Source organism: Cannabis sativa, chromosome 4 (genome assembly GCF_029168945.1).
Source record: "Cannabis sativa cultivar Pink pepper isolate KNU-18-1 chromosome 4, ASM2916894v1, whole genome shotgun sequence".
Classification (NCBI taxonomy): Eukaryota; Viridiplantae; Streptophyta; class Magnoliopsida; order Rosales; family Cannabaceae; genus Cannabis; species Cannabis sativa.
The window spans coordinates 3,091,005-3,163,093 of NC_083604.1; the positions used below are offsets into that span (position 1 = coordinate 3,091,005).

A 72,089-nucleotide genomic window follows, 5' to 3' on the forward strand; every position below is an offset into this window, starting at 1 on the left:
AAATTCCATATTTATAAAAAATTCCCTTTATAATTTTATAAAAATTCCCTTTATTTATTTATATAATTTTATTTAATCACTTAAATTTTGAGTCATCACCAATCCAAAGCCCAAGTGTCCAACAACACGAGAGATGTCGGGAACCAAACCGATTCAAAAAGCCCAATCACATATATGCGCACTGCGCACCCCACCCACCACTCCCTATCCCCTTCTCCCTTTGCGTGAGTGTGCGCATTACGCATCCTCCTCCTAGCTTATCTTCTCTTTATTAATTAATATATATTTTTTTTTTGTATACTTCTCCAAATTGAAATTCCCAATTAAAATCTATTTTTTTTAGTTTAATTTTTTTTTAAAGTTTTTTTATTTTTACACTTTAAAATATTTTTTTTTGTTGGCATTTTTACAGAATTTTACATAAAAACTTCTATTGCAACTAGCGCTGCAATCTAAATTGTAACAAAAATTAAACTGTAAATTTGAAAAAAAAAAGTATATGGGGTAATTCTTTTTTTTTATTGGTTTAGTTATTTAAAACATTTTATAAAAATTTAAGAGATTTAAAAAAGTTTAACACGTGAAAAATAGTATTCAAACTGTCTGTTACACACAAGACTTTTATTTTATATGCATAAAATAAACTATTTGAACTCTATTTGTAAATAAATTTTTTTCATTTTTACACTTTAAAATTATTTTTTATATTTTTATAGAAATCCATATAAAAATACACAGGACAACTAACAAAACAACTTAAATCGCAACTAAAATCTACATACCAACCTATATAGAAATTATCAAATTAATCAAAACTATAAATTTAAAAAAAAATTAAAAAAAATATACATAAGGTAAATCTCATAAAGATGTCATAAATAACTACAATTTAAAAAATCTTAAAAAAAAATTCTCAAATACAAAAACAAATAGAAGTAAATTAGTGGATCCTTCTAAAAAAAATATATTGTAAAATTTTTTTTATATTTTTTTAAAATAAAAAGAATTCTGAAAAGCTAGTTATTATTATTAAAAAATAAAAATTAAATTAAAACATTACTAAAACAGTGAAGACTAAACAGTGTTAGTTGATTACTTAAGTTAAGTAAGTAAAATAAAGTAGTTGTATTAATATTAAGCAGCACTTTCTCTCTTTCTCTCTCTATAAATTGATTTTGTTTTTAGAGAGAGAAAGAACAGAGTAAGAAGCTCACCACCAGTGTCTGCTTAACAGCAAAGCTCTTACTTAATTTAAATTAAATATTTAATATAAATATAAATTAAATAATAATAATAATAATTCAAGTCATTACTATAAACTATTTTCAAAACTCACTTTCTCTCTCTATAACCAGAGAGAAAAGAAAACACCAGATTTAAATCACAATCTAGAGAGAGAAAGAGAAACCAAACAACAAACAAAGCATTCTCTCTCTGATTAGAGTGTTTGTTTGTGGATTGGATTTTGGAGTTGGAAGATTTTTCGAACCCTAACTATTTTTTGGATCCCGAGGTGCATTTGGATGTGAGAGACTGTGAATCGTTCAGATCGGAGATGGCGGAGTTTTCCGGCGAAGTTGGAGGAGGAGATGGAGTTGGGGGAGAGTTTATTAGCGGCATTGGTACAGTGCCGGCGGCGAACAGTACTCCGACTCCACCGCCGCCGCTTGCGGTTTCTGGTTCGTTTAAGGAAGGGAAGAGTTCGTCTTCGCGGAGGAGAGGTTCAATGATGAGGCCGAGTCTTGACTCGGATGAGTTTATGAACTTGTTGCACGGTTCGGATCCGGTTAAGGTTGAGCTTAATCGGCTTGAGAATGAAGTTAGAGGTACGAATGCGGTTCGATCTAGTGGTTTTTGTGGAGATTCGGAGCTTGTTTTGCTTGGTTTTTTTTAGTGTGATTTTTTATTTTTTATTTTTTCTGGTTGTTTTTTTTTTCTTTACAGATAAGGATCGTGAGTTGGAAAAAGCTCATGCGGAGATCAAGGGTCTCAGGTTTTCTGAAAGACTTAGGGAAAAGGCAGTTGAAGAGGTTATCTGTTACTATTCAGTCTTCTTTTTCAATAATGCATTATTACTAAATAAAGCTTTCTGGGTATTGACATGTTGATTTTTTTTTTTTTTAAAAAATAATATATGAATGAGTATATTGAACATAGATGAAATGCTATTAGCTTTTGGGTTTTGTGGTTAGGGTAAATATTATGATAAGATTTTTTACTTTAGTTTGCAGCTCAATATTAAACAGTAGATCATGGCCAAAGTAAAAGGTCTCCAAAACCAAGCGTGTGTGTAGGACGGGCAGTGACACCAATTTTTAGTTTTGGGATTTGCTTATCTTCCTCATGTTGTTTAGAGCATCATGATTGTTTCTTACAAAAATTTAAATGTTGATGATGAGTTATCTCTATCTATTTATGGAACACTGTTTTAATTCGGAAATTAATATTTTCAATTGGGTTTTCTTCGTCTTTAGTCAGTCTTATCATGTTATTCAGTTTTCCGAAAGTTATTAAGAACCTGTTAGTTTTGATGGTATTTGTTAGCTGATTTTAATTGTTCAACTAATAAGGGAACTGCTAATAATTCAATTAATGAAATTCTAATATTAAGGATTACTTAGCATGTATTAAATTCTATTATTGTGTCTTGTTTATTGCATTTTATAGAAATTTTCAGCTTCTTTCGATGATGCTCCTTGGGGCTTGTGCTCACTGTCTACATGACTTTCAGTTACTTTGTTGTTCCTCCTATGTTGATATGTTTACTGCTTTACAAGTTAATAAAGAAAAGGATCTTTAGCTACTGCATTGCCTAACACCAACTCAGAAGTGATTATTGTGTTTTAGTAATTGATTCTATCATTGTTTAGAATGTTGGACATTATTCTGTTACTCTTGTCTCGAACGTTATTCTTGATTTATCTCTGTAGTCAAGATAGTTGCTGACTTTCAAATTTCTGTCTTTTGACTTATGTAGCTCACAGACGAACTGTCTAAGGTGGATGAGAAGCTGAAGCTAACAGAATCACTTCTAGAAAGCAAAGTAATATTGCAGGCCTCTATCAACTACTAAAAATTTGGTTCTTTATGTTTTTCAATTTTTTGCTCTTGAATAACTTGATTTAGTTGAACTAATTAAAGATGATATGCAGAATCTAGAGATAAAGAAGATCAACGATGAGAAGAAAGCTTCCATGGCAGCACAGTTTGCTGCTGAAGCTACTCTTCGAAGGGTTCATGCTGCTCAAAAGGATGATGATATGCCTCCAATTGAGGCCATTCTTGCACCTCTGGAAGCTGAGCTCAAGCTGGCTCGGCAGGAGGTACTTATATATTCTTAAACAATAATTATGACTCAATATTAAGGAGGTAATAATAGAGAAAAACAAGGCAACTATTGAGCTGAACCGTTGCCATCCTTTGTTGCTTGCAGATTGCAAAGCTTCAAGATGATAACAAAGCTTTGGATCGTCTTACAAAATCAAAAGAAGCAGCTTTACTTGAAGCTGAGAGGACTGTTCAGGTTGCGTTGGCTAAGGCCTCCATGGTGGATGATCTCCAAAATAAAAACCAAGAGTTGATGAAACAAATAGAAATTTGTCAGGTGAGCCAAATCAAGATCACAGTTTTGATTTCTACATTAGTACTTAAGACAGTGGATGGATACTTTCCTGACTGTGTGCCAATTGGACAGAGTTTGATATTTTTTTTCTTGTGGTTATTAGGAAGAGAATAAAATTCTAGATAAAATGCATAGACAAAAGGTAGCAGAAGTTGAAAAGCTTACACAGACTGTAAGGGAGTTGGAAGAGGCCGTTCTTGCTGGTGGTGCAGCTGCAAATGCTGTGAGGGATTATCAGCGGAAAGTTCAAGAGATGAATGTTAGCATATTTCTAGCCCTTTCTATTAAATGGATTATTTTTTGCCTACATTTATACCGTAGTGGAGGCTTCAATTTACAAGTTTATCTGTATGTTTTCAGGAGGAACGGAAAACTCTTGACCGAGAGCTGGCTCGAGCCAAGGTAACAGCAAATAGAGTAGCTGTAGTGGTAGCAAATGAATGGAAGGATGCTAATGATAAAGTGATGCCTGTAAAACAATGGCTGGAAGAACGAAGATTCTTGCAGGTAAATATCCCTTCTAATTTCTAATTCTTTTAGTTGCAGTACTTAATGTTCTCTTGACAGTTACATTTTAGCTTGCACTTCAATTCTGAAATTGCCAAACTCTGTTTCTGCAGGGTGAAATGCAAAATCTTAGGGACAAGCTTACTGTAGCTGAGCGAGCTGCCAAGTCTGAAGCTCAATTGAAAGTAATGTCCTGGTTCATGTTTATTTTGTGGTATATATTTATCTTGATTGTTAAATTGGCTAAAACATGGTTGTTTTTCTCCAGGAAAAGTTCCATTTGCGACTGAAAGTGCTCGAGGAGAGTTTGCGAGGAACTTCTAACAGTAGCAAAATTGGTTCAGCTGATGGAAGGAGTGCAAGTAATGGCTCTTCTCGCCGTCAGTCCATAGGTGGAGCTGATAATATGTCAAAATTAACTTCAAATGGGTTTTTATCGAAGAGAACACCAAGTTTGAGATCCTTATCGTCTAGTACTAGTTCTGTGCTGAAGCATGCTAAAGGGACTTCAAAATCATTCGACGGCGGTACAAGATCATTGGACAGGGGTAAAGTCCTTTCGAATGGTGGTCCCAGTTTCTCATTCAACCAGTCATGTGATGCTACCAAGGATAGCGAATCACCTAATACCTGGAAAGGAACTTCAGATGATAAGCCAACAGAGTTCCCATCAGTAGAGTCTGAGGATAGTGTCCCAGGCATTTTATATGATTTGCTGCAGAAAGAGGTTGTAGCTTTGAGAAAATCTGGTCATGAAAAAGATCAAAGCCTTAAAGATAAGGACGATGCTATTGAGGTCAGTATCTACTATCTTTTGTATCTTTTCCTTTTTTCTGTCTTGTGATTTTAATCGTCCACTCGGGCTAAATCAAAATTTATTCTTCTGTCATTTAGATGTTAGCTAAGAAGGTAGATACATTAACCAAAGCAATGGAGGTTGAAGCAAAGAAGATGAGACGAGAAGTTGCTGCTATGGAGAAGGAGGTAGCTGCCATGCGCGTTGAGAAAGACCATGAACATAGAGCCAAAAGATTTGGTAACCCGAAACCCTCTGTCAACAGCACACTGCTTGCTGGAAGGTACATTTGCTCCAAGAATCCTTATCGAGTCGAGTCATTTCATTATTAAACACGTTTAACATTCGTACCTTTGCAGAAGTATGGGGCGAGGAGGATTAACACGTAGCACCCAATAACAAGTCCTACATGCAACAACAGCAGCAGAATCAGCAGATAAGAAGTAAATCCGGATAGGCGCCCCTCGTTTCACATTCCATTTCTATTGTCTTTACCTCTTCTTTTTTGTTTCTTATGATGAATGATAAGATTGTAGCCCCCCCACCACCTCGGCGTGCCGATGATCCTGCTGCATTCAAACTTTATTAAAAAAAAAAAAAACAAAATCAAAATCGAAAGGATAGCAACATCTGCGCAAGAAAGTCGGTATGCTTCTTCTGACTTAGAAGTTATGTGTTATATAAATATATATTTTTATCCCACTTGGTTTGCTGCTATAGGGAGTTCAGCAAAGAAAAGTGGGGTAAAAAAGAAAGAGAAGGAAGGTGATTGATGACTACTATTACTACAGTACTACTACTACTACTACTAACCTTTTGTCAGGTTTCTTGAGTGAAAGTGTGATTGTTGTATAGGTAGTTTTATTGGGCTTTTGGTCTCCTTTTTTTATTTTTTATTTTTAATTAATATATTTTGTAATTGCAGTTAGTGTGATTTGTTGGTGGTTTTTGTTAATATTCTTGTAATCAGATGCAGATAAGATCTTTCTTTCTTTTTTTTTTATGATTGTGTTAATTGATCTGTATTCTTCTTATGTTTGATTATATAAATTGGTACACTAGAGAGTTATACACCTTGTAGTTTCATAATATATATATTCTTTATGGTGATTCTTAATGTTAGGTAATAATATATATTCTTTTCTAGAAATTTTAAATAAATCTAAAATATTATTTTTTATTTCTGTGTTGTATTTATTATTACTTTTTTTTAGAATAAATAAAATTTTTGCTATTTAGAACTCTTTTTTGTTGTAAAATTTTTTCAACTATACAAATTGTTATAAATATTTCCCTTTAATTACAATATATTTATTTTTTAAAATAATTTATGTACGTGGATTTAAGTTACTAGTAAAGGGCATATTTAACAAAAGTTACCTGAAATTTAGTTTATGGGCATTAACATATAAATATTTACTATGAGAATGTGGATTCATATTCTTATAATTCGATTATTAGACTGTTAATTATGTTTTTATTTTTCATCTATTTATTTATTCTTTTGTTGAAATGGATGTGTTTAGATTCAAACAGTCGTTATAAAAGCATCAATTTTTATAAAATTGATTTGATTTTTTGGAATGTGAGTTATGAAACAACTATAATAAGATCAGGTATGACACCTGTACATGGGCTGTACTGAGGTGAGAGGTCTTCCCTATCACGAAAGCCCTAAAAAATATCCACCAACTTTGTAAAATAAAATAAAATCCTTATTTTGAATAAATAAAGGGAAATTTAATTTTTTTTTTTATGCGGGTTAAAATTTTATCCCTAAACTTATAATAACTAATATTTGTAGGATATAACAATTTTTATGATATCCTTAAAATACTCTTCATTTACATCACCTCGTTTATACAATCAGACCTCCCTTAATGGACTCCACATCAGACACAATCGGACCCATCGAATCTACGTCTCCTACTTCGCGAACTCACAGTTCCATCGGATCTTACCCAAATTACAGATTTGAGATTCTAAAACTTAAATCTATCTCGAAATCTAACTTTAACACTAAAATCACAAACAAAATCAATAAAAAATAAAATATCGAACACGAACTCACCTTTGACATTGTGTTTAATTCGGTGGTGGTGCGCCGTGGGTCGGTGGGAGAGTGTCGTGGGTCGGTGGGAATGTTGAAGTGGTCCGATAGGTTCGAGTTTGTGGGTTTGTGGGGTGGTTCGCGTGGCTTGGGTTGGGATGTTCAGGTATCGAGCGAGAGAGGGGAGAGAACAAAGGTTAGAGTAAGGGTGTTCGCGGTGCGGTTTTTGACCATTTTTTCAAACCAACCCGCACATGCCGTTTTTCTAATTTTCCAAACCGCACCCGCACCGCGAAACTAAAAAACCGTAAAAACCACACTATAAAAAATAGTGCGGTGCGGTGCGGTTTTTTCAAATACAACAAAGCTTGAGCAACACTTGTCAAAAATACCATAAGGCTTGAGAATAAATATGAAAAAAAAATTAAGTTTTAACAGTACAATAATTAGTGAGTTTTAGGTTGGACATTTACATATTGGACTAAATAAATATAAAAGTTGGTATTTTTATAATGTGCGGTGCGGTGTGGTTTAAACTGCATATTAACAATTCAAAACTGCAAACCGCACCGCACCGCGCGGTTTAAGAAAAATTCAAACCACGACCGCACTGCAAATAATTTCAAATTGCTTTTTTTTTTTGCGGTGCGGTGTGGTACGGGCGGTTTGAGCGATTTGATGAACACCCCTAGGTTAGAGAGAGAGAGAGTTGAGGTTTGAAAATGAGAGATATTTTTGGGTTTAATGTAAAGTGGTCATATTTTTTAAATTTTAAAATACATAAGTTTAGGGAATTAATTTCCCCCATTAGTATGCATATATAATCAAATTTCCTAAATAAATTAAAGAGCTTGGTTGCATAAACCCATTTACCTCTTAATAAAAAAGTTCCATTCAAAAAATAAGATGGTGTTTTTTTTTAATTAGTTTTTTATTTTTCTTAATTAAGAATCAAAATTTTGAAAATAAAAAAGTGACTTTCAACTATTTTTTTAAATAATTTTTTTTCTTAGTTAATATTTTAAGACTCAGATCAAACCTAGACTCAAACTCGGACCCCAAACCCGGATCGTGGCCCTAGACCAAAACTCAGTCCCGACTTCAGACCCAAACTCTAAACCTGGCCTCGGTGCCAGCCCCAGATCCCGAACCTTGAACTCGGACCCAGATCCGACCTAGATCTGACTTAAATAAAATCAAAAAATGAAATTTATAGAACATATTTATATTTTTTGTTTTAAAATTAAAAAATCAAAATAGTTATAGAAGGCATTTTAATTTTTTTTAAAAAAATAAAAACAAAATTTTATTTTCATTTTTGTGATTAAAAAATGTAAAAAAAAATGTTACCAAACGCCACCTAAATAAATAAAAATCGGAAGTAATACTTTAGCTACAAATTGTTTTTCTTAAGAAATGTACATTTGTCGTTTTTTTTAGTAAATTTAAAAGTTAGTTGATATGTTTCATTTTATAATTGATTAGACACTAAGTTAAGACACTAAATTAGATTAGTAATTTAAATCCAAAAAAGAATAGTAAACCCTTCAACGAAATAGTTGGGTTGGTTGAATTAACTCGTCCAAATTGACTTTTAATTTTTTCAATTTAATTTTATATTTTAATTAATTATGATAATAAAATAAATATAGTTTCAATCAAAAGTTTAAATCTTGTAAATAATACAATTTTAATTACATATATTTTTAAAAAATATGTATATAAATTATATTATATATATAATAAAAATATAAAAAAAATATTTAATTGGATTGATCGAATTAGTTCGGGTTGGCTGTGTTGTTAAATTTATGGTATTTTTCAATTTGCATTTTTGTTGAGTTTTGTCGATTTTATGACTACAATGTCATCTATCTTGTCCACTTAATGCAAGATTTTAGACAATTTTATCGTAAAATTAGGATTTTATTTTTATTTTAAGAAAAATACATATATTTGTCTTATACAAAAATATGGTGAACTTAAAAAAAATATAAATAATTATAAATAATATGGTGAAGATATATTTTAGTTAAAAAAATAATTTGCGGTGTAAATATTTAAATTTAATTATAATTATTTTATAGTCAAGTGTCAAGTCAATATTCAATATGCATGTGTTATTTTTAAGGTCTTTTTCATTTTTGCACTCTTAAATATTTTTTTTTTGTATTTTTATGGAATTCTGTATAGAAACTCTTATTGCAACTAGTGCTGCAACCTAAATCGCAACAAAAAATCGTATAGAAATCTCTATTGCAACTAGCGCTGCAACCACTTTAAAAACTCAAACCGTAAATTTGAAAAAAAAAGTTAAAAAAACAGTATATGAGGTAATTCAAAATCAATCGAAATTCTAAAAATATTATTTATATATTATTACTCTCATAAATTAAATTTATTTGTAACTAAAATATTCATTCATGCTCTAAATTACTCTTAAAAAAAATAGAAATTAATGTCCAAAATCAATCAAATGGTTTTTTTTTTGGTGTAAAGGGGTTAAGACTTAAGAGGCTTAAACCCTTAAAACACCTTTCTTGAGCAACTCCCTTTGTAAATGCATGGTGAGAGAAACCCTCCACTACTTCGCTCACCTGCGAAGGGCCTCAAAGTTTCCAACTCCATTCACCTTCAACAAGCTTCTCCACCGCCTCACCATCTCCAACTGTGGTCAGCTCTCTCTTAAAATCCTCTCCAACTTCCTCTCCAAAGGGTATGTTCCTCACCCATCTTCATTCAATTCCGTTCTCTCTGTTCTCTGCAACTTGGGTCACTTTAATTTCGCTCAAAGTCTCATAAATTCAATGCCCAGATTCGGGTCTTTGCCTGATGTTGTCACTTACAATACATTGATTGATGGGTATTGTAAGAATTCTGATATTGAACAAGCTTGTTTCATTGTGAATAATAAGATGTGTTTATTAGGAAAGTGTAGACCTGATTTGGTTACTTTTAATATAATGTTTAATACATTTTCTAAGATGAAAATGGAGAGAGAGTTTTTTGTGTATATGGGTTTGATGTGGAAGTGTTGTTTGCCTAATGTGGTTACTTATAGTACTTGGGTTGATATGTATTGTAAAAAAGGGGATTTGTGTATGGGCTCTAAAGTGTTTGATGAAATGATTAGTGTTGGGGTTTCACCTAATTTTGTTGTTTTTACTTCTTTGATTGATGGGTATTGTAAGGGTGGAAAGGTTGATGTTGGTCTTAAGTTGTTTGGGGAAATGAAGAGTTTTTCGGTTTCGCCTAATGTTGTTACTTACACTGCACTGATTGATGGGCTTTGTAAACGAGGAGAGTTGGAAAAAGCAGAGGTATTGTTTTCTAAGATGTTGGAAGATGGGGTTAAGCCTCATTCAGCTGTTTACACTTCATTGATAGATGGGTATTTTACAGCTGGGAACACTGATTTCGCCATTGAGTATATAACTAAAATGCGGGATCAACGAATTAGGCTTGATATCACCACCTATGAGGTGATAGTATGGGGATTTTGTAAGAACAGTATGTTAGATAAAGTATCTGAGGTTCTTAGAACTATGGTTGAGAGTGGATTGTCTCCGGATAAGATCATGTTAACGACCATTATGGATGCGCACTTTAAAGCTGGGAATTTAAAAGCTGCTTTGGAGGTGTACCGAGACTTATTGGTCAGGGGTTTTGAACCGGACACTGTAACTCTTTCAACGTTAATGGACGGGTTATGCAAGCATGGGCATCTTGAGGATGCTAGAGGGCATTTTTGCAGGGAAAAAGCCAATGAAATCTCATATACTGTGCTTATTGATGGGATGTGCAAAGAAGGGTTGTTCGGGGAAGTTGAAACGGTTGCCAAGGAGATGTTGGATGCAGGGTTTGTTCCAGACAAGTATGTGTACACTTCTTGGATTGCTGGGCTTTGCAAACAGGGAAAATTAGTTGAAGCTTTTATGCTTAAGAGTAAAATGGTCCAGGAAGGTGTTGAACCTGATTTGTTAACTTATAGTTCAATAATTTTTGGTTTAGCAAATAAGGGGCTAATGATTGAAGCCAAACAGGTTTTTGATGATATGTTAAAACGCAGAATCTCTCCCGACAAGGCTGTCTATGATATTCTGATACGAGGCTATCTTAAGGAGGAAAATGAAGCTGCTGTTTCGGGTTTGTACAATGAAATGAGAAAGAAAGGGCTTTGAAATAGGTGCCTTTTATCATTGAAACTATTGCTGGAAGGGTTGATGCTGCTCGGTAGAATGATCATATGCGTCCAACTGAAGCCGTTCTTGCCCTTCCGCAGTCTCTGCTCAAGCTTGCTCAAAAGAGGTACTTAAACTTTATCAAAACATACTGGTATCAAGTGGTTCCGACAAAGAATGAGTATCTGTGTGATCTGAGATAACTCTCAGATTATTGGGGCTGGCAGTGATCAGTCATGGATGATAACTCAACAATGGTCTGTCTTAGCAGGTTATATTGCAGCTCAAGTTGAATTGATTTCAAAAATATTTTGCAAAATCTAATGATAAAGAAAATCAATGATGTTAACAAGGCTTCTATTGCAGCTCAGGTTCTCATTGAAACTATTGCTGGAAGGGTTGATGCTGCTCGGTAGAATGATCATATGCGTCCAACTGAAGCCGTTCTTGCCCTTCCGCAGTCTCTGCTCAAGCTTGCTCAAAAGAGGTACTTAAACTTGACATTCCTATTCCTATATTTTCATTCCTCCCAACCAAACGCCTCCTATGTGTCTACGAATAGATAATGTTGACTTCACATTTAAAGAGGAAGAAAGTGTGAATAAACAAGTATTGGGGCTGAAACTGTGATTTTGTTTAGGTTGGCTGTGCAAAACCTACATGATGAAATGATCTTCAAAATAAAAATCAAGAGTAGATGGATGAGCAGATAGAAACTTATCAGGTGAGCCAAATCAAGATCATTTTTTTTTTGTTTTTCTAGGGGCTAAGACATACTTTTCTGATTACTTTATACCTAGTTGGAGTTGGACTGAGTTTGATACAACATGGTTTGCTTCATCATTTCTCAAATGCTGAACTTTGTTCTTGCAGGGGAAAAATGCAGCAACTTAGGAACAAGCTCTGTTAAAAGTAATATATTGGCTTGAAAATGTAATATCTTTTTGTTTTGTACATACAAAAAGCTTGTCAATGATATACGACAATAAATAAAGAAATTATTTCAAAAATACCCAAAAACAATAAAAAAATTGAAGTTTTTACTGAATACTGTTTTTTTTTTAATATTTTTACGGGTTTTTTTTTATAGGTTGTTTTTAGGTTGTTATAAAAATGACCGTTTTTTACACTTGGAGATATTGTATAATATTGCGACAATATGAAATTTTTTTTCTCTTAAAAATCATAAATTCGTAAAAATGTGAAAAATAAAAAAGTAAAAGTACGTAAAATTATAAAAAAAAAAGTATAATTTTAGTTATTTTGTGTAAATTTTTTAAAAATAAATGAAGACCAATATGTAGGGATGGCAAAATCGGGCCTTAGGGTGGGTGGGTCAATGCAATGACCCGCCCCGCCTTTAAATGGTGGGTTCAAGACAATCTAATGTAAACAATTTTGAACAATTCATCAATCCAAATTCCATTTGTTTCATATAAAAAATAGGGTAAATTGCGGCATAAATACTTAATATTTCCGATTTTATACACTTAAATACTTAATGTTTATTTTTTGTGGCAAAAATACCTAATGTTACAATTCTCTTACACCGTTACTATCAGTACTTTCGTTAACTCATAAATATGGACACGTGAAGGGTTTAGATGCATTATATTTATTTTTATTTTATTTTAAAACTTAATATTCTTAACATCAAAAACTAAATGCTACTTGTTTAAAAAAAAAAAACGTGTTCTCAATCTCATTAACAATTTTCACATGATATTGACACTTCAATTCGATAATCATGTTCTATATACTATACACCGGTTCACTCAGCTATGGTAATTTAGTATTGCATCTCTCTTATTTTTTTTAAAGAAACAAGTAATATATAATTTTTTATATTAAGAATATTAAATTTTAAAATAAAAAATAAATGTAATGCATTTGAGCCCTCCACGTGTCTATATTTTATGAGTTAATAACGGAAGTGGTAGTAATGGCGTAAGAGAATTGTAACATTAGGTATTTTTGCCACCAAAAATAAACATTAGGTATTTAAGTGTATAAAATCAGAAACATTAAGTATTTTTGCCACAATTTACCCTAAAAAATATGTAGATAAAACTATATATATAACTATTTTTGAGCTAGCTCAATGGGTGAGTTTAATTTCTTATTGACTCCATTATTTACCAATTTTATATGTTATTTTTACTATTTTATTATTTGGTGATTTTTAATAAAGTTTGGTTACAAATATATAATGGAAAGTGGTAATGAGAAAACAAAAATGATATTTGACAAAATTTATATTTGCACTTCCCTTTTCTCCCTTTTACATAATAAGTAACAACAAATAATTAACAGAGGATCAATGTTTTGATCCATAACTTATAATTTTGCAAATTTGATATCTTAGTTGTCCATATATACATTAATTTTCCAAATTAAACTTCACTTTTTATATGAAAACTTCAAATCTTTAAAACGAACCAACAAATATAGATTTTTTTTTTTATTCTTTTGTAAAAAAAATACATATAGAATAATCTTGTTTTACAAACATTACATAATTGTAGATTTTGTAATTATCAAAAAAAAAAAAATTGTAGATTTTGTAATAAAAAGGACAACATAACCTGGCCAAATATAGGTTTCAATTTCAAACCTTAAAAGCTCACATATTTTATTTATAATTAATTCTAAATTTACATTCTTTTTTTTTAATAAATAATGAAATTTTATTAATGACAATCAACTAAAATAATAGTCTGCAATCCAATAAGAATATCGTTAAAGACATGATTAGGATTAAAATTAAAAAAATAAACCAAATAATCAGCTGCTTAATTCTCAAATCATTTGACAAAAATTTAAAATAAAATTAAATAAAAATGATTGCAACATCACAATTAACTTTAAGAACACTTATATTTTGCTTCATCTACTGCTCCAAAAACACAGCAGTAAAAACTGTTGCTGCAAATTCATTCAATCTCGTAGCTTGAGCACTCAGCTATTGTGTAATGTACATAATTGTACTACTAATAGCCCATTCAATCACAACAAATTTGTAATTCTCAACTACTAACAACAATTTGACGACGATTAATCGAAGAACAAAAAAGAACAACAATAGAACAAAATAAAATAAAATTATATAACACAAACAAAACTAAAACACTTAAAACCATATCACAAAGACAAGACCAATTACAGTAATAAAATACAATCTCTACGAAGCTACACTTAAACTCAAGAAATGCCAATATGCCTTACCAAAAAAAGGACAACTTTTACAAATTTAATAACAAAAAAACTCTAATTAATTCACGAGAGAAAGAGTTTAAATAAGAGTTTTCCTTTCTTTGGTTTCTTAATGTGAAAGTAATATTTGCATTTTGTCTTTTTTTTTGGAAAAGTCTTTTTATTTATTTATTCATTTATTTTTTAACGTTCAAATGTCACATTCAAAATTCTATGTTTCATTTCTCAAAAAAAAAAAAAAATATGAATTTTGTTTTTTGAAATAAATTTTAGCTTTTTTTTTTTTAAAAAAAAATTCTCCAACTTTCTCTAAACAATCATTTCAGTATTTTAACCATTCTTCTCTCTCTCTCTCTCTCTCTCTCTCTTAGATTCGATCTCAAAACCTAAACTCATCAGATCGATCAATGTTTTGAAGAACAAAATATCCATTCTTTGATCTCACATTTTGTTTTCAGATCCATTACCTACCTAAATTTATTAAAATCACTTTTTTTTTTTCATTCTTCATTGGATTTGATCTAAAAGATGGCGACAATGCAGAGCTTGATCGGTTTAGTCAATAAGATCCAACGAGCTTGCACCGTTTTGGGCGACCATGGTGGAGAGGGTATGTCCCTCTGGGAAGCTCTCCCTTCGGTTGCTGTTGTTGGTGGCCAGGTTTTCTTCTTTTCCTCTTCATTTTTAATGCTTTTTCATTTTCTCGGATTTTAATGCTTTTTTATATATTGGTTAATAGAGCTCTGGTAAATCTTCGGTGTTGGAAAGCGTAGTGGGCAGAGATTTCTTGCCTCGTGGATCTGGTATTTCTTCTTTTTCCATTTGGATGATTTATCAATAAAGATTCGTGTTTGGTAGCTTAGAAAGTGAAGGAACTGTAAAATGTGATAAGGGTTTTATCTGTTACTGTATTTTGGTTAGTAAAATATTGGGAACTTTATCTAATTGAGCCTACATTTGTATGGATATGGAACTCATTTGAATAAAGCTATTGCTATTTTAAGCATTCCAGCTGTTAACCTAAAGGGATTTTCTTTCAAGTTTTCCCAATCTTTCTTAGCAGCCAATCAGAGTAGTATTTTAACTGTTTTATTCAACTTGATTGATGTCTTGAAATGTGTATCCATTTTTCTTGATTTCAAGGTATTGTTACGAGGAGACCACTGGTGTTGCAACTTCATAAGACTGAAGATGGTCAGACTGAGTATGCTGAGTTTCTTCATGCTCCTAGAAAGAAGTACACTGATTTTGGTGAGTTTATTTTTTTATCTGGGCATTTCTTCTCGATTAAGACTTGTACCATTTATTGATTGAGGGTTTTAATTCTATTTTGCAGCTGCTGTGCGTAAGGAGATTCAAGATGAGACAGATCGTATAACTGGGAAATCAAAGCAAATATCTAACATTCCAATTCATCTCAGCATTTACTCTCCAAATGGTTTGTATTACTATTGAAATGTTGATCGTTCTATAAATATGTAAAATTTACAATTTATTTAGTCCATCTACAATGATTGGTAAACCAATCCACTAGCAAGCTCTGCTAGATACACTGAAGCTCTTCCTGTATATTGTTATTCATTCATTAACTTTTTCATATAAGTGTTTGGGTTGAGCTTTATTTGTTTAGCTGGATTCGAGGGATAGTTATCCATGTTCCATTACGCTGCTGTTAAACCACTTCTCCTCTACGCTCTTTTAATGGTATAATGACTAAAATCATGTTTCCACTGGCAGTTGTAAATTTGACAGTTATAGATCTTCCTGGGTTGACCAAGGTTGCTGTAGGTAATAATTCTCTTCTATTAAATTTAATTAAAGGAAGTAGTATTTCATTTCTTTATTCGGTAAATATGATGGATATATAATATCAAGTACCAAATATTTGCTGTTGCAGAGGGACAACCGGAAACCATTGTTGAAGATATTGAAAATATGGTCCGCTCTTATGTTGAGAAGGTGCGTATATGAAACATTGTTTTCTATCTCCTCTCTCTCTCTCTCTCTCTCTCTCTCTCTCTCTCTCTCTCTCTCTCTCCCTCTTTTAAAATTTTGTTAGTTTGAATTTGAAGAAGGTGGCTCTTATAAATATATTTTATTCAAAGGAATTAAACCACTCTGTTGATCATATAAAGAAGAATTGAATTTTTTTTTTCTTCATAATCATAATTTCAACAATAGTCTTCTTTTGCTCTTCCTCGTACTTATTCATATTCTCCATTTTGTAGCCTAACTCTATCATATTGGCTATATCTCCTGCAAATCAAGATATTGCCACATCAGACGCAATAAAACTTGCAAGAGAAGTTGATCCTTCAGGTAATCTGATACTTCCGTGTCTTATTTTAAGTTAATCAGTTTTCGTTTATAGGCTAAGAAATAATTTTTCTCCATTATAACTTATGTTTCAGGTGAAAGAACATTTGGAGTGCTAACAAAACTTGATCTTATGGATAAAGGAACCAATGCAGTTGATGTAAGTATATTAGCATCTTGAATGCAGAATTAAATTAGACAAGAACTTCAACCTAGTAAAAATTTAACCTTTCAAATGACTAGTTCATATTCTGCTTCTATTCTTTCTGGGCTTCTCTATCTGAATTCTAACAAAGTTGAAGATATTCTTTTTGTTTTTCTCATTCATCTGATTGGAAGGCTATAAGGTTCTTACTTTTTATTGCATGTGTTTAAGGTTCTTGAAGGAAGGTCATACAGACTGCAGCATCCATGGGTTGGAATTGTGAACCGTTCGCAGGCTGACATTAACAAGAATGTTGATATGATGGCTGCTCGTAGGAAAGAACGTGAATACTTTCAAACTAGTCCCGAGTATGGACACTTGGCACATAAGATGGGATCTGAGTATCTTGCCAAACTTTTGTCTAAGGTCATATTCTATCCATGCTGTCTTTATCTTAAATAAATACTTCTATATTACTGTAAATACTTTTTCGAAAAATTTGTCTTCCTCCTACCACTCTTTCTTATTAGTCCTTTTCTTTTTGCTCCTTTGTTAGCATTTGGAGAATGTCATCAGGCAGCGCATACCAAGTATCATTTCTTTAATAAATAAAACCATAGATGAGCTTAATGCAGAGCTTGATCGCATTGGCAGGCCAATTGCAGTAGACTCGGGGGTAATGAGTTTGACCTTTGTTAGCTTCTTGCTTGTGTTGTATGTAAACTTTTGTTTTACTAATGATCTTTTGGTACATGATATTCTGCAGGCCCAGCTCTACACTATTTTGGAAATGTGTCGAGCATTTGATCGAGTATTTAAGGAACACTTGGATGGAGGGTATGTTTCCGAAACTTTTTAGCATGTATTGGATTTTGTTGAAGAGTTCTTGCACAGGATGCATGAAAATGGTTCCAATGCAACTGTCCGACAATAACCTTAAAATTTAAGATAAAACGTTTGTACTTGAGTAAATGAAAATTAACTAATTGGATATAACTTCTTTTCAAGGCAGTCCTTCCATAATGCACATAGCAATTGGATGACATAACAAAACTGATAGGATATGTCAAACTAACTGTGCCATAATACTTCAGGCGACCTGGTGGAGATCGAATATATGGAGTTTTTGATCATCAGTTACCGGCTGCTTTGAAAAAACTCCCCTTTGATCGACATCTCTCAACTAAAAATGTCCAGAGAGTTGTTTCAGAGGCTGATGGTTATCAACCTCATTTGATTGCTCCAGAGCAAGGTTACAGGAGACTCATTGATGGATCTATCGGTTACTTTAAAGGACCAGCTGAGGCCTCTGTGGATGCGGTAATAAGATTTTCTCTATGATTGTACTGTCAAACAAGTTTTATGTTGTTTATGTGGTTTGAATATTTATGTATTAGCTTGATCAATCTTGTTTAACTCTTGTGTAACTCTTGTGTAACTCTTGCCCTCTTATCCTACTTGTGGAGATATTTCGAAATGAGAAATATGTTTAACTTGATGCCTTTAATATTTAATTGTTTGTATATATTTCTTCTTCATCAGATTAGGCATGTCATTTAATTAGTGTTAGGACTAAGAACGAAATTAGGAGGCAGAATTTGAGTGAAAATTGTATTTGGTGTTCTTGTAATTTATAATCCAGAACTTCTACAGTTTTTCATTTTTCTTTTCTGAATGTATATTAAGGTTTACTAAGAACCATTGAATTTCATTTCTTCAGGTGCACCATGTGATGAAAGAACTTGTTCGGATGTCCATAGCTGAAACTGAGGTACTGAACTTTTACTTGATCGAGATTTCTGGGTATAAAAAATCTTAATATAGAATTGCAAATTTAGTGTCAGCTTATGATTTGTAAAACAAGATTGGATTTCAGCATTTACAGTTTTGTATCCTAAGTGAGGTGTCAAACTATGCAAGCTTGTATATTATGTGAAAGAATTGGAGTATATGTGTTCAAAGTGCTACTTGATTATTGTTCCTTTGGATTTTTTAGATGTATGAATAAATATATTTATCGGTGCATATACGTCATGACGATTTCAGGAACTTAGACGGTTTCCTACCCTTCAAGCTGACATAGCAGCTGCCGCCAATGAAGCATTAGAAAGATTTCGCGACGACAGCAGGAAAACAGTCACAAGACTAGTGGATATGGAATCTAGCTACCTAACTGTGGATTTTTTCCGAAAGCTTCATCTCGAACCTGAGAAAACTCCAAACCCAACAGGACCACATGCAGACCGTTACTCAGATAATCATTTCAGAAAAATCGGTATTCCATTTTCTTCTTGCTCTGCCACTACATAACTCATAAACAGAAGTTGTTTTATCACATGATAGAATATATCAAGATATTTGGATTTCATTGAGACAGACTCAATTGTTATGTATCAGGATCAAATGTCAGTGCTTACATTAATATGGTTTGTGAAACACTGAAACATTCGATTCCAAAGGCTGTGGTTTACTGTCAAGTCCGAGAAGCGAAAAGATCACTTCTTACCCACTTCTATGCTCAAGTTGGGAGGAGAGAGGTAGAGTATCCATATCTTACTTTATTAATTTTATCATGTTGATAAAGTTGTTGTATTATAATCCAAGTATACCATTGTAATCTGAGTTTAGAAGATGGATAATTTAAGAAGACAATTCAAATCAATTAGGAAAAGATACCTTACTTTTCATGATAGAATAGAAACTATTTGAAGTACTCTGCCTTTTATGATAAGGGCCTAATGAGTTTTGTTGGCCTTGGCCCTAAAGATGTTGTTTGCTATCGAGAACCCGAGGCTTACGAGTAATATTTGGCATTTTATTCCTACTGTGATTCTTGAGTAAGTTCTTGACTCTGTTTATGCAGAAGGAGAGGCTCGGTGCAATGTTGGACGAGGACCCGGCACTCATGGAAAGGAGATCAACCATAGCGAAACGGCTTGAACTTTACAAGTCAGCTAGAGACGAGATCGATGCAGTTGCATGGAAATGATGAGGCCAGCTTAACACGACATCGATAACCATGCCAAAATTTGTATGCACCCCATGACGAAAATAGATTTTTTTTTCCTTTTATTAGTATCCATATTCTTTTTCACACTTGAAAATGAGGAAAGACTTCAATATAAGAACTGCCATTATTTCAGCCAATTTATATGATTCTTTTTTCTTTTGGTGAGAATTTCGATTATTGTGAAAAGATGAGTGGTTTTATTGTATTTCTTTCTTCTTTTTAGGTTATTATGCCTTCAATATCACTGTAATATATTCATTCACAACTCACTCCAAGCTTTCTTTATTATTATTATTATTATTATTTGTTTAAATTTACATATATTTACATATGAACTAGTAAATCCTTTACCAATTTCTTCATTTTTTAACTTTGTCTTAAAAAATTAACAGTTCATGGCTTTGATGAAATAACCAAAATCAGTACAAATAGTATAAGAAACTAACTAGAAGATGCCAAAGGGCACTCATTAACATACCAAATAAGTTTTTATCCTATGCTCAAAATGTACAAAAAGGTCAAATGAAATAGGCACAAAGATCTTTACATATATATATGATATGATACAGAGCTAATAATAAACAAATCCACAACACATCAGAAGAACCTCACCAGAATTTGATCTAAGCAAATTACAAATGCTACAAAATGCAGTATAGGAACTATCGAAGAACCCGAAATGGCATGAGCCATGAAACAAAATTTTTTGTCCCAGAATGATGTTGGTGTGGGATCAGTTTTTAGTCCTGTCGGCTTGCTAAGCACAGCTCATGCAATTCGTTGAGTATCCACTCCTCACCCGTGTGGCCGCCCAATACTAGGACCCTTGTCCCTCCAACCACACAAGTGCTATGACCCCAAGCAAATTTCGGCGGTTGTTGTCCTGGAACATTAAGAATCCTCCATGATGGTTTTTCCTCGGAAGGATCCAAAAGGAAGAGTTGCGAAGGTGAGTGAAGCCCGGCAATGGATCCACCGAAGATGATGATCCTTCCACAAGGCATGCTCACAGCAACATGATCTAGTCTAGGAGGAGGAACAACAGCACTTTGGCTGCCAACACCGGTAAATGCACTACATTCCAGTAATCTCCACCGGGGCTCGTCATCTTCTAAATCAATGGTGTATGCCTCTCCAGATCGCAATCTTAGGTTCCCACTCTTGGCTAGACCACCGAACATAAGAATTTTCGTTCGCCCATAAACTGAAAGTGAGTGCCCTAACCGAGATGGAGGTGCCCATGAAGTTGGAATTTCTCTCCATGTAGGCTTGTCCGTAGTGAGATCCAACAAGTATGTATCGCTTAGAAGTACTCCAGCATCTGTGCATCCACCTGAAACAACTAATTTTGAACCTTCAATCGTGCAAGAACTATGCCAGGATCTCGGAAGAGGGGGAGTTCCACCGAAAACTTCTGTCCATGTTGGCTGTTTGGCATCCAAGTCGAGAACAAAGACATCATTGAGCAATCCCTGACGCCCGCATCCTCCAAAGACTACTAACCAGGAACCATTCAAACACGAGAGAGTGTGACCCCAACGACCTGGTGGGGATGATCCTACACTCACTCGACGCCATTCTGGATTTGCAGCATCAAGATTGAGAACAAATGTGTCATCCATTGGCTGCATATTAACTCCTTCACCTCCAAACAATACAAGCCGATTGCCAGCAGCACAAGCACTGAAATTACATCGTGACGGCTCTACTGCACCTCCAACTGTAAATTTTCTCCAACATACAGCCTCAAGAGTTGTCAATTCCCGAGCAAGGCGCCCCCATCCTAATTTCTTTGTCATCAGTTCCAATGTACCAGTGACCTCTCTCCCCCATGCATTTTGACATACCATCTTCCTCACATGCTCATTTTTCGTGAGCTGACGAATCCTTCTGCAGACAGAACCAATGGATGCAACATCCCTTGGTGTCAAACGAGACAATATATTGTGAGCTAAGACTTCATCTGAAAGCTGAAGAATACCACAGATTTGTTGTTCTTGGTTGATTGGTGATTCTCCAGTAATACAAGGATACTTCCCTGACTGATTAAACTGCTGACTACAAGTTTCTTTGAAAACTGGATATGATAGGCGGTTCAGATCTATTTTCGCTTCTGCAAAAACCTGAATACCTATCACATGTGTCACGATTCCGTCGTCATCATGTATAGGTGCAAGTCTTAGTCTATTAACTAGGGGTGTGCCATCCTTCCTGAAATTAAGGAGCTCACCCTGGAATTCAATTCCTTCCACAAGACATCTTCTAATCTCAGAAACAACAACAGGATCAACCAGAGGGTGCCGCCTTTGAGCACGAGGGTCCCTATATTGTAAGAACCGACTGAAACAAAACAATAACGTTGTAGGTTAGCAGAAATTCCTTTCCAAAACAACTATGTAAGAACTAGATTGTCGAAGTAAAAATAGAAGTCAAACCATAACATGGACATGCATGATTACCACTGAAGTAAAACAAAGCAAAATACCATAAGCCAATAGCATCACAGACAGTGTCTTGGATACAACACCAAAATATTAACTTATAAACAGTGTGTTTTTATAATATTTTGGGTGGAGTCATAACAATGAGCAATGTGTCTTTCTCTCATTCTTTTGTTTTCTTACTCACCATAAGGATAAGCAAATCTAGAAAGCTCAATAGAAAGCAAAGAAAAATACGGAAAGTGCCAGAACTTAAAACCCAGGAAGTGAACTTGGGAAAAAATCTTTTAAAATGTCCAATTACCAAAACTTCCCCATAAAGAAAATGTTGAGACTCAAACCCCAGTATAAACTAAACCGACTAACTCACAATGTGATGAGAGAGAGAGAGAGAGAGAGAGAGAGAGAGAGAGAGAGAGAGAGAGAGAGAGAGAGAGAGAGAGAGAGAGTATTGGTTTGATACGTACGGCAATAGGATTCCTCAGAGTACAGAAGTAAAAAGCTTTTCATCAGAATATAAAATTGTTGTCATGGTCATCTCCAACAAGTTAAACTAAAACTAAAGGTATTTTATCCAATTCAAATTAAAACAAAAGTTTTTGTCCAATTCAAAACAAACAAAAAAAAAACAGACTGCTTCTTTTCTTCACAAGGTTCTCTGTTGAAAAATTGTGAAAATAAAAGAATAGCTAGTTAGTAAGTTACAGGTTTATATGGCACCTTTTCTGACCTTCAAACAATTTCACTGATCATTTTCGAATGTCTGATGGGTGATGGCAACGGAAACTTCTCAAACTCTTACTCCCTTTTCACAGAGAAACGAAACTTAAAGAATTGCCCCATTAATACAAATGTACATACAAAAGTTCAAAAGTAGATAAAAATGGAAACTTTCAATTTCTTAGCTTCACGACACCAATTTTGTCTTCTTCTTAATTTTTTAGTTTATTTCTTTTCCTCCCCCTTAGCCATATCTTCAATACCCCTAAACCTTTTCTTCTCCACATGTTGGAGAACCAAATACACTAGCTTATCTCTTACACTAAGAAAAATAGCATATTCTCTAAATACCGTTATGAACTCTTCACTAGGAAAATTCTATTTCTCATTCATTTCTTTCATAACCTTTAGTCCTAAATGACTTCACATAAATTTTATGGTAGGCTAAGAAAAATACTAACAAATAACTAATACCATTATTTAGAGAAAATGCTAATTTTCTTAATGTAACATTATCCAAATTCATAACTTACATTGTTTTAACCAAACAGAAACCAAAAATCTCAAAAACATTTAAAATCATAGCAAACGAGATTTAGATTAATCCCAAGTAAAGGCATTCTTTTCAGTCCCAAAATGGTACTAAGATCTATAACAGAGTTGCAATCATTAAAAGTATTAACAGCAAAAAAAACACTTTCTAGGTCGCAAACAAACAAGAATTCAATTTTCTCTTAAATCAAACAGGAAAAGAACAATAAAGCAAGAGAAAGAATTATTACCAGTTTCGACCTAGGACCTCGTCGGCGCGGTAACCGGTGAAGATCTCAAAAACCTTATTAACGTAAATAATGGGGAAATCGGGCTCTAGAGCATCGGAGACAACGAACGAAGTAGGCGTCGTCATTGGATAGAACAAGATCTCTGCTCTTAATGGAAGCTCGCTACAAAACTCATCCTCATCATCTTCATCATCATCATCATCATCATAGTTCTCTCCAAAATCAAGACTTTGTTGTTGTGGTTCTTCAGCCTTGGCCAATTTTATTCTCTTACCTGAGCTACCGTTCTCCTCATCTTCCTCATCTCCACCGCCACCACCGCCTCCACCACCACCACCACCACCGACTCCTTTTTTAGCCATGGACGGTGTTCAATTTTCTCTCTCTAGATTCTCTCTCTAAACTCTGAAAATGGAAGAAGTGCTTTCATGAGCAGTGTTTGAAGATATTATATGAACTTCATTTTATATATTTGTTTCTGTTATTTTACGAAAATGCCCTTCCTAATGTCTCTGAACTACAACATTACCCTTCCTAATTTCAAGTCTAGAATTTAAAAACAAAAATAGTATGCAAAATAGCCTTTATGAATTTTTTTATAAGTAAAATAATTTTATAAAAAAATTTATTAACATACTTTATATCTATTTAAAAAAAAAACCTTATACTTATTTGAAATTAATAAATGACATACTTTTAAGTTTATTTTACAATTTATAAAATTATAATTGTACTGTAACATTAAAATAATAATAATAATAATTTTAGAAATTTATTATTAATATTTTTTTATTACATTTTTATGTTAATTTTAATCATTGTTTTAATTTTTTGTCTAATAGTATATATATATTTTGTTTATTTTTACTCTAATAAGATTTTATATTTAATTTAATTTTAATTTTTTTGGGTTAATATTTAAAAGGGAAAAAAACAAAAAAATACAAAAAAGGAAAAAAAATTACAAAAATACTTTGGGCCGGCCCATTAAACATTTATACAGTCCACATACAAATATTTACAAAAATACCACATGCACTAAGCCTTCAGCTGTACAGAGCGAACCATGAAGATGAAAATACGCGCTCGTTTCAAAACTGCAAAACAACCAAAATGAAACCAAAGCGAGAAAAATACAACTATTAATTCAATTGATCTGATTCAAATAAAACTGATGAAAAAGCACAATGACCACAACTATATTAAATTGAATTAAGTGTTGTGGTTTTTCAAGTTGATTTACAGTTGCATCATTATTTTATATTAGTTTAATTCAATTGTTTGCAAGAATTTATTTTGGAAATAAGAAAAGGAAAAAACACTTTGAGAAATAGTTAGTTTCTGAAATAAATTTAAACGTTTCTTAATAGTTTCATTTTAGTTTTATTATAGTTTATTAACAGCAATAAATATAAATTGTAAATAAACAAGTATACAAACTATAATAAAACTATAAAAAAACTAAAAACAAATGAATGACGAAACAACTCTACGAATATAAACTACAAACATCTAAATCGAATTGTTACCTAAAAAAGAACAGCAAACAACTATACCTAATAATATTCCCAAAACACATCATACATAAACATATTAAACTATTAAAAAACTAGAAAAAAAAACTAAAACCCACTGATTAGAGACACTAAAACAAAAACAAATGTTTCAAAATATCTAAAAAAAACTAGAAACACAAACAGAACATAAAACACAACAAAAATGGAACGAAAATAATAAGAAACAAACTAAAATGCCAAACCCAAGAACAAAATAAAATTGATTAAACAAAAATAAAGTCCTAAAAATCCAAAGAAAACCAAACGAAATTTTAAAATGAAAAACCTAAAATATCACAAACCAGAAAAAACCAAAACGATGAAATGGAAATACAAGAAAATGTTTAAAATGGGGGGAAACGAAAATGAAACTGAAAACCAACCTCTGTTCAAACTTCGGCAGAGGCACTAGCTTTTTCACTAGAAATTTCTTCAACCATTTGCTCCTCCACATTGAGCTTCGATTTCTTCTCTTCAACAATCGGACGTTTACCCTTTGCTTTGTTAGCCAAAGATTTCAAGCCCATTTTCGATTTTTTTTTTCTGAACTGGGGAAAGAGATGAGGATGAACGAGTGATGACCATTTTATAAAGAAATTTGAAACAAGAATAAACTGAGAGGGAAAAAAACTTGAGAAATCGTGGGTTGAGTGAGAGTTGAAATTTTTTGGAAGAACAAAAAATGAGAGATAAAAAATCGTGATGAATAATGAGTAGTTATGCTTCAACAATGGAGGTTATTGATCTTCCAAACAAAAAAAAAAAAACTGAAAGAAAATCCAAAATCAAATGAAAAGAAAAGGAAAAAAGAGAAAGAAGAGAGTGGAAGTTGATTGATGTGTGATAGAAAAGAAAAAAAGAGAAAGAAGAGAGTGGAAGTTGATTGATGTGTGATGGGGATGACACATGTGTCTGTGCATGAGAATGGTGTGTAAGTGGTATTATTGTAATAAAATAAAGATGGTAAGTAAAAATGTTGATGTGGGCGTGTAGGAGTAAAACAGTAATAAAATGTGCAAAACAGATTTTTGGTGTAAAAATTTCTATTTAAAATATAATTTATATATATATTTCAAGAATGTGAAAAGAAAGAAAAAACTTTTTAAAAAAAGTTGGTATAAATTAAAAGTACATATTTATATACTGAATGAAAATAATAAAATAAAATAGAGTGTATTTTCAATTTTTAAAGTATAAATAAAATTTTCCTATTTTAAATCACAGCACAATAAATCTACTTTTATTGTGTTATATTTTTTTTTTATCATATTCATTTATTTTAATTACGAACTAGCTTCTGAATTTAGTAGATTTTGCATTTACTAATGACTAATGAGAATTGGTATTTAAGTTTAGTGTTAGTAGATATTTCGACCAAATTCAAAAAAGATAACTTTTGTCTTTATGTAATAAAAAAATAAAATAATTTCCCTCTAAAAAAAGTATTTTTATTCATGAACTGAAAAGATAAAGGGATTTTTTTTTGTTTTTTATTTTTTTTATTTTTACACTTTAAAATAATTCTTTTTGTATTTTTACGAAATTTTATATAAAAATCTCTATTGTAACTAGAGTTGTAACTTAAATTGCAATAAATAAATTTGAAAAAAATAAAAAAAATAACAAATGGGGTAATTTTCCAAAAAGATAAATATAAAAAAAATTATATGAATTATTTTTGTTTTTAAAGGGCAATAGTTGTGGTAGTAACACTAATTTAGCAAAATTTTCATTATTTGTAAGTTGTTGATATAGATAAATAAATAAAAGGTATATATTTGGTAATGGGAGTGGCATTATGGTAAATAACAGAGAATTCAAGGGGGAAAAGAAAAGAGTAAAATCCACGTGGGTTAAGGGGAAAGGATATTTTGGTGGGAGAAGAAAATATCTAAGGAATGATGTGCCAGCGTGGACATCATATTATTTGTCAAACAAGATATTTTGTTTAATTAATTCGTTTGGAAGTTTTTATTGGGTGCGGCTCAGTCTACCCATTACTATTATCTCATATTCAATTTGACCAATCAATCTTCTTCCACCCTCCACCACACATTTTTGTTTTAATAAATAGAGATTATATGATATGGTATGGTGACATAATATGCCACCCCTAATTTTTTTATTTATTTTTTTTTTAAAAGTGTCTATCTAACGGCATTTCTTGGTTTAACATTCTTGGTTTAACAGAATATACTTAAAAATAAAAGAATATTCTGTTAAATTTAACGATTAGGTTTGATCTCCCGTTAAAAAATAAACCCAATAATTAAACTCAAAAAATTAAACAATCTTTTAAATAAACAATCTTTTAAATATTAATAATCTCTTTTTAAATTAAAAAAATCATCTTAGCCACATATCTCTCTAACAAACCTATCTTGAGAGAATATTAATAATTTTTTTATTTATTTTTTAAAAAAGAAAAATATAGATAAAATATCTAAAAAAGATAATATAAAAGAAGATTGATTGTGTTGCCTTAGAGATTTTTGGGCTTGGGCTTAAAAAAATAATTAAAAAAAAAAAAAAAAAAAAAGATGAAATGAAATTTGTAATTAGTATTTACCTTATATGTTTGTGCTTATTTTTAGTTTTATTTTTAATTTTACTACCAAGAGGAGAAGGTTGAAAAATATTAGAATATGAAAATATTATTGGTGCTTATTAGTAATTTACAAAGAATGTGAAAGTCTATAAATATATAGTTGTGTAGCTATTATTAGATATGAAATGAGATAATATAACTTTTTTCAATTAGAAGATTAATGTACATTTTACTATTAATAACATACATTATTATAACACAACTATGTTTTACTTACTAAATATACTAACACATATTTTATTTTTATAAAACAAATTGTTCAAATAATTATACTATTTTAATTATTAATTAAAATAAAAAACTAAAATATTAAATAAAACTAACACTACGTGGCTTGGCACGTAACAATCACCTAGTATATATAAAAAAGACTTACCTCACATTCATTTTTAGAATTAGATATTGTTTCTCTAATAAAGTAATTATTAGCTTAATATTTTAGACATAGTTATACTTTCTTTACATATTAATAATTCTTAATTTTATGTTCAATTTTTTAATCTGAAAATAACTTGAAAGAAAGAAGTATCGAACTTCGTTATCAAGAACGGAACTACTTTTTTAATGTTAATTTTTAAATAAAGGAGATAAAATATATTTTTTTGAGTGAAAATACTTATTATTAAAAGGAGATAAAATATATAAGTTAACATCTTTGTTGAATTAAATATAATTTCAAATTAATATATGATAATAATAATTTTGGCTGTAATAATTAAGTTGCTAATGTTAATTTTATTTTTATTTTTCTTATTTTCATTTTTAAATATTTTAAATAAATAAAATTATTTTTATCGTAATTCGATACTAACTCTAAAGTTAAACTAAAATATTATTATTGTCTATATTTTTGTGTGGGTAGAGAATCAAATCCTAACAAAAACATTAAAAAAGTATATACTCATATTATGATGAGTTTGGTAATTAAACTCTTATATGTATAAAAATTAGTGAATTTAAAACGTTTTTTTTTTCACCTTTTAATTTACAAAGAATTTAGAATAATTATCCAAATAAAAGACTAAGAAATTGTAATATTCCAAAAGTCAATGTTTTTATTTACTTAATTTCCTAAAAAAAAATTATAAGTGTGTGAATTGTGAATGTGATATTACTATACATCTCAAACAAAAAATTCTCAATCAATATGAATGAGCACAACTTAATTCATATTTTTATAAATAGAGAAATTGAATGTGAATGAATGGTTAAGATAGGGCCACAACATATAAATCTAAAAATGGAAGAAGTAAATAGAGATACTATAAAGAAAGGTAGTTGAAGAAATAATGAAATATATATGTACAAGTAATATATATCTATTCAATTCTCATCCATGTGATCTTGTGATTAGATACATACATCCCTCCACGTGTATATATTTTCATTTATTATTTCCACCACCACATATTGAAAATACTCTTTTTTTTTCAAAAAAAAAATAATAATAATCTTTTCTAAAAAAAATACATTTTTATTTGGATATGAAATTTAGTATTTTTTTGCATTTTTTTTTTAAAAGTTTCACCAGGCGACTTATTAGTTTTTTTAGTTGAATGTGATATTAAGTTTTTCATTCTAATTATTAAAAGGGTATAATTTGTTTATTTTTTGATTATGCTCTTTGAATAATATCATGATAATGATAATGGAGTTTATATGATTCAACACATAAGCTTAAATTAATACTCTCATAGTCTCATATGGGTGTGTCTCTCTCTCTCATCCATAGCTTTAAATTTTAAGATTATACCATGAAAACATGATCTCATCTTTCTTTCTTACTTTTTTTTTTTTTTTTTCCTTTCTCTCTTTTATTTTTTTACTAAAAATGAATATGCATGCAACCCACAAGAAAATTTGCTTTGTTTTATTTGGAGAGATACTAAAATAAGTAAAGAAAAAAATAATATGTATATATAACTTATCAAAATATCTATTTTCTTAGCTAGTCTTGAAAGATTATGCAACCACTATCAATATCAATTTTTCTCCCTCACTCTCTCTCTCATTTCATTGTCACTTCATTGTTTGGCATGGTATTATTATTATTATTATTATTTTTGCTTTTGAAAAAAATTACTTTAATACAAATATATAAGTTTTCAATTTTAAAAAATTACAATAATAATCTCTAAGGTCACGATTCTATAGATCTATTGGTACTCAATTTAACAAATATGCTAAGTACTAATAAAAATATACGAGTTGGAGATTTATCGGTCCAATTTTATAATTTTCATTATTTAAATTATTAAATAAATAAATAAATAAAAACTTTATTAATATTCTTTTTTATTTTCATTTGTTCTAACTTTCCATCTCATTCTTTGTTATTTTTCAGAAGAAATAACAACAAAATAGAAAAAGGAGAAAATAGTGAAGAGATAGAAAGACATAGAAAGTTAGAACAAAGATAATTGCTAAAATGGATTTGAGAAATTTTCAAAAAGATAATAATAATTCTAGAAAATAATTATCCAAAAACATATAGTACTCTCAATTAATGCCAAACATACTCTTTGTTGATAAGTATGAGAAATCTTAAATATTGATATATGAAAATGAAGTGTATACATATTTTCATACATTTATTTAACAAATTGGAAAATGACAAGTCAATTATATTAATTAAATTTATTAGATAACTTGTATATAGTTGGAGTTTGATATGAACAAGCAAAAGATAACAGGTTCCAAATAACTCAGTCTTCTAATTTTATTCTCTAATTAAACTGTAAAATTTATCATTTTATATTAGTCGTTGAATAATATATAAAAGGGTAAATGGCGGCAAAATCTTTAAAATTTTATTTTGGTTTCACTTAACCTCCAAAATCTAAATTTGGGCGGTAAAACCCTTAATACTCGCATTCTGTTAGCAATTTAACATTTCTGTTCATTTTAAGTGTTAAGTGCCATGTTGGACTGAACATAGTGTACACGTGACAAAGAAAAAAAAAAGAAAAAAGAAAAAGTTGGACAAAGAGAAGAAGAAAAATAAAGCTAGGCAAAGTGAAGATATATAGACCAATAATAAATGAAATATTTTCATCAAAATATAATCAATGAAAATTATTTTTTCCAACTTAATTAAATAGAGTTTGAGTTGCTACTAATCTTCAAGATAATTGAGTTATTATTATTATTATTATTATTATATTGGGAATGAGATTTGAAACTAATGGACATTATAAAAAATAATTATTTTTAGTGATAATTTTTTAGTCACAATATAATTTTTTTGTGATTAAATGTGACTTTTAGTCACAACAAAACGTTACTTGTGACTAAAACATAATATTTATACACAAGTTGTCACTAATTTAGTTTAGTTACAACAAGTATTGTGACTAAAAATACATTTAGTCACAACAAATTGTGATTTTTGTGATTAATACCTTAGCCACGGACCTTTTAGTGACAACATAAGAATGATAATTTGTAATTAGTCACAACTATTTTACTTTCAGCCACAAGTTTTATTGTGACTAAAAGTAAAATTTTTTGTAGTGTGAGATATTTTCTTTGCATGGAAAAAATCTAATTAATACAACTATAGACTATATTTGTAACCGACAAAATAGTTATATAAATCAATGCATGTGCATAGTTCTTTTTTTTTTTTCACTAGAAATTTATGATGATCATGCTTGATTTGAAAAAAAATAAAAAAAAATAAAAATTGAGAGAGATGCCATGTAAAATGATTTGGGGTTGGCAAAATTGGTATGGGTGTCTCAATCTCATCCATAGCCTTTTGAAGATCACTATATATATGAGCACTAACACATCTCACCTTTCTTAATTTCTTACATTTGTTGTTACCAAAATGGAATTAGTGCATCCATGCACCATCACTTAACTTGAAATATATATAGAGAACTTTCCACCTACACAAAGAAACTTTGCTTTTGTTTCATCTTATATGGGGAGATAATAAAATAGGTAATGACAACAATGCTATTGCTTATCAAAATATCTTTTCTTGCCTAGTCTTGAAAGATATCTATTAAATCTTTTTTTTCCTAGTCTTAATTATTATTATGAAGTTATGTTTTAAGTAATAATAACAAAAAAAAAAAAAATAGCCCAAGATGGTGGGAGCTCATGAGTGTTAATAGTTAAATTGATGTCTTACTAGTGTTAGTTTGTGGCGTAAATACTTAAATTTTATTCTTAGTTACACATAAATATCTAAGTTTAATTTTTAACGGCAATAATACTTAAGTTATATTTCTAGAAATTCCTTAAATACCTTACTGTTAACTGTTAAGCCAGTGACCACATGATAGTCTTTAATTGGTCCAAGTCATTAAATTTTTTATTTTGTATCTAAAAAACTATTTAAATATACCAATAAGAAAATGACATGTTGAACACTTAACGACCAGGCACCTACGGAAGTTTTAGAGATATGACTTAGATATTATTATTGTAAAAAATTAAACTTTGGTATTTATTTGTAATCATGAGTTAAACTTAGGTATTTACTCTGCAAATTACTCTTGTAGTAATTATAGTTGTTGTAATATATAAATAGATAATTGTCAGCGAAATTCCTAAATGATTTTAATTTTTATGCACTTAACCTTCTCATATTTTTTATGATTTTAAAGTGTCATTTAAAATTCACTGTTAAATGCTAAGTAGGATGACCATTGTGTACACCCGTATATACATGACATTACAACCTCGAAGTTAATGAAAATATGTCACATACACACACAAGTGTACACAGTGGCAATACATTTGGTATTTAACAGTGAGATTTAACTAGCGCCTCAAATTTATAAAGAAAAGTAAAATTAAAAGAATTTTGCCACCCAAAAAAAATATTAAGAGGTTAAGTGTATAAAATTAAAACAAAAAAGTTTCGCCGCTAATAGCCCTATATAAATACTTACTTTCTATCACATCATTTTATTTCATTCTACCCTCTTATGCGGGTGTATTAAATGTGTTGTACGAAACGAAAACAATCAATTACTTACGATTTTGTATACCGGACTAACAAACATGCAACACAATTAAGAACAATACATCAAGAGATCACAAGAACCAAGTAATGAATTAAAGCAGTAAAACAGAGAAGAATAACACCAGATTTAACGAGTTCGAGCCTTGTGTAATGCTCTACGTCTCAGTTGGAACAACAATAATCATATCTTTATTAATATCAGTGATATCAAGGTTACAAGAATCCTCTACAAACTCTCATACATTACGAGAAAAAGTTTCTCTCACTAGTTTACACTCTATCTCTCAACCTTACATTATCACAATTTTCATTCAAGTAATTATGGTTTGATTCACCTACAAATTACAAAGATTGATAGCTACTTATAAATTTGCATTGTTGCCTAAAATAGCTCTAAAATTATCGTGGCACATTTATACCGTCTTAAATATTCTAGCTCATCAACAACAATAATAATTCACGACAACTTTGAGATCGCACTTTCATTTGAGACAAGCCATATGCTTTAATATGGACAAGCTCTCATTCCGGATGAACATCCTTGATTGACAGTAAACTATCAAGAAGTGCATCTTCAGATTAATGACAAGTTATCTGGAAGACACTACATTTACGGAAGACAAGCTTCACATGAGAACCATCTAGATTGGCCACATCTTTAATTTTCACACTCCGTCGAAAAAGCCTTCTCGGTTACTTCAGCTCTTTAATTTTCGTCCCCTCTGATTGCTTGCTAATTAAGAGTTTCTGAATTTTTTGAGCTCTGAAAATCTCTTAAAAATACTAATAATAATGTGTTTATATAAGCTAACAAAATTACTTAAAAGATACTAAAAAGATTTAAATGTTAAACTGAAAAAAAGATAAAACTCATGCTTAGCCGCAACTCCACTAGAGAAGACTATCCTTTTATCTTTTTTATTTTTAGAAATTTTTCTGTTGCGATTACTAATAGTATTTTGGCCATAATTCTCTTGATATTACTTTGAATTGGACGATTCAAGATTCCAAAAAGTTAAAAGAGAGATCTAGAACTTTTATATTTTAACTTTCTCTAAAATCTGATCAAAATATAGTCTAATTTAGGCTTGAAGTTTTAGTTTATTTTCTTACAAAATTTTCTCTATTTTATAGATCATTTTTTTTTTAATTTGATCAATTTATACATTTCAAGTGTCGAAACTTGAAATTAAAAAAAACAAGCGTAATTTTATTTCAAAAAGTGACAATAAAAAAGAAAATTAACTCTAAAAGTGACATAAATAATAGGCTAAAAATAATCTAACATTTACGTGTTAATTGTGTTTAAGAACTCAAGAACTCACTCAACAATGGTGAGTTATTTTTTGTATTTTGAATGACGAAATATGTTGTCTGTATGATATTAAATTGATCGGATTTGCTAATCTAATGCAACATATTAATACATGTAAGGTCCTAATAATTGTTTCTTGTAACCATAATCAACAAATCTCCACTTTTATTTCAATGTTAAAGTTGCTTTATTCCCATTTATGTTTAGGTGATACCAATTAGGAGTGGACATTAGATCTAATCCAAACTTTTTCTTTTCATCCAATTTAATCTAATTAGTAATTGGATTTGAAAAATCATCATCCGATCCAATCTAATTAGATCTCAAAATTCAATTCATCCAATTACTAATTGGATTGGATCGGTTTCTTAATTGGATATCCAATTACACAACTAAATTTTAATATTAACATAAAAATATAAAGAAAAATACGTAAAAATTAAATATTATCCTTTACTCAAGTTTAATACTCCATAAACATACCATCTTACAATATAATGCAACTAAAAATTTTAAATAATTAAAACAACAATATTTCTAAAAAATAAAAAAGAACAAAATATCATGAAAATAAATACACAAAACAATCAACTTTTACAAATTTAACACAAAAAAATCTAATTAATATATATATATTATATTTTTTATTATATAGATAAATATAAATAATTTTTTAACAAATAAATGTAATTGGATTTGATCGATTTTTAATTGGATTTTGAGATTGATATCCAATAACTGGTCTAATCCAATTAGAATCCAACTTTTAGCATCCAATCCAATTGTAATTGGATATCCAATTTTTTGTAATTGGATTGGATTGGATCAGTTCGGTTCAATTGGATTGGATTGGATGTTGATCACCCATTAGCAATTTATACAACAGTATATTTAGTGAGTTACATTACATAGTTGATCTTTTTTTTTGAGTGTAGCGTAATGGTATTTTACAATCATTTAATAGCTTAATAGCTTCAAGGTCCTAATTTACTAGGAGTAGTATATTATTAGTCTCTTACCTAGCAATCACAATACATAGAGTTGGGTCACTAATTAACCTAAGTAACCTAACATTCTACTCTTTCCACAAATTTTATAACATTTTTTCTTCTTGTTTGAATATTTCCTCATAATGGGCACAACACAAGGCAATAATAGAATTTGGTGGGAGAGTAAGAATGTAGATGTGAAGTGATATTAAATGAATAAAAAAGAGTAATTAATTTTGTAGAGTTAGGTATTTTGATATTTGGATAGGAGAGTGGTCTTAAATTGTTGCCATGATAGGGCTTTTTGAATGTAGTGAATATTAGATGGGTCAAAAGGACCTTTAATTCTGTCTATGGACTTTATCACAGCTCTGGCTGGAACTATGCTCTTTGATGGGTCTGCTGATGTACTGTAGCTTAAGCATGAAGAGAATCCCTGTCAAATTTCATTTAGAAAAATAAAAACTATGTAAAAATGGTTAAATTAAAAGTTAATAAAATAGCTTTGTAGAATAATTACAATTCATGTTTCTAAAAATTGATTCTTTGTTCTGGAAGAAGTGTATATGATATGCAAAATAAGTGTATTTGATATGCAAAATAATTTCTTAAATAATATCAAAAGTTATGAATATATATAATTCTTTAAAAAATAATTTACGGTATAAATATGTTAATTTAACTCTTGCTTGTACATAAATATTTAAATTTAATTTTTGAAAGGTAAAAATACTTAACTTATTTCCAGAACTTTCACAAGTATAAATTAATAACCACGTACCAGTTTTTGATTGGTTTAAATCATTAAATTTTTTATTTTTATTTAAAAATTAATTAAAATATACTAATAAAAAAATGATACGTATATAATGACTGAACATTTAACGGTCATTTACTTATAGAAATTTCAGTATTATAACTTAAGTATTATTACAGTTAAAAATTAAACTTATATTTATTTAAGAATTAAATTTAATTATTTACATCGACTTGTTTCAAAATATGTCTACAATTGTGACAATTTTCAAAATTAAAAAAAAAACTTTTTAAAAAAGAGTCATAAATTGTTTCAAGATATACAAAATGAGAATAACAGCTTTGAATTTTGAAAAGAATCAATTTTTAGAAACATGAATTCTAATTATATGTTTATAAATTAAAATTTTTGAATTTTGAAAAAATGACAATTAAAGTGATACATGCAAAGATGATATTTAGTTTAGTGGAAAGAGAATAGAGAGAAGAGTAATATAAATATAAATAAATATAGTATGAAAGAAAAAGTAGTACAAGTGACCTTAAAGATAAGGATTTGGATTTCTTGGCCATCGAGCAAAATTTGTAGAAGAAGTGCTTCATCTCTAACATTTTGACTATACAATTCCAACATTGCAATTTCTTCATGATAACCATATTCTTCTTCTTCTTCATCATCATCATCATCTTCATTAAATCTCTGTACTCTTCTTCTGGCAGAAGCATAAAGCTTAGTACTATTTATTACTTCTCTAAACTTTGTATTAATACTACTAGTGCCACTGGCTATGGCTATGGCTCTACCTGAAAAAACACAGGGCACTAACAAAGGGGTTGTTGTTGGACTTGAAATCCAATTTCCCAAATGAGTTAACATAATTAAGTTAATGGGGTTTGAAATTTGAATAAGAATAACATACAAAAAAAATGACTATTTGTTGTTGTGAGAAGAAGTTGAAACTTTTGGTTTTGGTAAGATAAGGTTAAGGATGTCCTGTCCATCATCCCAATCCAACACTTGGGGTCTAAATGTAAATACTTGTACTTATCATTTTTTTTTTATTTCTTTTTTAATGTGACATCCCATGTACTATTTAGTGAGATATTTCTTTGGAACAAATGCAATTAATATGGTGATTTTGCAAAATTGCACAATACCAACAAATTTTATTTTTTTTTCTTTTGAAAGGACTTTAATTAAGATAACAAATTAACTATTAGAGTTAAATGAACACTAATAAAATTTTACACATAATTAGGAGTCAAATTTTAAACAAAATAAAATATTTGAGAGGAGTTTGGATAGAGAAGTTTTTTTTTTGAAAAGGAGTTTGGATAGAGAAGTTGTTGAAGGAATTTCAGCAATTGCAGAAGAGAATCTTGTGCATAACCAAGGAATTTAACTTTAGGGTATTTTTCACTTTTATTTTCTGTAAAGGAATGTAATTTGCAGTTTGTAATATGGATTAGAGATTGTAAATTACATTCTTAACTTTGAAAGATATATCATCAAATATTTTTCTAGAAATAATTATATTTATATATAAAAAAGAAAAAAAATTGAAGATCATAGTCACTAATAAACATACAAATTTACCTATTACCTAAGTCTAATCCAAGATCAGATATACAAAAATGTAGGTAACAAAACTCTTAGCTAAAATCTTTCACACTCACATTCCACTAACTAAGCTCTTTTCCTTTGAATCAATGGAAGATTTTTGTGTATATTTAGATATCACATCATTAAGCACAGCCTTTTCCCTGACCTTAAGCCTGCATTAATATCAATCAAACACAATAATTGTGTTAAACATTAACAACAAACAGAAAAAACAGTTGATCCCATTTGATAGCATTCATCAAAATCAATGTTATCAATAATATAATACCTCTTGGCAGATCCTGGAATGGCTTCTTTTGTTTTCACAACCTGTTTTTTCTTAGAAGCTTTTTCTCCTTTAGCTTTTGCAGCTAGTTTTTTCTTAGGACCAGCCTTCCCTTCTTTCCCTAGTTTAGCAAGTAGTTTTTTCTCAAGTGCTCGAATTGTTTCCACTTCTGAAGAAACTGAATTGTCATCAGTTCGGGACTCAGATTCCGTTCCTTCTTCAAACTTATCACTAGAATTGTTCTCTAAAGCATTAACCAAGTTCAAATTCTCCATACCATCTTCCAATTCTGACATAAGAAGCTCGTTGCCAACATCTTCGGTTTCAACATAAGAACTCTTCTCCCATTCATTCGGGGAAGAGTCATTTGTATCGGTATCAGAATCTGCAATTTGGACCTCTCCCAAACTTTCAGCCTTAACTTTAAGTGGAGGAACACCATAAGTGTTGCTAGAAGATTGTGTAAGAGAAGAATCTGATGTTTTCGAGTTTATTATCTCACATTTTATTTGCTTCTGAACTTTGCCAAAACTTACATTTTGTTTTGAAAACAATTGTACAAACCTGTCCAAGTAAAATGAACACCATTATGATCAATGACTACACAGAACACATTCAAAAACTGGTTTAGTACTGGAATCTATATAAAACTTAATGTAAAGAATAGCAAAATAGCCAAATTTTGATTGTTGGCTTACTCCATAGAACTAAGAAGAAGAAGAAGATAGAAGTAGAAACATAAAGAATAGAGAGAATTGAGTCGTAAGAAATTCATATATTCTTCATTAATTGGTAAAGTGAGCCATAACTCTTATTAACAAGTCACCACTCTTCACACATTAACAACCAAATATCTTCTTACACCAATAAACCACTAAACTAAAGAGTAACACACATTATGCAATATAAAGCAAATAGCAATGCTCTTAAGGAGAAATATTGGTGTCTAACACTTGTATATATCATATCGTTGATGTAATTAAGTATCGGGTCTCATTTCGCGTAATTTAATTTAGAGTAAATAAAATTTTTGCCCCTGAACTATAACCTTTGTAGAGTTTTGTCCCTTGAACTTTTCTCTGTTACAAAAATTTCTCCCAAACTATGCAAATCGTTACAATTATTCCCTTCTAGTTACATTCTGCTCATTTTTTAAGCTACCTAAAATTCAGTATATTAGCACTAAACATACCGACAGTAGTTTTAAAAATGCACCTATATACTCTTATAATTTATCATGAGACTGCTATTTATGTATTTATATGTTGTCTAGATTCTTTATCTGGCCTAAATCAACTTTATAATGCTCCATTAACAAATTGCTTAAATAAATGACTAGAATGCAACTGCAAGGAGATAATTGCAACGATTTTTATAGTTTGAAGAAAAAAATTTCAATGGACAAAAATTCAGAAGCAAAACTCTATAAGGTAATATCAAAATGTACCAACCTAATAGCATCTCCTTGAGACTTGAAATCAACAAAAGCAAATCCCTTGCAAATAGGGTCTCTAGTCTTCTTGTTTCCAGAAACCATAGCATTTATACAAATCATACCAGGAACCCCCTTAAAAGCAGAACTCAAATCTCTATGAACATTCTTCTTTTTAGGAAGGTTAGAAACCCTCACTCTAATTCCATTTGGAGGAATCTCATTATTACCTACAAAAATTCCCAGAAACACAAATTCAGAAATTAGAATAAAAATTGAAACTTTAACACAAATAATCAACAAACAAACCTTTCTTCTTCTGTTCTTCATCTTTCTTCAAATCAGAATTTGGGTTTGTATCCTTCTTGAGCTTATTCAAATTAGCAGCCTGAGCCACTCTAGCTTGCTCCAATTCCTCAAGCAATTTATCTTCAATGGAAGTATCATAAACCTTCTCAACACCAAACCCACGTGGCTTATTCTCCAACCACTTGTTCATCTTCTCCAATGGCAATATAATGCTTCCATCATCATCTTCTTCTTCTTCATCATTAATATCAATATCATCATCATCATCATCATCAAAACCTTCCATTTCCAAGAACTCGACTCCTTGCTTACCCTGCTTCTTCTTCGATGAAAATAGTCTCGACCCAGTTCGTCTCCGGCCATTAACAGATGAAAACTTCAGATGGGTAGAGAAATAACACAGCCCATTTGAAAAAGGTGAAGAGGGATTCTTCCAGTTTGAAAGGAAATGGTTCAGGTGAGTTTTGTGTGGGAAGAACAAGAAAGAAGAAGCTGTGGTAGTGGTGGTAGTAGTAGTAGTACTCTGAATTGTGAGAAGAGAATTCAAATTTCCGGCATTAACCATTGTTTCTCACACAAGAAAAACTCCCACTGAGCTATATTATCAACGAGAGAGGATTGGGAGAATTATCAAAACCCGAGGAGAGATTGAATAAGAATTTCTAACATTTATTTTGTTGTTTTTATTAAAAATATATAAGCTTGATAATCATCAAATGGTGTCGTGGTGTAGTTGGTTATCACGTCAGTCTAACACACTGAAGGTCTCCGGTTCGAACCCGGGCGACGCCATTTCTATTTCTTTTGATAATTTCCTCGGTAAGTTTGATAAATACCATTTCATAATTTATTTTTTTAAATTTTTGTCAAATTGTAGTGTGTTCCATTTCCATGATTAAAAATTTATTACATGAGAGGAAGAAGGCAATTCAAGAAATTATTGTATATACATTTGAAATTCACCATTATTATCTTAAACTAATTTTGTTTTTGAAGTTGTTTTGTAACCATTCTATCATTTTTGTAGTGATTATGAAGTTCTCTATCAATCATTAATATGCAAACAAACTCTCAAGTCTAATTTTTTATTAATTGACTTTAGTGAATCATTCTCACTTTCTCTAAACCATGAATTATCAAAACACATCAAAATCAAATCTACAAAATTCAAGTAGTACAAAATGTTTTCTAGAATTGAAAAATTAGCTATGTGATGGTTTTTACTTCTTACCTTGATATTTGTTATCAGCAATTTCCTTTAAAGTAATTCATGATTTTTTTCCTTCTTTTGCTAGATACATAGATTTTTCTGCATTTGTAGGATGATTAAAACAATTTTCGAATTTAGATTGTTTCTTATTCATTGATCTGTTCCTCTTTCTTTTCTTTGCTTTCAACAGAGTGATCACAGTTTTCGCCATAAGTATTGCATGACTATCATTAATAGGAAACTCTCCAGATGTTTCTGGTAATGGCAGTAAAGCTGGCTCACCCAATTTCTCGAGCATTGCTATTAGGCACTTTAAGGTGTCCAACACCATACTGATGTGACGCATTGTGATTGATTAACGATTTCCTATAATGTGTGAGACCCAATATTAAATTGCACCAATAACAGTATGTCACTTTTGTGTTAGACACCATAAGTTCTCTTTAACATTTCTCTAATTTCTCAGGCTTAAGAGAATTTGATTTAGAGGGATTTTGATTTTTTCGTGGTTTTGACCTTAGATGGGAAAATTTGTTTTAAGAGTCCTATTGGAGTACCCCATTAAATGTCTTTGCATTATTTTTCTCAATTCTAATTGTACAGTTGAATACACTGAGGAATTTGTTCACATCTACAAACCAAAAAGTTGTTTAGTTAATATACAGAATCTGTAAACAAAATGCTAAAAACTAAACCAACTAATCATGAGTGAATGTGAATTCACTATTTCAACGGTTCATGTTATAATGCAGTAAACATCTCTAGCCATATCTTATCACTACTAAGAAAATAAATGAAATTCTCATCTTTAAGCTCATTTATAAAGAATAAACAACATTTGAATTCAAAGCAACACACACAATGAATCAATCTTTAAAATCTTAATAGGGTTTGAACTCCTATTACTCAATCAAATTTGAATAAAACTCAAACTCAAAACATACCTTTGGCAAGAAAACAGAGAAGGGTTTTGAGAAACACCCAAAGACTCCCCAACAAAAGTCAATTTTTGACCAAAGAATGCAGCCAAAGAAGACACAGAAACCTCCCAACCAGTCAAAACCGCTAGCTTCCCCAAGTGCTCAACCTTCAATAAATGCTTGACATTGGAAGAAGAGGATGACCCTCCTCTGTTGCCTATATTCTAACCTGTAAATGGGGATTTCTAGTCTTTGAGGAATTTTAACGAACAGTTGCTGAGTTGGCAATTTTGGATTGCAGTTTCTAAGGGTTCCACCATTGGTTGTACAAGGTTTTCATCATGATATAAAAAGTTTCAAGCTTTATTTTACACATAATATAAAATTTCATAAAATCAGCTTTAGCAAAATGATAATGATTTCAGATATATGAATAGAAAATTGTATCAACTCCAAAATGAAACCTAAACAAGGTTGAAGTGCTTTGGCGCCAAGCCAAGCCAACAGAGGAAAAACGAGAGAATAATGTAAAACGACAAGTGTTTGAATCTTCTCCACCGAATGGGCTTTTAGCTAGCCCAAAGCCGGCCTACTCAGCCCATTTTCGGCTTGGATTGGGTTGTCGGCCCAATAATAATAATAAAAGAAAAACCGAGAATTACGTCGTATACCCACTTTATTTTATTTGTTTTTATTTTTATTTCTATTTTCATATTCTTTAAGATATACTTACTTTTAAAGATGATATTCTCATTAAACCCCGTAAGTTAATGCAAATTATATGGTGGACTTAAATAGTGAGAGTATATTAAACAATTCACTAAAAAGTGAATATATTTTAAAAAAATATAATATAAAATTATTTTTGATTAATGAAAAAAAAAAATATATTTTTCAACTTATCGCTTTCATGAGCAAGCATTATGGGACTGACTCATCCTGTTATTTTACAACAAAGTACTATGGAAGCTCTATATAACTAGACCAACTTAATTGAAAGTACTTCCATCAAAAAAAATAAACTTAATTTAAAGTACAGAGGAATTATTTGATGGAGTAGACAAAATAAGAAATGTTTCGTTAAAATATTATATTTATAGAACACTAATTAAAAAACTGAATAACATTCAATGGTTCAAAGGGACGAGCCTAAAAATGTTAGGCAGAAAACTGCACAAATTTTATTAGGAAATAATCAAATAATAACAAACCGTGTCGATAACAAAGATGAGTCTCAAAGCTCGGAAAAAGAAAAAAAAACCCAATAAAGGAAATTTTATACCATAAGGTGAAATTTTTATTTTTTTTACTTTATTATTGTGGGGTAGAATATTTTTCAAAAATATTATGTTTTTTTTTTCTTTTAAAAATACTGTATAAGTTTTATACTGTCTACTATATTAAGTTTTCAAGGTTGTTTTTAAGTTAGTTCTGTTTTAATTATTTTATTTTGTTGCTTTACGGTTGTTTTATAAATGAGTTTTTATACCGTATATTAAAATTTTTAATTTTTTACTTTATTATTGTGGGGTATAATTTTTTTCAAAAATATTGTATTTTTTTTTTTCAAAAAAAATATTGTATAAGTTTTATACAATGTACTATATTAAGTTTTCACGGTTGTTCCACGATTGTTTTTTAGTTGTTCTACTGTTGTTTTCATTGTTCTATTTTGTTGCTTTACGGTTGTTTTATAAAAATACAGTATTTTTGTAAAAAATTCTATGTGACAGTAAAATTATAAACTTTTATCCAAAATTTAATATTTTTATAAAAACTTCAAAATAAAATCCTGAAATAGACACAAAAGTCACAAAAATTGCCCAAAGCTAAACAAAACAAGAAAAACAACAAAACCAAAAACAGTTATAAAACCCAAATAGCACTAAGAAAAACTAAAGGCATTCTATGGTCATAGGCTTATGTTGTTCATAGATAAGTATTACACTAGAACTTCTATTTAAGAATTCTCTATTTAAGAATAACCTCTAATTTATTATGAAAAAATAAGTCCTAATTTGGATCAGTTATAAATAAGAATAACCTTTAAATTGTAATTAGTTATATGTTTTCTAAGTCTCGTATTAACAAAACATACATTTATATAAGAATCATTATATTTTAATAAAATATATATATATTGTAAATTTATTTACGTAAAATTATTAATTTTATTCTAAATTGTAATACATATATAAACATTATATTTACTTAAAAATAATTCTATTATGATATAGTATTAATGATTGTTTATTGTTATTATTATTACATTGGTATTTTTTGTATTTTGATGCTTTTTTCTAGTGTTAACTATAATAACTTCTCAATTATAATATAATTTGTTATGTCGTAAATGTATTCTTGAATAGATGTTCAACTGAAATAGTAACTAAGCTTCAATTATTTTTATTTATTTTTCACAAAACTCTTAGTTTTTTTTAATTGATTCTTTATTTTTTGATAAAAAAGCTAACACGAATTGTTATCTATTGTTTCATATTAAAAAGAATCAAGAAACATTTACATTAAAACTTTTTATGGAAATATCACATTTAAAAATAAAAAGAAAATTGTAATTTTGATTATTGAAATTAATGTGAAGAAAAGAAAGAATGGGCCATAGATATGTAAGTACTGGGCCTGATAGAAGGGGCTGTGAAAATGAAATTTTTGGGGAATGTGGCATTATTAGGTATATGGATCTTTCTCCCTATTCTCCCTCTACAATCTTATTATTTCAATAAATAATAATAATAATAATAATAATAATAATAATAATAATAATAAAAGTGATTGACAGTTGAGTTGAAATTGTAAAATTATACACCAAATTAATATGTAACAATTTAGTCAATATTGAACGGCACAATTTAAGTCTTCACCCCATATAAACAAGTCTTCTCTCTCAAAATATATTTTTCCTTAGAAAGTTTTAGATTTCATCTTATGATAATTTAGACTTTATATTATAAAATAGTACAAAATAATAATTTTAACTTAATTTAAGTTAAAATAAAACTTAATAACAACATAAATTTAAAATATTATTATATTTTTTTAAATGTATTCATGTTATAAATTGACTTTTAAGTTAATTATATTAAAAATAAATTGATTAAAATTGAGCCTCGGGTACTATATAACATTTAAGAAAATATTAAGTCAAATTTATTAATAATAAAGCAGAAAATCTGATTAATAATTTTTATAAAATACAATATTTAAAATAATATTTAGAATATATAAATTATGAACAGTGTAAAAAATTTGTAGTAAATTTTTATATATAATCAAGTTAAAATAATTTAAATATAAACACAATGCTACTTAACATCTCTATGTGTAAATTTAAATATTCACTAATTTTCTAATGAGGTTAATATTATACCTCTATCATATTATCATGACAAGAATTATGAGATTTGATATCATTATAAATTTCATGTAAAATAACTAATCTAAAATGACATATATTATATTGAGGAGATTTTTTTTAACTATGTTTGGTTTCTAATTTTCTTAAAGCCTTTCTAATTTATGTTTATGATTTTATGAATTAATCATACATACACTTAATTAGTTTGAATAGAGGCTTTTCCATATTGTTTTTTATGTTTGTACTATTTTATAATTTCAATCAAATAATCAATAAAAATTCAGTTCATTGTTATAAAAAAAAATACCTATATTTATATGTAAATGTACATACATCATTTTCATAAGTGGATATATTTAAAAGTGGAGCGTCTCTTAAATAAATAAACCTACTTAGTTTTCTGTTTGGTAGGTGACACATTATTGTTTGATGTAATATGTATCTAGCATATAATACAGTATTTTACTTTATATATAGATATATAGATATATATATATATATATATATATATATATTTATAGATTATATAGATACAAATAGACCAGTCCATTAATCTCAGGGCAAGGCACTACTGCTTCTCTATTATTCCTTTTATATCCACTAAGTAAATTTATAAAGCTTATTTAATTTATTCCTATATATATACACTTAATATCAAACAAAATTCTGAGACTAGTGTTGTTTATTGTTTTTAGTTTGTCAACTATTTTTAATATCTTAATTAATTATTAATTATTATTTATACATACCCAAAAGTAAGGAAGAAACAACCCTAACAATAAACAAGCATTTTGTCATGACTTAAAACTATATATTAATATTGTTATTATTATATATTTAGAATATATGATTTATACATCTTATTTTTATTCTGTTTTTTTTAATACAAAAGGATATAAAATAATAATCAAATTAAAATTTTAAAATTTATTGATGAGAAGGTCATGTTTTGGAATCTTATATAACTAATTTTTTTATTATATATATACATAAAGATATAAAATAAGAATTAATATTATTTAGGGACTTGAGTATCACTAAATATTTAAAATGTTTTATATTATTAGTATGTTTGTTATAATTGTAAACATAAAAATAAATATAACTAATATTACCACATGTATACTAATCAATAATTATTATCATATATATTATAAAAAAAATTGAATTTTTTTTTTAATTATATATAAAAGTGTATGAAAAATGATAATAAGTTTTTTTACACATATTTTGTAATTAATTAAAATAATGTATACAAAATTGTAAAATGCCCAAAAAGGAACCCAGAAAGAAATTTTAGAATTAACATGTAATTTTTCATCAGCTAATTATATGCACTTCAAAAGTAAATGTAGCAATATTTTATAACATTAGATTTTTTTTTCTTTAATTTATTATTAAACAAAATCCACTCAATTAACTTTTAAACAGCTAGTAATTAAAGAAATATTAATTAAAACATATTAATAGCTAACTAGGTTTCATAATAGTCACCACAACATCTTACATAGGCTGCTGAAACCCTCACAAAAATTTCATCATTATTTGCACTAGCTAGGGTTTTATTAATTATTAGTTAATTTATTTTTTATTTTTATTTTTTGTTTTTTAAAAAATTGTTTAGACTTGTTTGTTGGGAAATTAACCTGTTTAATTAGACAAATTTCTATATCCATATATATAAAGTTAATTTGTTTGACATAAGTTTTATGTACTTATTAGAGAAGTTTAAGTTTTTTTAGTTATCGTTCCTATATTTTACTTTAAATGTGATTTTTAAAATTATGTTAAAAAAATGTATTTTGTTTTTGTAAAAGTTACTAATTGGATCATCTATTTTGTTAAACAATAAAATCAACTCTGTATTTTCCCAAATAGTACAAATATGATCGTAAACGGATTTTTTTTTGTTAAAATAAAACTTAATAATAATCCGATCTAGAAGTATTATAACAAAACTAGTTATATTTTTTGTATCTGTTCGTGTTAAAAATTGTTTTCAAATTGATTATATTAAAATTAAATTAAAAATTGAGCTCATAGTCTTATTTTTACAATTTTGTAAAATACAGATTCTATTATCATTTAACTAAATAAATGGTCAATCAACAATTTTTTCAAAACACAAGGTCCAAAATTTACCATTTTTAAAATTGTAAACGTATTTTTTTAATTTATTAATATTAATATTATTATTATTTGGTTTATAAAAAAAAAGCTTAGACTTGTTTGTTGGGAAATTAACCTGTTTAATTAGACTATTTCAATATATATATATTTTTCAAAAGGTCCTTTTTTATGGGTCCTGTTAAATTATTTTCCTTTTTCTTTTTGGAAGTCTTAAGTTTTGATATAACACATACCAGAAGTTTAAGCTCATCTCTTAGTAAGACCAAATCTATGAATCAATTTCGTCTAAGTTCACCCAATATAATTGAGTCAAATTCAAACTTATTATTTAGTTCATCTATAACTCAAAAAGTTGAGTAAAATTTACTTGTAACAAAAGATAGAGAATAAAAATAAAGTACACCTTTTTCTTAATATCATTTTCTATTAATTGGGACAAGTAATAATGGCCAAATTTTGTAGCTAAGGGAAATCAAATTAATAATAGTGTTGAAAATGATATTCCCACTTTGTATTTTTAATTAAATGACATTACCACGAGTCACTAAAAATGAAATCTTAAAATCTCTAAAAAAAATATTTAAAATTTCGTATAATTGTACTTTTTTTAAAATAATCCCTATATATATTATCACACTCCAAAACAATTTTTTTATAAAAAAATAATAAAATTAAAGATTATAAAGAATACTCGCAATTCACATTCTTAAAGGAAAATTATTTTATATTCCGAATGAAGTCACCTCTTGAATTACGTAATGTTGTGAGATTTGTTGAACGATATACAATATTGCAAATTAGTTCTGAATCTGACAAACTTATAGTATCATGTAACTCGTCCGAGTGATATATATAACATTTTTTTATAAAAAAATTAAATAATTAATATGTAATAGAAAAATTATTAATTTACCCTAAAATATAAAATATTATTATTGCTTGGAAAGTATAATTACATATAATTTTTATAGTGTCCATGCATCATTTATAATAATTAAATATATGCATGTATAAATGCATGTTAGATAAATTGACCAATCTAATCATATCTTATAATAATTAACATGCAACTGTAATCTAATAAAGTGGTGTATCTCTCTGTCTCTAATTATAAAGAAAATTGCTAAAATACATCATTAAAACCTAATATCTTTTTCGGTATCATACAAATATCAGGTTTAATATAATTTAAGAACATAATTTTTTCAAAAATATCGCTAACCAATTGTAAAGTGTGACCTAAAATATTGTGCACCACTAATACTCAATAACAATTATTAATTAGAAAATATGTAACATGATTTTATAAATTGAGAGAGCAATATGTACACATAGATATATGTGTGGAGTAGTACTTTTCATAGTTCAAAGTGTTAAATCATGAGATAGAAAGAACTTTATATAGGAGTTCAAATAAATTAATAATGGAAATGAGATAAAAAGAGAAGAGAATGAGATATTGGGCTGCTTTAATTTATTATCATTACTACAATAAATATATTACACTATCCAATAATAATATGTTCACAAACTTTTTCTTTAGTTCAATGTGTTAAATCATACCCACGCTCCTCCAAAAGTTAGCAAGTTTTCATACATAAATAATTTTTTTATTTGTTACGAAAATAAAAATTAATTATTTTTTTTTACTTTTCAAGCTATATATATATAAATATTCAATTTTGGTTAGGTTCTATTTGGTGAACTAATTTATCTTGAAAAGGTAATACTCCATTATTAGTAGAAGAATTTCAAATGGCAAAGATTATTGATTTTTTAATCCCAATTAATGTATGTTTGGATAACATTCTATATATCAATTTCCAATTTTTTTTTTCCTAAACAAATCAAACAATTAAATTTTTTTAGTTAATTTAACTCCTTATAATTATATTTAAAAAATATTAAATGTATATATATTTAAAAAAAAATGCATGTATTTGCTCACCTAATTAGTCATTGATTATTACAATTGATAAGTATACTTTTCTAACTTTTTATCAATAACCATTAAGTTGATAGAATGAGGAGAGTTTTTATTTTCTTTCTTTGTATCTTAATTTGATAATAAAATTATAACAATAACTTTCAATTTTTTTTTTTTAAAAAAAAGGCTTTCGTATAATATAGTCTCCATAAAAATATAAAAGATTCGTGTTAAAATAAAGTAGCTCTAGCTAAAATTATATAACATCATAACAATAAAAAAATATTTTAAATATAATATATATTTTTTTTGAAAATATTTTAAATATAATATATAAATTAACTTTAGTACAGTTTTTGTTAAGCTTTCATAAATTTATATTTGTGATTGTATTAAACCTTTGTATATATTTAGTTAATATTAATTTTATTAAAAAAAATCTTTTTTTTTAAAAAAAAAAAAACAATGAAATTTCAATTAATAGGTAAATTGGACATAATCAATTACATGCGCCGACATTGCTTAACAAAAATAGGGTAACTAAGGAGTTTACATTAAATAGGACAAAAATTCTAACAACATATTTATTGACTAATTTTTTAGGCAACCGATAGCAGAATCATAATAAATGAAATTTAAACTAAAATCGTAATAATAAATATAAATAATGATCCCAAAATTTACAATAAATGTAAAAAAAGATACTGAAATTTTAAAAAGTTCGACCACAAATGTCAATAATAGCCTTACCCTTTGTGTTTTATTAATCAAAGTTGCAAAACTCAAGAACAGACTCTTGAATGCAAAGAATAAAAGAGTGTTTTTTCTCTAAGTGCTCAAAATTACGAATTTCTTTTTTCAGGTCATGGGTGACTCCTTATTTAGGGAAAAAGGTCGGTGCTTCTTGCTTCAATAGTCACGACCAACACGGAGCTATCTCAACCCTCTCCTTAGTTTTTGGAGGTGGTTGAAGTCTAATTTTTGTGATAATATCTCAATATTTTTGTGGATTTGTAACTATCTTTAAGTTTCTTGTGGAATTTTAATATTTGAACTAATCACTGACGATGAGGGTCTTCTGAGGGTGTGACATGATCGTTAATCACCTTCTGGGATATATAGAAGCTAACACTTGGGGGTGACACCCGCGAGACCCTACATGAGGAGAGTCTCAATTGGGGATTTTAATATTTTGGTACATATTTTGAGTTGAAATACCATTACTCATTAATTATATAAGTATATATATTAAATTGTTGTTCACTACTTTAAATTTTGAAGATCATGTTGCCTATCTGTGTGGATGTCCCCCAACCCATAATAAGTTGGCATCAATGTATAAAATGTCTGGAAAAACCAAAAAGAAAACTACAAATAAATAATTGTAAATTAATAATGTCCAAATTCAGTCACAATTTATTACGGTGAGGATGTAAATGATGTTGATACCTCATCTTCTTTGTATCTATATATGTACAATGTTATTAATTAAAAATGGTGTTTTTATGAAAAATACTAATATTTTAAATGATCAATTTTTACCACTGAAAATATGCTTACACTTTTTTTTTAAAAAAATAGTTTTTTACCTTTTTTTTTATTTATAAATTGGTTAAAAATATATAATTCTCTAAATTTGTTTTTTTTTAAGTATATATATTTTAAAAAATAAACTATGTAAAGATCAACCTCCTTCCAAAATTAACATATTTCTGATCATTTTGATGACCTAGTGAATAAATAAAAAATATGAAATATGCATTTTCTTTATTATTATTTTTTTAAAAAAAGTAGAGGATCTAAAATAATATATTATCTCATATTATATTTTATATATTTGTAAATAATTTAAATAATAGAAAATATAGATAATTCAAGTTAAGCAATTAGACATTACATAATACAAAAGCTTATTTTGTTCCGAATGCATGTCACTCATCCAAAAATTATATTAATAATTAAGTTAAATATTAAAAAAAACATTATTAATTATTAAAAATAAAAATACATTAAAATATTTAATTTAAATATAGATATATAAATATTTAATTTAAATATAAATATATAAATATTTAATTTGATTTATGTCAAAAAGAAAAATAATAATAAAAATTTGATGGTAAATAAGGTAATTTGTTTCATCTCATAAACCTTTTGTTGTTGGTGTAGTGGCCTATATAATTAAAAAGTAAAACAAATAAAGAAGATGGCTTTGGTTCAATCTTTTTGTCTTCTTTTGTTAGAAAAATCTCATAGGTATAGTTTGATTCTTTTATATTATCTTCTTAGTGCAAACCCCAATTGCCTACCATAAATTTTTCATTTCTTTTTTTATTTTTTCAAAAAGAAAAAAAATAATATATAAATAAAAAAATGAAAATGAAAAATACCTTTGTAAAAGATTTTGACATCATCACAATCATGTCTGATGTGTCACCAAAGATCCACAAGACACGCCATTATCTTTTTATGTAATAAAATAAAATAATTAATTATATTGAGATTTACGTTAAATAGGGTTCTCAAGTGTGCTATTCCCAAAAAGAGTGATAATTATATAAACACAAATGCTAAAAGGTATAAGTGGGCTGTTTAGTACATTTCTACGTGTAACTATAAATTTTTTTACTTTTAGTCATAATAAAATTTGTAATTGAAAGTGAAAAAATTATAACTAATTATAAATTTTTATTTTTATATTGTGACTAAAAAGTTCGTTGCAAAATGTATTAGTCATAAAAATTACGATTTCTTGTAGCTAAATGTGTTTTTAGTTACAATTAAAAATAAATTAGTCATAACTTATATTTAAAGAGACTATGTTTTAATCAAAAGTAATATTTTGTGGTGACTAAAAGTCATATTTAGTTACAAAAAAAATATGTTATGACTAAAAAATTATCATTAAAGGTAACAGTTTTTTGTAGTGTGTTGATATCGATATTGGTACAATAAAATATTGAGTCTTATATAGTTTAATAACTTTTAAAAAGTATTGTTAGCCAATCAGTGACACATTTAAAATGGATTAGGTACTACATGTGTCCAATAACAGTGCTCTTATATGAATTCATAAATTATATTATAATACACCACTTAAAACGGATGCACTGACGCACTCTCTATCTGTTTTGGTATTTGGAGAATCTTTTAGTCTAATTTTTTTTATATTCGTGTACATTATAGTTATTTAAGATATTTTATAAAATTTTAAGATATTCAGAATAATTTACAATATAGAAAATATTGTTCAAACAGTTTATAAAATAAATAGTCATGAACACTGTTTGAATCCTGTTTTTAACGTGTTAAATTTTTTAAAAATTTATAAAATATTGTAAATAATTAGAATATAATAACGGAAAATTCTATAATGCACCCCCTTAAAATGGATACATTCATGCACCTTTATCTATTTTAGCACCCGAAATAAGTTTTTAGTCAAATTTTTTCTCATGGTCATATACGTTATAGTTATTTAAGACATCCTGCAAAATTTTAAGAAATTTGGAAAAATTTAACACGCCGAAAAATACGTTCAAACAATGTATTGCACGCGTGACTATTTTTATTTTATACGCGTGTAAAATAGACTGTTTGAACATTGTTTTCTATATTGTAAATTATTTTGAATTTCTTAAAATTTTGTAGGTTATCTTAAATAGCTATAACGTACATGAATATGAAAAAAAATTAGACTAAAAAATTCTTCTGAATACCGAAACAAGTCAAGGGTGCATCAGTACATCCTTTTTAAGGGGGTGTATTGTAGAATCACCCTATAATAACTATGATAAAAATAAATTATTTTTTTTTTTTGAACATATTAAAAAATTATTTTAAATATCAACATAAATACATCGGGAAAATTCTACAATGCACCCTCTTAAAATGGATACATTGATGCACCCTTGTCTGTTTTAGCACCCGAAATAATTTTTTAGTCAAATTTTTTCTTATGGTCATGTACGTTATAGTTATTTAAGACATCCTACAAAATTTTAAGAAATTTGAAAAAGTTTAACACGCCGTAAACTATGTTCAAACAGTGTGTTGCACGCGTGACTATTTTATTTTATTCGCGTGTAAAATAGACTCTTTGAACATTGTTTTCTATATTGTAAATTATTCGGAATTTCTCAAAATTTTATAGGTTATCTTAAATAGTTATAATGTACATGAATATGAAAAAAAATTAACTAAATTTTTTTCTAGATGCCGAAACAAGTCAAGGGTGTATCAGTATATCTCTTCTAAGGGAGTACATTGTAGAATAACCAAATACATCGGTACATCTTCAAAGAGTGCATTATATAATTTGTCTAGTATTATATCACCCACAAACACATATAATTTGTAAACGTGTACCACAATAAGACTTCATAGCATGAAAAGGTGAAAGTGTAGCCAATGATAAAAGTATTTCAAGTGTTAAGATTCTCTTCAACCGTAATACTAAATTTAGGAAAATTCTACAATGCACCCCTTTAAAATGGATATATTGATGCACCCCTATCTGTTTTAGCATCCGAAATAATTTTTTAGTCAAATTTTTTCTCATGGTCATGTACGTTATAGTTATTTAAGACATCCTACAAAATTTTAAGAAATTTGGAAAAGTTTAACACGCCGAAAATTGTGTTCAAACAGTGTGTTGCACGCGTGACTAATTTGTTTTATACGCGTGTAAAATAGACTGTTTGAACATTGTTTTCTATATTGTAAATTATTTCGAATTTTTCAAAATTTTGTAGGATATCTTAAATAGCTATAATGTACATGAATATGAAAAAAAATTAGACTAATTTTTTTTTTCTGAATGCCGAAACAAGTTAAGGGTGCATCAGTACATCCCTTTTTAAGGGGGTACATTGTAGAATCACCCCTAAATTTATTATTATAATTTTTTTATTCTACCAGCAATCATAAAAATTAATGGAATTTTCAAAAATATATTTTTCCCATTGAAAAATAAAAAATAATTAAAAATTAACTAACAAAAACTATAAATAAATCATAAATCAATTTTTTAAGAACTATAAAATAAAACAACTCAAAAACATTTTTCTTTAATAAAAAGTTTATTAATTTTACTGAATAAGTATTTTTATAAATAAAAAAATTTAAAGTATTAAAATAATTTTTTTCCATGTTAATGTATTTTTTAATTTTTTTAAATTTTTTAATCTATTATATAAATATTTAAAAAATTAATGGCATCAAAAGGTACTAAAACTTAATCCAATACATATTTCTAATTAGATAAATTATTATTATTATTATGTATAAAAATGATAAAATATGTTATATTATTTTATAATATGATAAGTGTAGATTAAAATGTAGTAATATATATTATTATGTGAATAATATGTATTAGTTATTTGGTAAATAAATTGTGTAACATATAATTTATTTAACCTAAAATTGTAACCTACACTTTATAACATGGAGAAGAGTTACAAAGTTAATTGCTTTTGTAACTTCTTTTGGTTGATCATAATATTGTGTAATAAAAGAGATGTTACACAATTTGATGATAGGATTCAAATGGTTTGAAATATAGTTGTTACAAACTATATTAATGCTCATTATATGAGAGAAATGAGATGGTGAGTTTGAATTCTAAGTGTGATCACCTAAACACTATATAAAGGAGTCTAATGTGCTCACTTGTAAGAAAAGAAGTTTTCTATCAAAAAAGCACATTGCTAGAAAACCCTAAGGCTTGATAATTCCTAAAGCTATTTCCTAGAGAGTTCCCTTAGTGCTTAGAGATAGGGGGAAATAAGCTTTTGGACAAAGGTGTAATACCTTGTTCAAGTCATGGTGATCCCCACTAATCTACACTCAAGGTTGTGAGTGAGAGTATACATATATATTATTCTCTTGTTATATATATATATATTATATTACATGCATGTGTTGTAATCTTCTCTTCTACCTTTCATATATATATATATGTAATATATAGTGTATATATATATGTATTGTAACATATATTTAATCAATCTCTTATTTTAGTCCTTGTATTATTTTACAATAGAGTTGTAATAAATCTTGATTTTCTTCCATTGCTATAAAATCTCTAACAAAATATGAATATAATAACTAAAGTAAATAAAAAAAGAAGAATTATAGTGTATTTTTTGAAGTTTTATGGAAGCAATATATGACATTATGGCAATAAATTATTTTAATTTTATATTTTTTATAAATTATTATTTGTTATTTAGGAATTGCTACGAGTGTTGGATTTTATCAATTCTTAATAAAATTCATTTTTTTTTTTGAAAAAATAAAAAGAAGAAAAGAGTACTAAATAGTATTAGTACCAAGAGCATGAGAAACAATTTATTAAGCTATTAAATAAGCAAGCATGTTAATTTAAATAAATGCATTTAATTATTAAAATCCATTGACTGATGTATTTATACCACGATACTTCAAACAAGTCAATTTTTATTTTAAAAGAAAAAAATTTATTATTAATAATTATAAAGATTGCATATGCACTTCATTAATTAATATTTGGGAAATCTATATTTATAAAATCATAGCATGTGAGTGAATAAATATTAGATGTGAGGGTGTAATCCAAGTAATAATAAAAGGATCATCCATAGTTGTGTACAATGAATAATAGTTATAATTTTTTTAGCAAGAATAGTTATAATAAATTAATAACGAAACTAACAACATGTTTTCTACTATAGATTTTTTTTTTTTTTTTAAAAAAAAAAGAAAAAGAAAAAACCAAATACATAATACCTAAATAATTAAGTTGATTCTTCATGGCATGCGATATTTAATTTGGCATTTATGTGAGAATATCACTAATTAAATAATTCTATTTTGTTTTTATTAAGTAAAAACAAATGATGACAATTGACAAGTATATCAACTAAAATAATTTATAATTTGTGCAGATATTTAAAACGAATTTTTTTTAATATTTATAATTGTTATACATATAATTTAATAAAAAAAAATAACAATAAAAATATTTTATTTTACGATTTTATTATAGTCGTACCCGTTTTTAATTAGTAAATGCCAATTAAGCTCATTAAGTGACAGTTTAAAAACACATGACAATATAATTTTTAGCTTATTTAATACAAAGTCTAATAATATATCGTTACGTATTTCTAAATTAATATTTAATGGCAAAAAAAAAATACAACGGTAATAAAATTGTAAAATAATATATACTTTTACTATTATTTTTTTTAATTAGAGTTATATGTATACAAATTATAAATATTAAAAGAATTTCACCCTAAATATCCTTATTTTACTCCTAATATTTTAATTTGCTACGGCTTCAAGATTCAAAACTCCCTATGTATTCAACAAATGAAGATATAATAAATAACATATTCATCATCTAAAAATTAAGTAATGATAATTCTATTATTCAAAACAATTAAAATAAAATATCATAGCAAACCAACCATATTTTTTGACAATAATGATCGATCTAGAAATTAAACAAGAGGCCAATCCAAAATTCTAAAATCTAAAAATGAAGAGTAATATCTATGTCATCAACACATTCAAGAGCAAAAGAAACAAAGCTAAAAGCCTAAAAGAAGCCTCACCAATTTCATGCACTGCCAATTTTTTTTTTATTATAAGAAACTATTTTATTTATTAATATTAATAAATGCACACTTGTTGTTGTGTTATGTTGTTTATAATTAAACCTCATCTACCAACCTAAGTTAAATGTTTTTCTTCCAATATTATTTCAAATAATAATAAATAAATAAATAAATAAATAATCATATCATACTAAGTACTACTGACACTGAACACTCCGTTTTTTTTTCTTTTTTCAAACGGAACTTGTTTATTTTATTTATATTTATAATTATTTTTTTCCCCGGGAAATAATTTCTGAAATTCCCACGCTATTTTTCTTTCCAATTCAGGTCTTAAAATAAATTAAAAAATTAAAAATATTAATTTCTTTTTTCGTGAAAAAATAAAAAATGAAAAATTCCAACCCTTTCATTTTTATATATCTAAGCAGAGCAGAGCAATAGAAAACCTTCAAACACAAACACAAAAACCCAAACGAAAAACCTTTCATCCCTCTCTCTCTCTCTCCTCTTTCTCTCTCTAGAAAAGAGAAACTCTCACTCATCGATCAATTCGGTTGATTCTCTGATCAGTTTTCCGGCGATGGAAAGAGAATGAAGGAGTATTTCTGCTACTATTATAAGCTTGGGCGATCATGTCAGTTTCGTACTCGGACTGCTTCTCCGACCTACTTTGCGGTGAGGATTCTGGAATTGTATTGGAGGATCAGTATTCGTCGGAGTCCTTATCCGACTTGGAATCATCTCCAGCTTGCAGTGAGGAATCGATCGCTAGTTTTATAGAGGATGAGAGAAACTTTGTTCCTGGATTCGATTACCTCGCTCGATTCCGCTCTCATCCTCTTGACGCTTCCGCTAGAGCTCACTCCGTCGCATGGATTCTCAAGGTACTAAAACTCTACAGTATAAAGCTATAGCTAGCTAATTAAAACTCCGCCTTAATTCTCTCTTTGCCTTTTTTGAGATTGCGAAATGTCTAATTGTAATCGCCCTTGAAATTTCTTCAAAATTACAATAATGCCACAAGTACTCCATGAATGATCGTATATATATGCGTATAGATCTGATCTATTCCTACTGTTTCATTCAACGGCGGTAATGTTAACGGCGATGTTTTGAAGAAACTGTTAATTGGTTATCGGATCTATGCAAGAGCTCCAGATCGATGTTGATGGAGCGTAACGGAATTCCGTTGCGTTTTTTTTATGCTGTACATATTTGTTTTTTAGTGGTAGGAGCGCTAATATTACGAATAGGTCACTGACAGTGACGGTTTCGTATGATGTGTCGTTTTTTTGTAGGTTTATTCTTATTACGGTTTTCAGCCACTGACGGTGTATCTCGCCGTTAACTACTTTGATCGGTTCTTGTATTCTCGCCGCCTGCCGGTGAGTTGATTCACTTTCCCGCCGATCATCCTAATTTTAACAAGATGAAGCTATTAAAAGATAATCATTGCGAATGTAATATTAATTATTATAATATAAAAATCTGATTATTAGTTTTTTATTTCTATTATTATATAATTATTATTTTAGCTTTTTTTATCTATACGAGGAAAGTAATTATATTTGACTTTTCAAATCTGAAAAAGTAGCACACTATTTTACCTATAATTACTTAATTACGCTTCCAGACAGAGCCTGAAATTACTTTAATGTCGTGCAAACGTACAAATAAGAGAAAAATACGTAGTCCTTTATGCTGAGATAGTAAAACGCAGAGCCATTACTGTCGTATGGACTATCAATTACATCTCCCTTGACTTTTTTAATAACTACAGTATAAAGTACATTATAGTATTTGGGTATTTAATATGCCTGTAATTTATTATAACTTTTTACTCGCCACGTTTCAAACACAATACCCCTGCATTGTGAAAATCGAAAACCCAAATAAATTTTTTGATCGGATGAGTTTTTACTTGCAGAATACGGGTGGGTGGCCATTGCAACTTTTATCTGTTGCTTGCTTATCATTGGCTGCAAAAATGGAGGAACCACTTGTTCCATCTCTATTGGATCTACAGGTAATGATTAACATGACCCCCATTTAAATAAATGGGAAAGATAGTTTAATTTTTGATTAATTAAATAGTATATATTACTAATGTTGTATATAATAATAGGTCGAGGGTTCCAAGTACATTTTCGAACCCAGAACAATTCGAAGGATGGAACTTCTTGTTCTGAATGTTTTGGATTGGAGGCTAAGATCAATAACACCATTTAGTTTCACCGGTTTCTTTGCATGCAAACTTGATTCAACTGGAACTTTAACTGGGTTTCTGATTTCACGTGCCACAGAAATAATACTATCCAATATCCAAGGTACGTACAATACAATTAATGATATTAATACATACGTATATTTCCATGCAAATACATGAACATACATTATTATACTCGTAAAAACCCAAAAGCATTATACAATACTGTTTTTGTTTAATCTTTGTAGAAGCCAGCTTTCTTGAATATAGGCCATCATGCATTGCTGCAGCGGCGATGCTTTCGGCAGCCAATGAAATCCCTAGTTTTTCTATGGTAAAAGCGGAACATGCTGAATCATGGTGTGATGGACTAAGCAAAGTAAGTAGTGGTGTTAATTATATTGTCATTGACTTGATGTGATCAATACATTAATTTTGGTAAAAAAGAAAAAAAAATATCATTTTCATTTATTTATTTATTTTGGCAGGAGAAAATCATCGGGTGCTACGAGTTATTAATGAAAGATATTTTGATTGAGAGTACTAGTAGTTGCCGTAAACCAAAAATAATTCCACAACTTCGCGTTACGGCTCGATCTAATAGAGTGAGATCAGGTACAGAAGATTCATCCTCCTCCTCCTCCTCATCATCATCATCATCCTCGTCATCATCTTATAAAAGGAGGAAACTAAATAACTGCTTATGGGTAGATGATGACAAAGGAAACTCCTAGTGAGAGGTAAAAGGAAAATGGTGGCCCAAGTTGTCTAGAAAAACCTCAATATTTTTTTTGGAGGGTTTTGAAAATTGAGAGATTAATATTGACTTTGGGTGATGGGTGAGTGAGTGTAGAGTATATATATATAGTGTATGAAAATAAAAAAAAAAATAATAAAAAAAGAAATATATATTTATATATATATATAATGTATGTATGAGAGTTTGGTGAGTTTTTAGATTTGTTAATTTTTTTTGAGGTGGGCAAAGCCATTTCATTTCATTTAATGGCTTTGCAGATTCCCAAGGGAAGGGGATTTGTTTTTTGTTAATATTAATTTTGGTGTGTTAGAAAAAAAAAAACAAAAGAAAAAAAAAAGTGAGGGAGAGAAAAGACAGAGACAGATCTGTTTTAATAGTGGAGTCATGGAGTGTGAAAGTTAAGTGGGGTGATTGAATTCAAAGACAGCATTGATTATTGAATGAAAAGGGGTGGTGGAGTTAGTGGGACCAATGAGTACTATATATATATAAATATATAGACATTTATGGGTTTGATGATAAAGAGGAAGATAGGTTTTTAATTTTGATCATCAAATCAAAAGGTGTTTTGGTATAATGGATTAATTGAACTTTGAAGTTTGAGCTGAGCAGCTGCTGTTTCATGGGATTTCATTTCAAGTCAAATATTTATATGGCCATGGTCTCCATCATTGCTTCAAGTTTGATCTACCTCTTTCAAAGAAACATTATAATAATTTTTACTTGTAGAATTTTGAGTGGTACGTGTGCTTCGCAAAGGGTGTGTGGCACACACGTGTGTATGCGTGCTTTTTTGGCGGGAACTGCCTCTTCTATATTGGCCTTAAATTAATTACGTTATTTTTTTTTTCTTTCTTTCTTTTAACTATACTGAAGGAATTACTCTTTCAAAGACTGGTGTTCACGTGGTGGTGGTCACACGTGTTTTCACCATTTAATTTTGAATTTTTTCAATTTTTATTTGATTTTCCTTTCGGGAGGGAAAAAATTATATAAGAAAATCTCGCTTGTGTTTTTTTTTTGGTTTATATGAAAAGAAAAAGGCATATACAAAGGTCTTTGGGGCCTTCGTTTCGTGCGAGTTGTAATGAACTGATGAATATATATATATTAATTATATCAATAATAAGAAAATAATATATGTAAAAGTGGTATCTCTATTTTGCATTGCATGTCACGTGATTGACAATAGAGACTTTTTTGTAGCTTTGCGCTTTGTTTTATTACCCTTATTATTTTCCACTTTTGAATTGTATAGAATGAATATATAATAAAGAAATGAGGGGTATATATATATAGGAATAGCTTTTATGAAAAGGGTATGGAATTATATGGGGATGGGAACAAACAAAGGGGTAAAGTCTAGTTAGATACACTATTGGAATAATATAAGTTGGTATGAATTAATGAAGCTATATAGAGTACTGTGTGTTGGGCCAGAGAGTAATTAAAGGAGAGTTTCTAATCAGGTTCAATTGTAGTATAGTAGCTAGTCAGCACCAACAGCATCGGTCACTCTGCACTTGTATATATATATAAGTAATAATAATATTATTAGTGGTGACAATGAAAATTAATTCTATGAATATGACTCCTTCTCGTGACTATATTCTTCTTTAATATGGCTCCTCTCCACCCACACATATGATATCATGAAATATTATGAAATTTTCTTCCACGTGTATTGTATATATAATATTAATTGATGATGTATATATTTAGTTTCGTTATAGTACACAGTATATATATATACTTACTTCTCTTTCTAGATATCATTATATATATATATATATACAGTGAGGATGGCTCCTTATATGGGTGCATGTAGTGGATTAAGAAGATAATATATGTAAAGAGATGGAGATAAATAATTATATATTAATAATAGGTAGTGATGTGAGAGATGGGGGAGTATATACAGTAGTGAGAGATTTATGCAATTATTCAATATTGGCAAGCAAAAATGCATGGTAGGAAAAAGCCAAGGGCATGAAAAAAGCAACTTTAACTCCCAGTCCCAGTTCCTACACTAAAACAAATAGAAAAAGCCCCAGAAAATGAGGTTGTCATTTAGTCCCCTATCCCCGACACATATGTTATATATTATACACTAATAATATATTATTATTATTATTATTATTATTATTATTATTATTATTATTATTATTATTTGTTGTGTAATATATATACACGAAAGTTTAGCATATATGTAATAACTAATACAATTAAATCTTTATGTTTTGCTTGTAAAAAGGGTAACATAAATATAAATCTCACTCATAATTTATTGAACTATCTGCAAATATATATAAATTACATCCATGTGGAATACGTGGCATTTGATCAATAAATTAATCTATATATATATATCAAATCCTCAATTCAAATCTTCTTGTAGCTCTTTAGACAACATTTTCAATCACATCTATCTTTTTATTTGTTAGTTTTTTCTTCTTAATAATTTTATATTTGTATATAACTGTGTTGTGCCCTCCATGGACCACTTATAGAGAAAGGAAAATTAGAAGAATAGTGACAAGCTTTCTTTAGTACGATTTTTTTTAAACAAATGTATTAATTATTGTATGGTTTTCTTTTTGGTCTGTTTTATATTTATATATATGCTTTATCGACATATCAAATAATAGTCAGGAGACTCAGATCAGGACCACCCTAGAATGAGATAAAATAATTAATTACCTTTTTCTTATCATATTTATATATAAAAATTGATAAATATGCATATTCAAATAATAATAATGCTGTTTATATGTGTCTAATTTTTTCATTCATTTTTATTTAGCTGGTTATCTAATGATAATAAATCTTTCATTACTAGCTATTATAGAAATAAGTAGTTATGCTAATTTTTCAAATGAAAACACTACAAGGTGGTATATACATATCAAATAAAATTAGTAACTTTTAAGTTTATCTTCTACTGTTAGTGTAAATTTTAATTTAGTCTTAATTAATTTATGAGAAATCTAACTATAGAATCAAAGATAAGCGGAAGCGTACCGTAATCTATTTACTTGTTTGTAAAAGGTATGATTTTTCAATTTGCATCAAAAACCTTTGAAGCTTTATTTTCATGATGATGGAGATTTAGGATTCTAAAAAATATGATATAATGCAAATGGGGACCATTACCTGTTATATTACCAACTGTTAAAACAATTAGTAATATTTATTAACTATTTCTAATTTGGCCTCTCATTAAATTAGAAATTATTTAATTGGTATCCACATATTAAAATCATGATAATTATATCCTTAAGTCGTAAACTTTATTTCAAAATAGACTACATAAATTTGATTTTATTTATTTAATGATTCAACAGACATTTTATATATACAATTGTAATAACTCTAATAAATTTCTAACACGAACAATGTGGAACCCACTGTATTATCACAACCACACACATAATTAACAATTCTCAGCTGCTAAACATATATATATAATTAAGTATCTAATCTGGGTTTTTCTTGATGATTAGGCTATTGTGGAGCCACAGCAACCTTTTCTTCATCCCAACTACTATAAAGGGTGTACCATCGTTTATTTATTAAAAGAAAAATACAAAAGGAAAAAGGGGTAAATATTGGTGATGATCAATGATGATAATAATGAAGAGATAATTTTAATTAAAACAATGGTCGACTGCTATAATTAATTACATGTAAAGTATTTAAATGTACATGTTTTGTCAAAATATATAATATTAAAATGTACGGCGTGGGAATTAGAAGAATAATATTAATTCTTAATTATATTTTTTGAAAGAGAAAGAGGAATTCTTAATTATATGTATATATATACATTATTTAATATTAATCATGTTATAATGAGATTCTAGTTTAAATCACATATGGGTTGTAAAATAGGACAAGCTAGCCATGGACCATATATATACCATAACCACATTAATAGCAATATATATATATTTGAAATCAATATATACATACATGTATATATTTTCAACATATAAATAATATTTATATTTGGATCCATTTTGCTTGGTTGTATTTTGTCTAGTCCACACGTGTGGAATTAGGCTTAGCTAGCTAGTCGGTGCATTGTAATTAGTCAAATTAATTGATATTAATTAATTATAAGATTAGATGAAAATTAAGTGCAATAATTAAGTGACTATATTTTTGTGTATATAGAATAGTCAATATAGTGTAGATATGTTTGTTTATTTAAAGGGTCCCTTTTAAGCACAAGTCGCTAGTAGTGTTACTGAATAATGAACCCACAATTTTTTGGCACTATAGCAACGTGAAATATATTTATTGGTCATTAAAAGATGAAACCTTTTGTCATTTTATTTCTCTTATTAGTAAAAAAAAAAAAAATCAAAATAAATAAAAAGGTGGAACCTATGAGAATTTGGATTTTGTGAGTGATTGATTCTCACCATTATTTTTCTCAATATCATTATATCAATAATGACTACTAAAAAAAGTAAAAAAAAAAATTAAAATTTTTACTTTTAAACTTTAACGTGTACTAAATTATATTTATTAAATTTTTAAACCGTTGATATTCTTTTTATTAAACTATTTAGATTGTTCGATTTAAATTTTTTGTCAAATTTCGTTTATTTTTACTAATACAATTATTGTTATTATTATATCAAATGATATCTTTAAATTTTAATATGTACCATATTATATTTTGAATTTTGACATATGCTAAATCGTACCTACTGAATTTTTATCTACATTAGACTCTCGTTATGCTTAAATTGGATAAATATTTTTAAATTCAACAATCTTAATATAATTTGAGGAAATTTTTAATAATATAAAAAATTTAAAGAAATAATTTCATACATACATGTTAAAGTTAAAGTTGTGGAAAAAATAAAAAATCTTTATATATTTTTTTTTTTTGAATGGAAAAATCTTTATATTAATATAACTGTAAGTTTGGAATTTTGTTGCTGATTAACATGTAGCTATAATTCACTTATAATAACAAATTTAATAATATATATTTACTTTAACTTTAACCATGAATAAACCAATTAGATACCAACAATTGTAATAATTAAATAAAAAATTAAACTCTCGTTTATAATTAGAATCACAATTATTGTGGGGTCCTAATTCTTTTATTTACCTTTTTAGTTATAGTCCTCTTCCCTTATCAACTAAGCTAATTATTTAATTAAAACAACATATAAATATTAAAAATAAAAGAAAAACTTTTCTAACTCTAAGCATGCACTTTCCTTTTCTATCAAACAAAATTGTATTCGAAAGTGATAATAGAGAGGAATCCTAAGTTAAAAAAAAAAAAAATAATTCCAAAAGCCAATTTTTTTTTTCTCTCATAGGAAAAGTTGAAGGTTTTTGGACTTAGAATAAAGGGAGTTAAATAAAGAGAACAGATTCTATATACCATAAGCTGCTATAGTAGTATAAATATATATATATATATATTTACTAAATAGTGTGTCTTTTTTTTTTTTTTGATATTTAGTAGAAGAATTTTTTACAAAACTTTATGTGGGCAAGTGACAAATTTAGAGGACCCTGAAAATTAAGCTTTCGAAATATGATTGTAAAGAGAAACCCATATGCTCGTGGGGTTACCCTGAAAAGTTTATATAGCCTATATATATATTTATATTTATATATACTACTTATAATAAAGGTTTCAAAAGCTAAAATGATAAATATGGTTCATTTTTCAGATACGATTTTTGATTTTATGCTGAATGCAAGACAGCATATCAACTCTCTCTGGTCCTTCTTCTACTCATTGTTCAAATTTGTTAATGAGAAAGATATATATATTTATGTAATATTTTTTTTTCTCTTATATATTAAAAATCATATATTAATTTTAAACATATGTCATATAAATATATATAGTAATAATGTAACTTCAATTCTACATTCTCATCTCATCTTGTAAATCTTTTAACTTTTGTAATACGCATATTATTATTTTAGTTATTATCAAATCAATGTGATCACAACATTAGTTTATATATATATATATTCTTTTTAATCATTTTATTTACACATAACAAATTTAGATTCACCATATATGACTCCTAGTTTCCAACCACCAATGTGGTCAAATATTTAGGATTGTTTATATAATTTGTAATGTGTGATTCTACACCCCAACTAATTTGAGTCTGGACCAAATAAATTCAGAGTGAATGGTTTCATCAAGCTGATACTGTTTACAATTCTCTAATTCATTCACGATTTTAAAATTCTTAGCAGTGGTTAGAACCAAGCGAATTTGTATAATTCTCTTATTATACTTAATGTTATATAGTGATTTTACAAAAATAGCAAAGACAATAATAAAAAATCACATGCATGATAAGCACCTAAGTGGTGATACCAACTCTAATAACCTAGACACCAAGGTGGTGATACAATCTCTAATCACCTAAGTACCTAGGTGGTGATACCATCACGGCACGTAGTGATGATACCATCTCAATCACCTAGGCACCTAGGTGATGACTCCATGTCTAATCATCTCCCCCATGGCCGAGGTCCTCATGAATGAAGCATCACCTCAGCTCAAGGATTATCACTTTGGCCCACATTGAAGTCCACCATCTCAGACCAAGATTGAAAAACACACTAAGGCCCTAAGTGAAGTCATCATCTCGGTTCACACTAGAATTCCACCATCTCAGCTCTATTCTCCAAGACCATCACTTCGACCCAAGCACCATGCTGATATCAACATCTCATCCTCCTAACAAATGCATCATCTCGGCTTCCGCACCAATATCATCACCTTGGCATGGTCACACCACCACCTCAGCCCATTCCAAACTCACCATCTCGGCTAGCACATCCTTACGAGGCACCACTTAGGCATCCTCAAAAGGCATCACTTTAGCATCCTCATCATCAACACCTCACCACCTCTCATAAGGGCATCATCTTAGTCCATCCCAAGATGCACTTCACAAGGCACCATCTCGGCTCATGGCAAGGTGCTCTTCACCTTAGAACCTCATCAACCTCCTAACAAAGCACCACCTCAGCTCCAAGCCTCCATCATTCATCATCTCGGCTCAAGACTAACTCTCTCACCTCGGCTCAATGCTGAGATCATCACTTCGACCCATGCTGAGATGCTCCAACACGTGACCAACATGACATGCAAGGCATTGAGCTAACACATGTTGTTAGAAAGATATCTCCAAGAAATTATTATTTTTTATTTTGGAATATAATTTCGTCATCATTTTGTATTTTAAATTTAACCTGATTATGGTTACGATGAGGTGTTGTTGCGAAAACTATACTATGCAACGTATCGTTTCCAGTTAATAATAATGAAAGTAGAGTATCATTTCTACCAGCAAAGTCACGAGCAATCCACCCCAGATCATGGCTCTTTTCTCTTGAAAAAATGGCTGTGTCGCAATTAACCTTCAACTCACCCAAAGACGGTTTACTCTAGAGCTCAGAACCAGCCGATGCTTGGCTAGTAGATGCCGAAACATCTCCATTTTTCAACTGAGCAACTTTCCAAAGTTCAAGGTACGTAATTGCAGCAGATACAACTCTTTCAACAGAAGCAATCTTTTTATTCCAGAGCAAGTCATTTCTAGCTCCCCAAACACCCCATAAAATCATAGCCAATTTATCAATACTATCTCCTGGGTGAGTATTAGAAATGCTCTCAAACCAGGAACCAAATTCAGCATCTCCAATCGTGACAGTAAAACCCAGCCCCCGCTCCAAACAAGCTATAATAAAAGGACAAGTAACCATAATATAAAATATGGTCTCAACATCTCTACTACAAAGAGGACAAGTATTAGTCACATTAACTCGCTTAGTTTGAAGTGAAACAAGAGTGAGAAGGCAATTAGAGAGAGCCCTCCAAAAAAAATTCTTAACTTTTGGGGGAAGTTTTAAATACCAAAACTTCTTCCAAAAGCCAGAATCGTCTTGTTAATTCCATCTCCCATTAAGCACTTGCAACGCACGATAGGGAATATCATTTTAGTTGTTAAGTGTCAACTCAAAAATATATGTCGATATATATTAGACAACATATTAAATAATTATTATTTATCATATTTATTAATTAAAAATATACAAATTTGAATAGAAAACTAAATTAATTTTTCTTTAATTAAACAAATATTTAACAGTTTAGAGAGTACGGCTGTAGTAAAATTGTAAAATAAAATATATTTACGATTATGTTTTTTTATTAAAACCATATATATAACAATTACAAATAATTAAAAAGAATTTCAACATAAATATTCCTATATATATAATAACAATATATCATTAACAACAGTTATATATTACATAACTGAGGTGTAATATGATGTAATATTATTAAAAAATATTATCCACTTTAAAAAGAATAATTCAAAAGTAAATATATGTTAAAAATACATATATATTTTGTTTTATGTAAAAAGAAAAAATTAAAGAAGATGTGAATAGATGAATGGGTGGGCTAGTAGTAGTAGTGTAGTGTTGGCTTTTTTTTATGTGTTTCTTTCTTTGGATGCCCATCAAAAGAATTGTTGAGACAAATATATTAAGTCATTGGCATTGGCATTGGGTGGTTATTATCGAGGGAGCGTCTGTCGTTTTATTTTTATTAATTAATATATTCATTTTTATTTTTGTATGGTAGTGCCACCAGCTGGACCTAGCTCCATTTATCTACCTCTAGGGCACCTTATAGTGGAGACAAATGAGTCCTCTTCTTAATCATAAACATTCATTCATTCATTCATGCACATCAACATAATATATTGGCAAATTTGATTTTTTTTATGCATATATTAACTTAAATTTGATTTGTAAACTTATATGTATTAATGTTAGTTAAATAGGTTAACATTTCTCTTTTTTCCAAAATACCCTCTTTATTTTTAAATAGCCACTATCTTTCTACTCTCTTTCCCTCTCTCGGTTTCTTTATCTTCTCTAAACGAAAACTTAAACTCCCACCAATTTTCTATTTGAGGATTCAGGCGACCCAACCACCATCACAACCCACGACCCAAATACCACCCTTCTCCACCACCCACGAAGACTGCAATTGACTGTGACTAACGGATTGAAGACCCCTTTCTCCACAACCACTGCGACCCACGGACCCAATATCAAAGGTTAGTATTTTTGAATCTGTGATTTCTGAGTAAGAAATTGTATTTTCTAAACAGGCTCGATACAGGTTCGATGCATCCCCAATGCAGGCCCAATGAATTGTGATGCAAAAATTGCATCTGAGTTTAAGACAAAGGCCCGATATAGGGCCCAATGGGGCCCAATGACCAGTCAATATTTTTGAATAGTTTTGAATTATAGTGGACTCATTTTAGTCCAATTAATGCATAAAAATCAAATTTCCCAATATATATCCATGCTACCATATAATCATATATATAAATAAAGAGCATTATTATTAGATATCAGTGATTCTTAATACTTCTAGATATATCATCTTACAATTAGTTAGCGATACTCTTTAAAAGTTATTACATTAAACTATATTAGATTCGATACTTAATTAAATTAATAACGATATTGACACATAAGAAGATGATAGACATTACTGGTACCTTTTAGCATTTCTTACAAATAAATATAATAAATTTCGCATCAAATCACTATGAAAAATGCTAAAAGCATAATTAGTATTTAGGATTCTAACGTGTAATTTTGTTATAATTAATGTTAAAAGGCACTAGTGGTGTCTAGCATCATGAAATGTATCAATATTGATATTGGTTCAATTAAATATTGAGTCTTATATTATTGTAATATTTTTTAGAGAGTATCGCTAATCATCACAAGACGATATGTCTAGAGATTCCAAGCACTACTGGTGTTTAATAATAATGTTTTATTATTATTAATACAATTAAGTAAGTATCGAATCAAATTTTATCTAATTTAATGTATTTATTTATTTATTTAATAAAAAGAGAAAATTGGGGGGAGAGGGGGCAGGACCCTTACGATACAATGTAGCTCCGTCCCTCAACAGTGCACTAAAACATAGAAAGTACTATATATATCCAAGTCTATATAAATTATGGGATATGATTTTGTCACGTTATTGTACTTTCACGGAATGTATTCTGTGATGTACGTCAGCCGTTAGATGGGGGAGTTATTTGATCTGAGGGCTGGAGTCCCAGACTCAAACTCGAACTCAAGACCTGGACCGAGATCAGGACTGGGATCGAAACCCATACCCGGACTCGAACCTGGATCCCAAATCCAGACCAGACCCGAACGAGGTCCCAAACTATGTTGGTGTTAGAATCGAGTTTATTGAAAAGATATTATAATTTTACACAACCTTTTAATACAAATAAATATTAAATATAATATTGTATTAAATAATATTAATACAATACAATCAAACACAATAACAATATAATACAATAGAGCATACAAATCAATATTAAATATAATATTGTATTAAAAATATTAATACAAATCAATATTAAATATAATATTGTATTAAAGAATCTCAAACACTACGAGAAGTGTCAATAATAACTATTTAGTGACAACTTATCATCCTTAAACATTAGTGGCAAAAAAAAATCCTTAAGTTACGATTCACTAATACATTTTTTTTCCTTATAGTGACATACAATTAGTTAAAAGTACTATAACATCACTTTGTAATATTTATTAGGTGTAAGTACAATTATCATTCCTATCATATACCCTATAACCTAGCTAGCCTTAACATCACAAATCCACCTTTGTTGATTCATTGGTTCACACATATACGTATATGTTTTCTCTTTGTTATAATTGCCAAACCAGCTATATATATAGAATATGATTTTGTACCGTTATCGTACTTTTACGGATTGTAATTCATAATGTACGGCAGCCATCAGATGAGGGAGTAATTTGATCTGACGGCTAAGATTGATCTAGGGGTAATTAGGGTTAAAAAGTATAAACGTACCCTGACACTCATTTAATGTACCCTGAGACCCATCTAATGTACCACAGAATACATTCCGTGAAAGTACATCACAAGATAAAATCATATCCCTATATATATGAGCAACTCTTTCTTTAATTTTTAATTTTTTTTAATAAAAAATCTATGTACATTAGAAAAACCTACTAATATATAGGTGACAACACACAAGTACTACTCCTTTTTGTTGACAATTAAAAAAATATAAATTTATTTATTTTATTAGTAGTAAAGGGAAAGAAAGAAAAGTGAATTAAAGTTATTAATTAAGCTAAAAGATTCTAAGTATGAATTAAAAAATTTAACCAAGTCATTTCCAGCCGAATTGAATAGAATTTGCCTAAGGTAAAAGAAAACAAAAAAAGTGATTTAATTCCAAAAAAGGAAAGGATTTTAATTTTAATTGTTTGTATATTTTTGACTATTTAGCCGAAAGTTTTACTTAAATTATATATTTACATTGTTAAAATATGTAATTAAGTAGAGCAATTTAAAACATGGGTTTTCATAAAATAGATAAGTACAATGACAATATAATTAAACTTTAATAAAAAAGATTAGCTATAAAGTGGAGAAGGGGGATAGCATTTAGAAAGTAACACACTTTATTTTTTTATGAGCCATATATAGATACAAAATATATATATATACATAAATAGTTTTCATCTTTTTATTTTGTCTCAAATTCTCTACCTAACCTAAAAGAGCATGTACTTATATATATTTCTTTATATTTATAGACTAATAATCCATATATAGTGCTTTTCCAAATCAATGTCCACAACAAAAAGCCATTTCATAGTTTGAGCAAAAAATTGTTTATTTGTCAAGCTCATATTGTTAATTAATCTAGATAATGTGGCTGGATACCTAACTATACATACATACATATATATAATATATACATATATTATAAACTCCCATTAATAACTTTACAAACAATTAAAAAAATGTACATAACCAAAATATTATATTAAGGTACAATTAAACAAGGGTGGCTAGCTACATTCCAACCCTAGTTGACATTATTAGTACATATAATTAATATTTAATATATATATATGAGACACATGAGTTTATTATATCTAATCATTATCCAAGACTTGCATATATGCCTTATCCTTTTTTACTTTTTCTAGTCGTTTTTTATTTGTTAACTATTGAATGTCTATAGAAAATGGTTGCTTGCTTTGAATTTTTAAATATTTATTTTATATGGCTTCCTTCGATTTATTTGAATCAAATAAGACACTTTTCACACCATAACCTTTGGAAAAGTGTCAAATGTTTTTTTTCTTCATTTAATCTTTTATAAGAGAATATCAAACACAACATTTTTCCA

The 72,089-nt window shown here is 28.8% G+C and overlaps 7 protein-coding genes and 1 non-coding gene across 13 annotated transcripts; 5 read left to right on the forward strand and 3 right to left on the reverse strand.

The window, feature by feature from the left end:
- Window positions 1–1,165: 1,165 nt before the first annotated feature.
- Window positions 1,166–5,998, forward strand: LOC115711937 (microtubule-associated protein 70-1). Of its 2 annotated transcripts, XM_030640131.2 has the most exons (11): window positions 1,166–1,826; window positions 1,945–2,030; window positions 2,978–3,043; window positions 3,153–3,323; window positions 3,434–3,604; window positions 3,726–3,881; window positions 3,983–4,129; window positions 4,243–4,314; window positions 4,398–4,925; window positions 5,024–5,208; window positions 5,285–5,998. In XM_030640131.2, the coding sequence occupies exons 1-11, from the start codon at window positions 1,556–1,558 to the stop codon at window positions 5,322–5,324; spliced, it is 1,893 nt and encodes a 630-aa protein (XP_030495991.2). In that variant the 5' UTR covers window positions 1,166–1,555; the 3' UTR covers window positions 5,325–5,998. The 2 variants fall into 2 exon arrangements, with proteins under 2 accessions (XP_030495991.2, XP_060969153.1); XM_061113170.1 differs by having other exon boundaries at window positions 1,215–1,826; window positions 5,024–5,998.
- A 3,425-nt stretch (window positions 5,999–9,423) lies between these two features.
- LOC115712105 (pentatricopeptide repeat-containing protein At2g01740) lies at window positions 9,424–12,198 on the forward strand. Of its 5 annotated transcripts, none has more exons than XM_061113166.1 (5): window positions 9,424–10,938; window positions 11,045–11,427; window positions 11,523–11,643; window positions 11,797–11,880; window positions 12,030–12,198. In XM_061113166.1, the coding sequence occupies exons 1-2, from the start codon at window positions 9,540–9,542 to the stop codon at window positions 11,077–11,079; spliced, it is 1,434 nt and encodes a 477-aa protein (XP_060969149.1). In that variant the 5' UTR covers window positions 9,424–9,539; the 3' UTR covers window positions 11,080–11,427; window positions 11,523–11,643; window positions 11,797–11,880; window positions 12,030–12,198. The 5 variants fall into 5 exon arrangements, with proteins under 5 accessions (XP_060969149.1, XP_060969148.1, XP_060969147.1 ...); XM_061113165.1 differs by having other exon boundaries at window positions 9,426–11,161; window positions 11,284–11,427; XM_061113164.1 differs by having other exon boundaries at window positions 9,426–11,161; window positions 11,284–11,413.
- A 2,287-nt stretch (window positions 12,199–14,485) lies between these two features.
- Window positions 14,486–20,153, forward strand: LOC115714163 (phragmoplastin DRP1C). Its single transcript, XM_030642732.2, has 16 exons — window positions 14,486–15,029; window positions 15,109–15,172; window positions 15,513–15,620; window positions 15,706–15,807; window positions 16,107–16,157; window positions 16,267–16,328; window positions 16,598–16,688; window positions 16,781–16,845; window positions 17,062–17,256; window positions 17,387–17,506; window positions 17,597–17,667; window positions 17,925–18,150; window positions 18,551–18,601; window positions 18,877–19,105; window positions 19,228–19,367; window positions 19,694–20,153. Exons 1-16 carry the CDS (start codon window positions 14,898–14,900, stop codon window positions 19,817–19,819), a joined length of 1,833 nt encoding a protein of 610 aa, XP_030498592.1. The 5' UTR covers window positions 14,486–14,897; the 3' UTR covers window positions 19,820–20,153.
- A 215-nt stretch (window positions 20,154–20,368) lies between these two features.
- Window positions 20,369–24,220, reverse strand: LOC115714162 (adagio protein 3). Its single transcript, XM_030642731.2, has 2 exons — window positions 23,784–24,220; window positions 20,369–22,180 (listed from the first exon to the last, which is right to left on the reverse strand). Exons 1-2 carry the CDS (start codon window positions 24,143–24,145, stop codon window positions 20,581–20,583), a joined length of 1,962 nt encoding a protein of 653 aa, XP_030498591.2. The 5' UTR covers window positions 24,146–24,220; the 3' UTR covers window positions 20,369–20,580.
- Window positions 24,221–35,147: 10,927 nt separating this feature from the next.
- On the reverse strand, window positions 35,148–37,016 carry LOC115712401 (uncharacterized). The gene is made up of 2 exons (XM_030640670.2): window positions 36,530–37,016; window positions 35,148–35,668 (listed from the first exon to the last, which is right to left on the reverse strand). Exons 1-2 carry the CDS (start codon window positions 36,863–36,865, stop codon window positions 35,477–35,479), a joined length of 528 nt encoding a protein of 175 aa, XP_030496530.2. The 5' UTR covers window positions 36,866–37,016; the 3' UTR covers window positions 35,148–35,476.
- Window positions 37,017–37,492: 476 nt separating this feature from the next.
- On the reverse strand, window positions 37,493–40,270 carry LOC115714908 (uncharacterized). The gene is made up of 4 exons (XM_061113172.1): window positions 39,619–40,270; window positions 39,329–39,539; window positions 37,881–38,441; window positions 37,493–37,764 (listed from the first exon to the last, which is right to left on the reverse strand). Exons 1-4 carry the CDS (start codon window positions 40,181–40,183, stop codon window positions 37,662–37,664), a joined length of 1,440 nt encoding a protein of 479 aa, XP_060969155.1. The 5' UTR covers window positions 40,184–40,270; the 3' UTR covers window positions 37,493–37,661.
- A 66-nt stretch (window positions 40,271–40,336) lies between these two features.
- Window positions 40,337–40,410, forward strand: TRNAV-AAC (transfer RNA valine (anticodon AAC)). Its single transcript has one exon. It is a non-coding gene; the product is annotated as a tRNA-Val (tRNA).
- A 16,588-nt stretch (window positions 40,411–56,998) lies between these two features.
- On the forward strand, window positions 56,999–60,917 carry LOC115714136 (cyclin-D1-1). Its single transcript, XM_030642697.2, has 6 exons — window positions 56,999–57,675; window positions 58,090–58,176; window positions 58,719–58,817; window positions 58,917–59,118; window positions 59,246–59,376; window positions 59,486–60,917. Exons 1-6 carry the CDS (start codon window positions 57,424–57,426, stop codon window positions 59,729–59,731), a joined length of 1,017 nt encoding a protein of 338 aa, XP_030498557.2. The 5' UTR covers window positions 56,999–57,423; the 3' UTR covers window positions 59,732–60,917.
- Window positions 60,918–72,089: the final 11,172 nt, after the last annotated feature.

Bases quoted from the DNA above. Each gene is read 5' to 3' on its own strand.
- LOC115714163 (XM_030642732.2), top strand. From the start codon at position 14,898: ATGGCGACAATGCAGAGCTTGATCGGTTTAGTCAATAAGATCCAACGA. The intron at 16,689-16,780 runs GTAATCTGATAC...CTTATGTTTCAG, and splicing joins AAGAGAAGTTGATCCTTCAG to GTGAAAGAACATTTGGAGTG. The intron at 19,106-19,227 runs GTATTCCATTTT...GTTATGTATCAG, and splicing joins TAATCATTTCAGAAAAATCG to GATCAAATGTCAGTGCTTAC.
- LOC115714908 (XM_061113172.1), bottom strand. From the start codon at position 40,183: ATGGTTAATGCCGGAAATTTGAATTCTCTTCTCACAATTCAGAGTACT. The intron at 38,442-39,328 runs GTTGGTACATTT...TTACTTGGACAG, and splicing joins TCTCAAGGAGATGCTATTAG to GTTTGTACAATTGTTTTCAA. The intron at 37,765-37,880 runs GTATTATATTAT...ATATTAATGCAG, and splicing joins ATTCCAGGATCTGCCAAGAG to GCTTAAGGTCAGGGAAAAGG.
- LOC115714136 (XM_030642697.2), top strand. From the start codon at position 57,424: ATGTCAGTTTCGTACTCGGACTGCTTCTCCGACCTACTTTGCGGTGAG. The intron at 57,676-58,089 runs GTACTAAAACTC...GTTTTTTTGTAG, and splicing joins CCGTCGCATGGATTCTCAAG to GTTTATTCTTATTACGGTTT. The intron at 58,818-58,916 runs GTAATGATTAAC...ATATAATAATAG, and splicing joins CATCTCTATTGGATCTACAG to GTCGAGGGTTCCAAGTACAT.
- LOC115712105 (XM_061113165.1), top strand. From the start codon at position 9,540: ATGGTGAGAGAAACCCTCCACTACTTCGCTCACCTGCGAAGGGCCTCA.
- LOC115714162 (XM_030642731.2), bottom strand. From the start codon at position 24,145: ATGGCTAAAAAAGGAGTCGGTGGTGGTGGTGGTGGTGGAGGCGGTGGT. The intron at 22,181-23,783 runs GTAATAATTCTT...GTTTTGTTTCAG, and splicing joins GAGGTCCTAGGTCGAAACTG to TCGGTTCTTACAATATAGGG.
- LOC115712401 (XM_030640670.2), bottom strand. From the start codon at position 36,865: ATGTTAACTCATTTGGGAAATTGGATTTCAAGTCCAACAACAACCCCT. The intron at 35,669-36,529 runs GTCACTTGTACT...GAAATTTGACAG, and splicing joins TCCAAATCCTTATCTTTAAG to GGATTCTCTTCATGCTTAAG.
- LOC115711937 (XM_061113170.1), top strand. From the start codon at position 1,556: ATGGCGGAGTTTTCCGGCGAAGTTGGAGGAGGAGATGGAGTTGGGGGA. The intron at 3,044-3,152 runs GTAATATTGCAG...GATGATATGCAG, and splicing joins AATCACTTCTAGAAAGCAAA to AATCTAGAGATAAAGAAGAT. The intron at 4,130-4,242 runs GTAAATATCCCT...CTGTTTCTGCAG, and splicing joins AAGAACGAAGATTCTTGCAG to GGTGAAATGCAAAATCTTAG.